The following is a 72,089-nucleotide window of genomic DNA, read 5'->3' as shown; positions in this document are numbered from 1 at the left end:
GTCCGGCCAGCAAAGAGACAAATACTTCAGGAGGGGAACGGGTACTCTGTTTTACTTTGTGATGATGGACGGAAGCTGGACGTCTTTAATAAAATATAATGACATTAAAGTGACATTCTATTGGTTCAAACGCCTCAAAATCTAATTTCCTCGAAAGACCAGTTATGTCAGCCCCATTTAAACGTCACAGCTTTTTCCCTTTGATTCATCCTGATGATGATGATGAATATATTTATTAGATAATAATAAGCAAAGCAGTTCTTCATAAACATTCAAATAAAATGTATTCATCAAAAACCCGAATCCAGCTAAGTAAAAATGCAAGTTTCACAATAGCCTCTAGTTATATTATTCAACATTTACTTGCTACTAATATTCAACAGCTTGATATTTGTACTTTTACTGTAGGATTTAAATACTTCTCCCCCTGCTCCTTTTTACCTCCTCTGCCTATACCAGAATAAACATACGAGGAGGTCCGACTCCGACAATGACATACACGCTAAATAGGAGCGCCATGATTACGGCGATACTTCAAAACCAGAAAGACTTCCACGCGCAAATATCTTACCGCCGTGGAGAGTCGAGAGGCCAGCGTCATCTCCAGGTTTCCCTTGAGCCCCAGTAGTGCTGGAACCAAGATGAACACCTCCGTCACCTCCGTGAACACCGTCCAGTGCTGCAACCAGGACCACCAGTTACACGACAGCAATATGAAGCACATTACAGACACGTAGTGCGAGTTCGGGCAAACGTGGCTGCTGTAGAGGAACATTTACTCTGGAGGATGTTCTTTAATATCGACCGGAGAGAAACCGGACACGAGTGTTTCTCTACTCGAGGTCACTGGGACTTGATGCCGAGGTGATTTATCACACTCCTCTTGTTGGCTCCTAATCCTGTTCCCTTTCAATCCCCCTCTTTCACCTGTATTGACCAAGCTTGTCCTACTGCATCTTAAACAAGGAGACTTGGCCCTGCCTCGTATCTCACAGTCATCGTTTGGGGTTGTTCAACAAGTCAAAGGTATAATGTCGTACAAGGCAGGAGAGTAAATCAAAGTATACATCCCTCACATGGGATTAAAACCATACGCCAATAAAACAAGGCTGTTGAGACGGCTCTAATTACGCCACACGGGTATCTATAATGACATTCTGGTTTACAATGAGGCGGCTGGAGTCTTGCTAATAAGAAGACTTGCCTAACTGAGCTAACCTTCTTTTAGATTAGGTCACGGGTGTTGCTGGAGCCTATCCAAGCTGTCTATGGGCGAGCGGCGGGGTTACACGCCAGATTCGGCACAGAAAAGAATTGAACCCAGTGGCTTCTTGCTGTGAGGCGACAGCGCTACCCACTGTGCCACCCTATGTGCCACATGTCCGGATTCCAATAATGCTGAAATAGAAAGGGAGGAAAAGCTTGTCAAAGCTGTAAGTAGGATATTTGTAACACGATCGATCGCATACAGTGACGAGAGTAAGCCTCATGGTGTGGATGCCATCCAGGCCTTGAGACGTGGACTCCCTGCGCCTCCCTGCGCCTCCCTGCGCCTCCCTGAGCTCGTCACTGCAGTGAAGTGCCTCCCTCTGCTCTGCTTCCATTAGAGTTCATGTAGTGATAGCAGGCTTGTGGTCGACAGTGGCCAGATGGGAAGCGATTGCTGAGGCCAGGGCATCGATCTATCTCGTGTAAAAGTGCTTATCTTTCCAGCCAGCCTCATAACCCCCCCCCGCCGCTCTCTCTCTCCCTCCCAGAGCACTTACAGTTCAGTCTGTAAAGAGCTGAATCAATATTCACTGAGGCTGCCATGGAAAGAATAAAAGTAAGAGAGGAGAAAATAGCCGAGGAGTAGCTGACATTGAAGCTCGTATATTTAAGATTCGATTTCGTCTTCTGCTGTGCTGTGCCAGCTGTGCATCCAGATGCACGCAGCTGATAAGGCCTGAGTTTGTGTTATATTAGCTCCTTTGTGGGTGAAACTCCCTCTGTGTGTCCCTTCGCTGACACGGAGCCAGGCACAGCTCCGTTCCAACAGCCAGCCCCTTAGCTTGGCTCGCTGCCTCCTGCTACCCCGGCAGCCTAGCGAGCACCTCCGCGAGCACGCCTTTCTTCTTTCACAGCCGTATGTGTTCAAGCCTGCTCCCTTCTCTCCGTTGCCGTCTCACTCCCCTATCGCCCTCTTCGCCTCCCGTGTCGTGATATATGCTGTTGTCTCTATGGAAACAAGCCCTCGGTCCTCATGGTCACCTCCTCGGTTCCATGAACTCTACTGGGCAACTGTGGTACCTCTGTGCACAGACCTATAGGAGCTCCGGCATGCAACGGTCGGGTTGCCCAGTCGAGTAACGTGACCCCATTTTATTTGCGCTAATGTACTCGCTGTACTAAGTGAGGAGCTGAACCTGATGGCATGCAATGTCCCTGCAAACCTGGCAGCGTCACAAAACCGCACCGGGCGGTGTCATTTTTCAGGTGTTGACTCATGTGGTTCTGGTTGGGTGCAGACTCTTGTGTAAGCAATGACAACGGTGCGGCGGTGAGCATTTGGCATGCAAAACCTTACGTTGAAATTTGAATATCTGCCACGCAAAAAGAGCTCGTTGGCTTTAAATGAAGAAACAAAGCTTTTGCAGAGGGCAAATATTTTCCCTCTGGACAGCAATCATGATCTGCTAATCATCGTGACACTAAAAAGACTGAGCTGTGGACTGATGTAAGCATCCAAAGGCCAGATCCACTATCTGACCAAAAGGAGAGTAAATAAGCATCCAGGGATTCCTGAGGGTCCTGGTGAAATATTAGCCACAACCACAAAACCCGCTAATCCTTTAAATCTCTTTCAACAAGAGCCTAACTTCTAACTCCCTCAGATAGTATCGGGTATTAATAGCTGTGAGCTGGGAACTTACAAATGCTCAGATGTCACCAAACGTTTACAGAAGTTTCTTCTTGGATTCATATTTTATGTGTTGTTATCTCCATTAAGGCCACGTCTGGAATGAAGGGAACGCTCATTTTGGATGTATTTGAGCAACTTTGTCAAATTAACAGCACCAGGGTGGGAAGCTATAATGGTTGGAATGCGCTGATTTCATTGGCTCCATTATGAAACCCTGGCCGGCAGATGAGGCTGGACCACAAGGGTGTCTGATGGGCGCTTGGCGAGCGTTACGGTCGTGTTGACTACAACTTCCTGTTTACTGGTGCTTGTATTTTTAGACTGTTTGCTTTTGAGGCTGATTCTGTGTGTAACTTCTTTGCTTCAATTTGCAATATGAGGCGTAAACATATAGAGATAAAAATGGCAATAAACTGCACTATATTTGAATTCTTGATTTGTAGTTTGACGGTGGGTGTCGAGTTTCAAAGCCGTAAAGAGACTGACGTATTGCTCTCCTCGTGTCATATCATAGATCTCAGAAAGACACACTCGGATACAATAAATAACAGGGATCTAAACATGTGTGACACTCCGTCAGGCCATAATGTCCCCTTACTTTTATTATTTACACAGTTTTTAACTTAAATTTAATTACATACAACTACAATCATGGCTCCAGCACGTTACTCCGGTGCTGTGGCATTCTGACAGACTGATAGAGGGAGAGACAATTACCTTCCTCCAAGGACAGGAGGGATTAGCCGAGTTAGCATTTCGCAATGTCATGAAGAGAGACTTAGGCACAGAGACAACCTGCTATAGGTGCTCAGCCGCAATCTCGATTGAGCGGCTCATTTAATAATACCTATATGACCAATACCCATCTCGTATTTCACTGGAGGTATTTACTCCAGGTTTTCCCGTAGATGAGAGCAAGTCATTGGAAGGGAAAGACCTTCTTTGCTTTCCACGTCTCCTCTTACCTAGCCTTGCCTCTAGACTCTAGAGGAATGGTGCACTGAGTCTTTAGGAAACTGGAGCGACCACAAGAAAACTTTTTGACCTCCAACTTCTACGTTCCTGGTTTAGAGAGGATACCTAACAAACAAGTTATTGGGAGCTTTTTACAGGACGACTCTCAATCTTGACTGACGCATGCTGTCGTTTCAGCTCAAGGAAAGCACACTTCCTCTCTCTGCCTCCTCTCTGTTCAGTCCTGAAGTCCACCATGTTTTGGACACAATGTGCCGGGACTCCTCTCCTGCCAACTTGATGCCTTCAATTTTATTGGCATCACGAGTTGACTTAAATACGTGACACTGCACATAGGTAATTATATAAAGCGATTTTTAAGTTGAATTATATATTTTCTTGAAGGCAGAGCTGGTCCAGCGATTGCACCACAATTACCACATTATATTCATTGTATGTATGTATGCTTTGATTTCAAAGAGAAGGGGATGAAGGCTAAGAGGGCAGGCTAAACAAGTTTATTTAAATGGTCAATCTCACAGCGTGACTGCACTCAGGTCTGTCTGGGACGTCCGGTCTGCTACCTGTGAAACTTTTAATGAACTATACTGGCTGTTTAAATAAGACGGAGCCCAACTAAAGTTCCTATAGCTTTAAAACATGGTTTAGCGTCAAGTCTTCAGCCTCAAACTGAAGCAACATACCAACGAACGCATCACTAATTGTTTTAATCTTTGATGGGATGAAAAACGTTTTGTCTCAAAAGGTGAAAGTGTGTAATATCATTTGCTTTGTGGACACAGCGAGTGAAATGCGGACATCACTGACCTGGACGATGTCAAGCACCATTCCGGCTGCCACTGTCCCAAACCCGGCCAGCAGGAAGGGGAGGACCACCTGCAGGCCGATGGAGAAGGAGGTCTCCTTGAGCGGAGCCGGTGGTTCTGGGCTCTGGTCGGTGCTGGTGTCGTCGCTTTCATTGCTCTGACTTGCATTCTCCAGGAGGGCATCCTCCTCTCGCTGACCTTTGGCGTTGGCCCGACAGTCTATCGACACTGCAATCTCGGATCTTTCTTCATCCTCCCTGGTCTCATTGTCCCTCTCTGTGAAAGAGGCGACCTCCGTGAGCTCGAACTCGCCTCGGGTCCCCGGGCCCACCTCTTCAGGACCCTTGGTGAGGATCACTGGGGGGGCAGAGCAGTTGGAGTTGAGGAAGGCCGGGGTGAGGGCGCCTCCCTCCTTCTTCGTCGCAACAGCCCCGGAGGACATGTCAATGTCGGGGAGCTTGTCTTGATCTTTCGACCAAAGTACCATGCGGAAGCCTTAGGACGACAGTCGGCTTGACAAGAAAAGGTCAGCTTGCCTTGTCAGTTTCAGAACAGAATTGGACACCTGATCTGGTTTTGAACCCGATCGGTCCAATTGATTTATCCCATTAAAGAGGCTTACAAGGCGTGTGGGTCGGTATTAAAGACCAGGACAGAACTGCTCTTTTGGAAAGAACCTGCAGCGAGGCACACGCAGCCGCGTGTCTGCAGAGCCCGTGTTCCTGACGGTGCTTGGAAAGCAGAACCAGTATGTTCTCCATTCACTGCAAGGTGCTCAGGATAGGCGGGCAAAAAAAGAATGCATACTGGTACAAATGAGAAAGATCAAACAAGAGGCTCGGGGTCTCATAAACCCCCTGCAGGCTCGGGCAAACAGTCCCTTTGAGTTCAGGAGAAGCACAATAAAGATAAAATCAGAGGTCTGCCGTGGTCAGATCGCAGCACCGGTCCAGTCATGCTCTCAGTCCACTGATCATGTGAAACTGGTTTGGTGTACCGGGTCGGAAATATCTCACCTTACACCACGTGGCTGCTTGTGGGCTCTCAAGAAAGATATTTAAAGGTCTGCAGTGTGAGGATTGAATTACCAGCTGCAGAACAGTACTTCCTATCAAAGTAGGCCGACACCTGAGAAAAGAAGAAACGCATTGATTAGATTCATCTCAATGAACCGATTCCAGGTTTATTTCCAAATAGAATGTAGGCCGAGGCTGTTTCCCGGAAATGAATCCTCATGCTGATTACAGAGTTGTGCTTTGAATTTATGTCTAAAAGTCCATTTAATGGACAATAAAAACACTTTAGGCTTTATTACCGTTACATGAGTTCACCAGATTCACTTCAGTGTCCAATGACATCATCGGTAGAAGGACAGTGGGGTAAATGAACGTTTCATCCAGCGGCAAATTTCCTGCTGTTGGCTAAAAATATTTTTACCGCTGAAAGAGGTGCTGCTACATCCGCTCCAAAGGACGGCTCCATTACTGCCAATGAAGGAACAATTCCTGTCGCACCTTTTAAAGTAAACACCCCCCCTTTCCCACACACACACACACACACTGACTTCCATTAATCGCCTTCACACTCAGATCTAAACTAACAGCGGTGAACACCGAATGCTGATCGTCTTTACATTTGGGAAACTCATTACGCAACTTTTGGAATTTCCCAGCGGGTGTCAAATGGAAAGTCTTTTCACCTTGTCACATCCGAGGAAATCATTCCCTTCCCAGAGAGAGCAGTGAGGTGTCAGTAACTCACAACCAACTCCCTTCACACTGCTGGGAGATGAAGGGAGGGAGGTCTATTTAGAGACCAGGCATAAACCTCTACCGGACCCAGGCTCATTACTCAAGTCACGTGCACTTTAGCCACTATTTACGGTGGCCCTGAAGTGCAAATCACAACAACAAATCGTATTGCACACAATAAAGAAGGAATCGCGCAAACAAGAAAAAAACACACGCACAAATAAGGAATCGCGCAAACAAGAAAAAAACACACACACAAATAAGGAATCGCGCAAACAAGAAAAAAATACACACACAAATAAGGAATCGCGCAAACAAGAATACAAAACACACAAACAAGAATTGAAATCACGCAAACAAGAATACAAAACACACAAACAAGAATCGAAATCACGCAAACAAGAATACAAAACACACAAACAAGAATACAAAACACACAAACAAGAATCGAAATCACGCAAACAAGAAATCAAATCACGCAAACAAGAAAGCTCCAAACCGGAAATGCTAAATATCGGACAAGTCCAAACCGGAAATGCTAAATATCGGACATGAGGGGTCTGGTTGCTGATTGGACAGAAGCACTGTCAATCATTCTGACTTTCGCTCCAGGTTTCCCGTAATTGAGCAGCAATGAGTAGCAATTGAGTAGTAGGTAAGAGAACAGCGTGAGATACGAAAATATGTTTTGCCGTCATTGTGGTAAAAAGTTACCCGAAGAAGAACGGCCGAACTATTGCAGTGGTTGCGGCAAGAGACTTCAAGGGATTCTGGACAATGAACCAACCGCATGTCAACTATTGCATCATAAGTGTGTCCCGCATCAAAATTATTACTGATAATGTCTTCGGTGGCAGCCATAATTACAAATGAACTTTCTCAGCAATCAGCATCCGGACCTCTGCATGTCCGATATTTAGCATTTCCGGTTTGGAGTTTTCTTGTTTGCGTGATTTCATTTCTTGTTTGCGTGATTTCTATTCTTGTTTGCGTGATTTCATTTCTTGTTTGCGTGATTTCATTTCTTGTTTGCGTGATTTCGATTCTTGTTTGCGTGTTTTGTATTCTTGTTCGCGTGATTTCATTTCTTGTTTGCGTGATTTCATTTCTTGTTTGCGTGTTTTGTATTCTTGTTTGCGTGATTTCATTTCTTGTTTGCGTGATTTCATTTTTTGTTTGCGTGATTTCATTTCTTGTTTGCGTGATTTCCATTCTTGTTTGTGTGTTTTCTATTCTTGTTTGCGTGATTTATTATTTGTGTGTGTGTTTTTTCTTGTTTGCGTGATTTCTTATTTGTGCGCGTGTTTTTTTCTTGTTTGCGCGATTCCTTCTTTATTGTGTGCGCTACGATTTGTTGTTGTGTTTTGCACTTCAGGGCCACCGTACAAGAAGGTTGATTGGAGACCAGTCACACCTGTTGAGTTTACCTGAACAGCTGCCCCAGCTGCAGCCTGCAGGCTTTTGGGACTGACTTCCGCTGTCTCCATCAATAATAGATGCACCGATGGTGCATCTCCAAAAACAGAAAGCAGCCTGCAGCCGTAGGTGGGGGAATAAAGTCTGCGATTGGGGTTGCTTGGTTTGTTAGTCCTTGTTTTCTTGGCGGACGTCACTCGCAGTGCGGCTGAATCGACCTTTAAGTCTTTGCACTGACAATAACAGCCAGTTATGGATTGAATCGATTAATATTTGATGTTTTATTCCATTGCAAATACGTCCTGAATCATTCGCTCCAAATCTTTGCGCCGTGAAAACCGATTGCACTTTTGCAGCGGTTGAGTTGCTGCCGCCTCTTCTCCTGCCGTGGATGTTTTAAACATGTGACTTAATGTGTACTACGCCCTGCATTTAAGTAACCAACAGCCTCTGTGCTCCCTTCACACGTGTTTGCCTATCATGCCGCCACATGCGCTCCTTATGCATTGTTAACAGAGAGATGTTAGGGTCATTTATTCATGTCGTTTTTAGATCTAAGTTTTGACGGGTCCTCATTCTGTTAGAACTTACATCCACGTCTCTCTGTGTCTCACTGCCTCACCAATTATAAACGCCATCCGTTCTTTGCGAACTTCCCCAGAGTTTTTGCTGTTTCCCTCCTTTGTTCTCTCTCTGTCTTTCATTCTGATTAAATATTTGCATTTCAGACATCATGTAAGCTCTAACTGTCCTGGTTTATTCCAGTATATTTGTCTGCATCTAAAACCCTTTATCCTTCCTAGTCCTTGCTGGTGCACATGTGTGTCCCGGTAAAATAATTTGAGCCAGTGAGTCCGCTCCTTATTCCCTTGTGGAGGTTCAATCAGGTGTGACTCGTGGAGAATAAAGGATCGGAGGACAAATGGAATACACCACGAGCCGTCATGCTGACAAGCTTGTCATCTTCTCCTCCTATAATTGTCTCTCCATATCTCAGCATGTCAGCAGGGCTGCAGCTGAGATATGGAGCGCTGCGTTGATCTCAACCCGTCATGTCAAAGGAAGTTTTGTAAAAAGGTAGAGAGAGGGATATTTAATGTAAGGTTTGTGTGTCATTTGATTTATTCACACTGAAACATCATTAAAATGGTTCAATTATAAATTTTGGGCATCTTTGGATCCACTGGCCTTTGAGCTATTGAAGAAGGTTTATACACACACACACTGTGGACAATTTCGTGTAACCAATTCACCTAATTTGCATATTTTTGGTGGTGGGTGGAAGTCGGAGAACCTGGAGAGAACCCAAGGAGACATGGGGAGAACATGCAAACTCCTCACAGAAAGGCTGCAAGTCGGATTCAAACCTGTGACCTTCTTGCTGTCAGAGGCAACAGCGCTTACCACTGCGCCACCATACTTTTGTCCATTCTACTTCTCCGCAGCCTTTTCTTTCTGCCACCTCCCCCAATGGCTGCAGGACCCTCAGGTGTCTACTTTGCTATAGAGGTATATTTATATGACGGCTGTGATCTCACATAAACCTGAAGGAAGCCAAGCGACAAATTAAATCATTTGAATCCAAAATGGCTCCGATGTGAGGCTTTCTGAGTGTTTAGAATTGTTTGTACTGAAGCAAAATGACTTTCTTCTCAAATGTAAGATGGAAGATGATTTCTACTGCGGCTTCAGACTATTCAGCCCATTCATGACCACAGTCTCATTTGTTCTAGAGACGTTTTGGCTGCTATGATGCTGAAAACTTCTGCTACAACTTCTGGTTGTATTCCTAAGGACTCTTTGCCCATTCCTCATGGATGAAGGATTTCAGCTTTGGAACACTTTTGGATTTATGTACTTCAGATGCTTGCAGATAATTTCCTATGAATTCAAGCATATTGATCCAGGACTTCTTCTGGAACCCAATGCTTGGGCTCTTCGATCAAAGACTTCCTGCTTGTAAATTTTATTACTGTTTACTTCTAACTGAAGCAGCTCCCTCTGAGGAAATGCTCCTTATTTAATTCCAAACTAAAATAGTGAAGAAGGAAATGAATATTAGCGCTATAAAGGTGATTCACCCGCTCCACAGTCAACACCATGTTGTCGTGAGAACTGTTTTTGTTTTCACCTTCCACGTGGAGTTCGGACTGCCTCCCTCTGGGTGAGAAAATTACTTTGGAGCCCAGACACCTAGAACAGTTCTGTGATTGTAATTTTCAAAAGGCATTAGCTCTAGAGCTGGAGTGGGTCCTCCAGGGGTGTCCAATGCTCCATTACCTCTTGGAGGGGTCAGCTGCAGAGGACAAATGTCTCTGAGGGGTTTAGAAAAAAAAAAGATTCTAACTTAAACCCAGACATTAGCACTACAGTAGACTAGCCTGACTGCGTATAAAGGTCAGCACCAGATTAACGGGCAAACTGAAAACATCTGGGTAATTACACAATTACTGTGACATGTGCTTTTCGAGTTAAGGTGTGTTGTATTAGCTGTTCGCTTGGTAGCTAGTTTCTTAACATATTCCACACTGTATCCACCAAACACACACTCTCGTAAACACTCTTATTTGTATCTTTCCACTTCTAAAAAAAAACCCCCCCCCCCCCCCCCCCCCAAAAAAAAAACAATTTCCACCCTTTGCTGCACATTCCAACAGCTTCAGCAAATTTCTGGCCATTTAAGAGACAGAAATTGAGGGATCGATGAACGCGGGGCTATTTTTAACCATTTTATTGTTTTTGTTGACCGTAAGAATAAGCAGGCTTACGCCACATTCGTCCTTGACAGCACGCTTTAATTAATTTTCTGCACGCACTCGAAGAAGCCAGTGTTTTCTTTTTCAAATCTGTTTCCTCAGAAGTAAAAAATGTGCAACACATTCTTTCTTCAATACCTCTGTTAGAACATAAGAGAGAGAGAAACATGGATGACATGTGAGGAGAGAGAAGTCACTCTGCAGAGTGTTTGTCCTCTTGGATTCTCCAAAAGCAACAACAGTAGATTTTAGGCAAAGTCTTTAAGCTCAAAGATCAATCCACACATTTTTATTTTACATCTTCAATGCTTTATCTGTTACGGAAAAGCTGCAGAAATCCAGTGAAAGCCCTTTAAGAATGTGTTGTCTTTCATTAAAATTCATGCACGTAAAAACTGTCCTTGAGTTTCACAGTCTTTGTTTTGCAGTTCCATAAGATCAGATCCAGCATCTAATTACCAATCAGATTTCAGCCAGATGCTGCTTGTATGGTTGCCTGTTGGGCTATCGTGGCTACACATATGGGTTTAACTACGAAGATCGGTCACTGTAAAGAACCTGTAAAACAATGAATACCCCGAACAAGGATCCCATAACTTTTAAGTGGTGCAAAGGTGAGGAATTTAAAGGAAGTGAGACCTCGTAGATGGGAAACCTGGGAGGGATTATCATTACAAATGACTCACAGGTGTTTCGAGGATCCCTCTGATCCACTGAGTCGCGCTGTGCTAATAATCTTGTGAGGCGCTACCACTATCTGGGATCAACAACAAGCATCGGGGAATACTCAGTATGCTACGTTGCTACTACAGGCTAAATGAATGTATCAATCCAAGAAATAAATACCACTCTGTGGTGCATGGTCTGATCCAGTGGTCCTTATGGGCTTAGTGTAAGTCCGTGTGTCTGTGTGTGTTTACTCCAAAGTCTTCATTCACTCTCCGACAGTAATTCATTACAAATGTGATTAGATGTAAGGAGAACGCATCAATCTCTGGAGGTAAGACATTTGCCCCGGCGCAGAGGATTACACCAAATGAGTTGGGCTGCGGTGGAAAACAGCAGCGAGTAACCCGACCTCGCTCGGCCAGTAGAACGTTGTTGATGGCTCGGTCACCAGCTGAGAATGAGTTATCCGGTATCGATGGTTGCACTGAAGCTTTGTGGAGAGCAACCTGATCGAGATCCTCGCTAGAATCAGACACAGCGTGAGCCGCTGTAACCGAAACGGCTTCATCCATATTTCTGTCTGTAAAGCAGCCCACTTACCCGGGGAATTGCGTGTCTTCCTCCATTTCACACATCACTCCATCCACTGCTAATGTAGATATTTATCTATCTCTACTTCTGCCTGTCTGTCTTTATTTCTGTAAATCTGTTTATATGTCTTTCTCACTGACCTCTAAAGGTGTGCTGTCGTATCTGGCACCAAGGCGTTAGCAACAGATCCTTTAAATCCTCTAAGTGGACGTGGGGTCTCCATGGATTGGACTTGTTTTACTGGTACATCCCATAGTTGCCCAATTGGATTGAGATTTTGGAGATTTAATTGCCAAGTCAACACCTCAAACTCTTTTTTTGATGCTTTCTTCAGTGGATGGGGTCAACATGGGCCCCCTTACTGGTCTGTGTCTTTGAAATGCAATCCACAACAAAGCTGAATATGGGACTGCGACACCTGTTAAAGATCCTCTAGCAATTTAAGAGTAATGCGTAATTTTAATTAGAAATAATAGCCTCTATTTCCCCTAAAGCAATAGCTGAATCTCCAGAAGCGCAGTGATCTACTAATAAACTCAAAATCTGGAAATAGTTCATTAAACACGCCTGGTTTTAATTTAGATTCAGCGCCATGTCCTGGGAAGAAAATGAAGGCAGGCATAAAAACCACAGGGGTCTAAAAAGTGGACTGATTGCTTCGAGCATACTCCATCTCGCTTTACCCTCCCCACAATGTAAGGAAAATCAAGTCAATGAAATTGCCAAGCATATTTTAGTTTAAAATGTTTTATGCAGGACGGCACTGTGGGTAGCGCTGTTGTCTCACATCAAGAACAACATCGGTTCAAATCTTCCAGACGACCAGAGGACTTTCCAGTGTGGCGTTTTCATGTTCTCCCCGTGTCCAGGTTCTGCTGGTAGGCGTGAATGGCTGTTTTTATGTTTGCAATGAACAATGCAAATTATCCAGAGTGAACCCTGCCTCCTGCAAAAAGTCAACTGGGACAGATTCCACTCCTGCAGTGATGCTTTACGCACTATTTTGGAAACCAATTACTTGCAGGTTTATGTTTTTGTGGTTTTCACACCATTGCATTTAATTTCAACATTATAGTATATTATTATTCAGTAACTTTCAAATACAATTACTTTACAATCATCTATTTTACTGTCTTTCCAATATAATCTGTGTATGTGTTTACAGATCATCTAGGATTAGCTAAATCAGACATGTGTTTTCACCCCTGCTTGGTGTCTCTGCTCTAAACAGAGCTGCGAGATTTAGACATGTTGAAAACAGCATTTTTCTGTACTTCTGATTGTCATTTTAGCAATTAACATTGCAGCCTATTTTAATTTCTCTGTCAGGTTGTTCTTACTGAAAATAAAGCTGCTTAACCCACATCACAGCAAAGTCGATGAAAGAAACTAACTTCCCTGATCAATAACACGCCAGAGACACAAGGAAAGAACACAAACAACAACATTCTCATACCGTAATCATTAACTCAAAACTGGATGATGTTGGTCGGGAAGGATACCTCGGCACAAATAAATAAATAAATAAAAAATACATAAATAAATAACGAGAACTATACTGCTTTTCAGCGCCACCTCACCAAAATAATTTCATGAAGCAGTGGAATGTTATTTGTTATATTTTTGTCAGGGAAAATATGCTTTTGTATAATTCATGGGGGAATTTTTTTAGGAAAATATCCACTACTACAACACGTCATGATCCCGTCAGGCAGGCTGCAGCAGTTAGGGGAAAATTGCTTTTCTACAATTTGAGTAATATTAATTGTAAGTTTTTTCTTGGGGTGTTGAATCCTAGATTACAATGAGGATTCAGTGATATTTTGAATCAGCACAATTAAATGTAATGGAACATTTATGCTGCAATTTTTCTTTCACTCAAAAAAAATAACTAAATAATATATATTTTTGAGAGAGAGAGAGAGAGAGAGGGGAAACAAGTGTCAATATTACCTTTAGTTACAGGTGTCATTGCATTCGTATATGCCCCCCAATCCAAAGCATCAGCTGTCAATAACTACGCCTTTGTTGTCTCTGTCCTCTTTTCTATTCATCCCTCACTTCTAATGATGAAAAAAAATATTTACCTGAAAGCAATTCAAAAAACAGAGACTGTATAAATGATTGAGAAAGAAAGATTGAATGAATTATTGAAAGAGATGCAATGAAAGATTGAAAGGCGGAAAAAAATAAAGCATGACGCAGGAAAATTGAGTGACTACAAGGAAGAAAAATGGTATGAAAAACAGAATGAAAGAAATAAGGAGACTGAAACAAAAAATAGAAAAATTGGAAAAAGAGACATTTCCTATTTATTCCATTAATTTTTTTCTCCATGAGAGGAGGAGGTGAATGGGGGGGCTTGGCTTCTTTTTGTCTCTCTCTGTCTCCACGTCTGTATTGTGACATCACTGAGCAAGCTTCTTGTTTCCTCAGGGAAAATCACCCTCCCATCATCCAAACCCTCATCAGTGACAGATGAGAGATGAACAAGGGATCAAAATAAGCTTTCTCCCCCCTTTTTCCCCCCTGTCAGGTTATATTTACTCCGGATCCCTGTGGCTCCGCCGGAAACGCACTCCGCATCACAGCTTTCCCATTCCCACCTGAGGCGAGGCGCTCCTGTCATCATCAAAACCGAATCATTTCAATCAAACAATTTCAAGGACAAACCCGGAGCAAACATGTGGGATTATGGGTAAATATTCCCAACATTTTGCCTGATAATTGTTGTTTCTTGATTGTTGATGACCGGAGTTGAGAGCCTAGCTTGAGTTTAAGGTTTTTTTGGACATATAGCCGGTCCCTCTGAGTATATTTATACAGCACACTAAGACCAAAATGATCCAACACAAAGTGATCGAGTTGACAGAAAAGAACAAGTCAGCTACCGTTACCTCATGTGAGACTAATTCTCATCTTGAACTGTGGAATGGACAGCTTGTGAGGCAGCCACATCCACAGATCTCTGCTGGTTCGAACAAACCCTGCCGCACAAAGAATAAAATAAAATGTATAAATCCCCAAATCCCACAAATCATTTAAAAAGAACAATCGCCAATAGCAGCAGGGAAGCCGCCATAACGACACCCGTCTCTCATGCTCTTTTCCTAAACCCATACCACCACTGAAGCGTCTTTACGGCACGGCCGCATCGGGTTTGCGAAAGAAGGATCAAGGCTAACGCCTGACAAAACAGGTAATCTTATATAGTTTTGCAAGAATAAAGCAGGCCAACATTTGAAGGGCGGCTGAGTGTTTATTCAACCCTCATTACACTGTACTGAAACCTTGGCTGCGGCGTGGAGGACTGGCTGTAACCCACCGCTTAATGAGTAAGGCCGACTGCTGCTCCTGCCAGGCAATAATCTTCTCTTGGCATAACCAAATCAAGCACAGAAATGTTCTTATCAGGAAGCAACAGCATACAGCCCCCCCCCCCCCCCTCCAAAACGCCCAGCAGACCTCTGATTTAATTGATTTTCACCATCCCAAAGCTGCTCAGTCTGTGCGTCAGACTATTTTATATACTGGACCGCTTGTTTGGGTGAGAGATTGTTTTCCGTCGGCTCCCTTGCTCGTTTGATGGGTGTGATTCAGGCCGCGATGGAGGCTGTGCAAAAAATAGCTAAGATGTGGGTGGCTATTTTATATATATATATATATTATATATATATTATCAATTGTTCTTCAAATTCCCTTTAGTATTATTAAAGCTGTGGGTAGAATGCCAACAAGTCTGATGTTGAAACATCAAGCTGCTGCACAGTGAAATCAAACTATTCTGGAGAATAATTCTGACCGAGTCCACTCTGTGATCCAATTTAGAAAAAATACAAGTGGACTTTTAATAAATGGCGTATATCCTGTTTATTTTCTATGAGGATAGTTGTTGACTCGGTTCGTAGCAGATATCAGATTAGTGTCTTTTAGCCTGTCTGTCGAGACACAATTAATTTAGATGTTTAGAAAAAAGAGATTAAAAGGAAGAAGGATAATCATGGATTCCTGTTATCCCCAAGAGAGAAAAAAAAAAAAAAACCTTAATGGAAAGACTCAATAATATTCAAATCACATAAATCTAATTTGTTCCTCTATAAACTTCCTGCTAGCACAGGGGTGGGCAAACTTTTTGACTCGCGGGCCACAATGGGTTCTAAAATTTGACAGAGGGGCCGGGCCAGGGTGTTTGTGTCAACTAATATAAATGACTTAGTTTGCCCGTCTGCCCTATACCCTGGCGTACTCCTACTGTGGAGCTCTCCGTGGTGCTGAAACGCCCGCTTTGTTTTGGAGGGCCCCCTGAAACAACGCTTCCCCCCCACATGACAAAACAAAAGCAGCGGGTTTCAGCACCACGGACAGCTCCACAGTAGGAGTACGCCAGGGTATAGGGCAGGGGTGGGCAAACTTTTTGACTCGCGGGCCACAATGGGTTCTAAAATTTGACAGAGGGGACGGGCCAGGCTGGAGTGTTTGTGTGAACTAATATAAATGGAATGTAAAAGCCATTACATGAAAGGATTTGGCCTTTAACAGGTAGCATTACAGGGAAAAAGGGGAAATGAATGAGGTTTATAATAACATTTTATTTAATTATATTATTTGGACAATTTTGGCAGGCCGTATTATAAAGCCTAACGGGCCGTATATGGCCCCCGGGCCTGAGTTTGCCCATGTCTGTGCTAGACGCTTGCAGGTGATTTTTCTCTAATTATCTCCTTTCACGTGATAAATTAGCCTTTTTTTGGTACTTTGTCTCTTTTCGGGTGAGAATAATATTCTCACCACACTTGCAGAGGTGTCAAGACACATTTTACCACCATCCGGATGTCTGCGGCAGCTCATTGAGCACCCAGGCTTGTTGGATAATTGTTATTTTATTACTAATAAAAGCCTCGTCCTTTGGTTCAAGTACTTCTTGGCTGCCAGAGTAGATTTCCTTTCTGAATTTTGTTTTCAAGCTTCTCTTTTTTTTAATTACACTTCCTGGTTTGTCAGATTGACAGTGCATGATAGCAGTTTGGCTGAACTTCAGCCTCGTCAGCAGCCGACAGCGCCTGCACTCCATTACCTCCTATTTCCACTGTGGAACCAAAGTGTGTGAAGAGTCAGAGAACATTAGGGTGGAGTTTGGCATTCTGTTTACCGCCAGTAAATTTGCATACACAGGGATTAAGGCTTTCTGTCTATTCCGCTGATTATCCTTTAGCGTCGAGGAAGCTGTTTTCAATGGAAAAGATCAAAACGTCGGTTTTACAGAACCGAATCAACTCCAAACAGCCGACACCGATGACGACCCGACGAGGCCAGAAGTAGAGGGAAACATTTAAATTGTATTTATCTGCCGACAGGAACCTAAAATAAATATAGACAAGAGGTTTTATGACTTAAATGACTTAAACTTAAATGATAAAACAACAGGACCGTGCAGGAAAACGCGTTTCCACCTTCTGTCTCCATTGAGAAACTGCTGGATCACCAAAAAGCCATTTTCGTCGTTTGACTGTAGCAATTTAGCTTTCACAAGTGCAAACGTCATTTCAACCTATCAGGTTTTTCTGACGCGCCGGCGTGTGAGAAAAGTTGATAGTGAAGTGTCGCGAATGCATCTACACGTGAAAACTGATTTACACATAGCTGTAATTCAATTATAGATATCCACGATCACATTTCCAATGTCAAGACCCATTTACGGTGAATTTACACCCAAGGGATTTAAACACACTGCTTGGTGTTATTCCTTATTAATTCCTTGTTAAGAATTAATTATCTATATTAATCAGTAAAAAAAACCTCCCCTATGAAACACTTCTTAGGCGATATATCTTATAAAACATCAATAATTATTATATCTGCTGTCAGTAATCCTCCTCCTTATGGATCTGCACAACCTCCGGAGCTCCATTATCAGGTCTAGAGCTCTAGTCCATCATGCCTAAGTCTTCTTCTCATTGCTTTTGCTTGTTCTGTGTTAGTACTGGTCTAACTGGTCTCTGCTGTGGTACTGGTGTACCACAGCAACTCTTCTGATGGACTGCCCCATCTCCTGCAAGCCAAATGGCAGGATCCCAGTAATGCCGCAATGTCATTTCCTTTCCAATTGGCAACCCCCTTTTTTTTACAGGGGTCGAGGGGTGGTCATTTGGGATGAGCTAAACAAAGCCATTGTGACTCGTTCTCAGAGACGACTCATTAAAATCGGTGTTGCGTGACTCGTGAAACCAGTTCTATGGGTGTAAAACCAATTTAAAACTGGAGTTCTCAAAATGAGCGGTTTGTTTTTAAAATCTATTGAGTGTCGATAATTCAATTCTGACCTATATAATGTAGCGTTAAATCTTTCAGTGATTTTCAATGTTGGGGAATGTTAAATAAGGTTAAATCTTATCAATATTAGAATTAACAGGACTATATAAGGGATAAGAATCAGAATTGTATTTTGGATATGATGGTTTGAAATTCTAGTCAAAAACAACTTCATGCTAGCTTTAACTGCTAATAGAGCTGCTGATTAGATGTTGATGACTCATCTTTTTCCATCATCACTCATCCTTCCTTTTACAACTTTACTATTATCTGACAAATGTAGAGCAAGCAAAGAGCCTAAAAGCGTCCTTTCCTCCTTTGATTCACAGCAGGGTGTGTGTGTGTGTGTGTGGGGGGGGCTGAATGTTCAAACTGAAGCCATTATTATAGATATAGTGGTTTTCTGAACGGCGCCTGCAACTGTCATCCAATTTTATTGAGATTGAGAGCTCCTGTTTCCTTTTCATTTGCTCTCGTGAGTAAAAAAGAATCACAGCATTAGCAAGTTAAAAAGCAAAATAGAGATGATACGAGACAACGTGTGCTCATTCTGTCCCTCTGAGAAAGCATTTAACAAGAGGACAGAGCTGTTTGTAACGACACCTGTGATAAAATGAGAGCTGCAAATGACAGTTTATGAGGCCCCCCATCTGCTCTTCACGCTTGAAGTGCATTTCTTTCCTCCCCGGGTGTTGTAATCACCTCTATATTTAGGATGGTCTTTATTTCTTCTTTTCCATCTTCCACGCCACGCTGGTGTAATCAGACGACTTCTTGTGTACCGATATCAAAGCTCTCCTCTTAATTGTCTGAGAAGAAAAAAAGATGAGATGGTGCATCTCAAGGAGGGTCATCGGTAAATTTAATTAAATATTAACTCACTCCTTCTGTGATGTATACTATGCTAAATAATAGCATATATTTTCTATCTGTAGTAATTATTAATTGCATGATGGTATTTTTTTTTTACCTCCTTAGATATCGACTTACGCTAACACTAATGGCTCACTGCTTTGAGGAGCCTGATGTCTGTGTGCTTGGACAACCGGTAAGTAACTCCGGCCCGGCAGGGAATCGCCCCGTCTCCTTTCATGCTCCCAATGTACACTTCAAATGGAACCAGGGAGTCATCAAGTCTCCCGCAGAGTGCATCGGATGACTCTGCACGGTAGCATCATAGCTACACGGGAGTCAGAGCACAGGAACGCGGTGGACAGCTGATGGTGATTTAGGCTTCCATCGAGTCTCTATAAATGACAGTGGAAGACGAAATGCTAATAAGCATAGCTTTCTGACTCTCCGTGCAGCACTGCCCTGCAGGTCAACTGCAGAAATTAGAAGGTTTATTCCTTGCTGCAAGTAAGTCATCTTTTCACAAATAACTCAGCACGCAAGAATTTATTGTTCAGGAACATTTAACCATTTTAGATTCCAGCCTGAGGGTCTGTGGCAAAGTCTAATGGAAGGTTATGCTGCTAAGTTGCTACTGGCTTTCTTATAATAGCATGTGCTGACATTTTATTTTCAAAAAATCAACTTATTTCTTTGTTTAATTGTTGGAACAAACATCCTCCAACATTCGGTATCAATGGGCAATGACAATAACGACCCAAACTTGAACTAGACTTGAAAGAGACGCATTACTGGATGTGATAAAGGAGGAGGAAGTTCATTTTCTTTGCTCACGTTATTACCTTATGGACGAGCGGTACGCTGAAGAATTAATTTAGGGCCATTTCATGCGTGGAAAGTATTTTGTTCAATGCAAACAGGAGCGTGATCGCCAATAAATGACATTAAATGAGGGGAAATAAGCCTTTCATTGATATATAGATTTTTCCTTTGTGTTGTGTTTTAGATCACAAAGCTCGACTATTGATACATTAATCATACGGCATTTACCACTGGATAGATAATTAGAAAATAGACTGTTATTAATAATAATCACATTTTTCGGATTCTATGAGCTAATGTCCTATGAAGAGAGCAACAATGATATTTAATAAACATGTCATAGATATGTTTTATAACAATAACATACTGTATTATTAATTATAAAGTTCGATCATGACTCATTTCCCAAATATAAGCTGTTGAGCTCTCACATTTAGTCCGGTTCTTCATAGTGCTGAATCCCTGATGGCTTTAGGGTTGAACGGATAACAGTGTCCCCAATTACTGAAGCCTGTTTTGTTCTGTTCTGTTCCGTTCCGTTCCATTGGGTCCTCGGCTTCTCATCGAGACAGAAGACACCCCTTAATAACGTCACTTGTGACTTTTACCACAGGTCGGTTGGTTCGTGTCCAGTATGAAACTAAAGGTCACCAGTATTTTTCTAAATTTGACCAAGTTGTTCCGTTTTATGTTTTACTTTTTACAGGAAGTCCATGCTTGTTAAAAGGTTCTTAGTATGTCTGGTCCTGATGCATTTTGGAGAGAGAGAGACTTTAATTCCATCCATGGCCCGGTTCCTTACTCAATAATTCAGAGTGTGTTTAGTCTAATTGATTTCACTTCTTACGTCACACAAAGATGAAAGAGTCTTTCATCCGTGGCCACTCACCCGAACCATCCATCTTCTTTCAACATACATTTTTACCATCCTCTCTAGGCGGGAATGGATCCTGTGGACCGACCTGTCCCGGCCGACACGCCATCAGCTCTGATAGCTGCAATATTTCACGCTGCACAACTGAGATATTATGATCATTATATATCATTTTCATTCTTCTCTTTGGTTCTGTCTCTTTGGTTTCACCTATAAGTGCACCGACACAGGATCGTGAAATAGTAGAATTTCATCCTCTGTCTTTGCCATTTTCACACATATTTCTGCACACACACACACTCCAACTGATCCCGTCTCATAAAAGTCTGCAACATAATAAATTACCATGTATTTTATTCGATGTAGGCATAAATTCTGCTTGTGCTCCTTTATTTTCAGCACCTGATTATGAAAGAGATGAACTTTTTCTACATGAAATAAAATTTATATATAGTCTAAAGATGTAAAAGAATGCCACCGACTGGTGATAAACATCCAACAATAAAGATTTGGTTGTATATGAAGACTTCAATTAAATTAAATTCATTTTTATTTCTATAGCGCCAGATCATAACAGAAAGTTATCTCAAGGCACTTTACAGGTGTAGCAGGAAAAGACTTGCAGGGAAAGATAGAACCCGACTTGTCCCACAAGAGCAAGCACTTTGAAAACCTCCAAAGACAGAAAGTGGGTTGGATCCGCAGTGATTTAATGTAAATTAAACAAGTCATTATGCATTAGCATACTGTACAGGTAATGCAATGACCCAGCAAGGGGTAAAGAGTCCTAATAGAATTACAAGACATTACAAGAATGAGTATTTTTTGATCACCTCCTCCCTACTTAATTCCAAATCCCCCCAAAGAGGTAGAGATTTGGCTTTAACAACAGCGGTTCAGCCCAACATTTAATACATTAAAGACTTAACATTCCTCAAGGGGGTAACAGGATCATGTGCCTTATAGGCATGTTTATGGGATGCCATGCGGTACAATGCACGGAAAAGGAAGAGAGATTGAGGAAGAACGAAGATCTGGGATACTGGTGAATTCTGATGACGGAGGAAGAGGAGGCTACGAGCAACCGCTGCACACGTGGGTGGATTCCTCATCGTTGTACGTTTTGATAAGTCCCGTACGTTTCTTGCACTCGTCTATTACGATGTGTGTGTTCCCAATCCGTCTGCTGCTGACAGAGCCCCGAAAGAGAGGATTCATTGGTGGGAGGAGAAGCATATACTTGCAGACGTGCCCAGGAGCTTTGCCCAAGGGAGGCCTGCGGATAATTACCAACCACTTGACAAACAGAGTTCGGCGGCTCACGGAGACTTACTGATGGTAAGCCAATAGGCAAAAAAGAACGCTAACTCCAGACAAAACATAGTGTACATAAGTCATACAAAGGCGGCTTACAGGTACATTGTAGAAACTCAAATGATCAAAAATAGTCACTTGTCCCCATGAAGGGTTAAGACGTCGAATGCAATAGTGAAATGACAGCAGAGCTCGGATTGTGATCGATCTCAAACATAATGTAAGCCCATCACAAATGCCGTAGCTCGGAGACGGTAAAGACGCCGGTGAAGAAGCCCAGATTTGAGTCTAAGTTCAAAGTGTCGCCTCGATTTTCCCATCCAGATTCAGTTTACACTCCAGACCTTCGAGAATGAGCGCTTGTGCATTTTGTCCCTCCGCAGCATTTGATGAAATAGCTTTACCCAAGAGGGTTGATATTCAGAGTGAAAAAAGAGGGAGAGGGCAGAGCGGAGAGAGCGCTGCAGAGAAACTGTCGAATCAGTAACCTCAATCATGTCCCACACCTATGACTAACCTCGGGCAAAGTTAGGGAATTAACAGAGCAGCCAGACAGACATGCAACACGGGCTACGACTTTGCACTTCAGAGATAAGCTCTACCCCATTCCTCTGGAGATTCTTGAGAAAGACCACATTAATAACAGCAGAGACTTCTCCCTCTGCTGCTGCCTCTGTTTCTGTCTATTGATTTTTCACTGAATTCTTTTGATGAGAGTGGAGGGACTGACACTTTGATTAGGCTTGCCGTTAGCCAGTATGTGTTTGCTCTTATATGTGCAGGTTTATTTTTGTGCAGGTGAGCCAATGCGGTTGCGGTAATTTTGTGTGAGGGTAGACGGTAACAAATGACTTCTACTTCAGTGGCGCACGCAGGTGTGTTTTTGAAGTATCGGTGTAGGATTTACTTCTTACTTTCTGCAGCATTTGGTTTAACCTTTCCGGTGGTATTGCTCCATTCGGTCTGTATCCGTATGCTCTCCTAATAAGTGTCCCATTAGGGGCAGAATGAAAGCAGACACACGGACGCATCCTTCCTTAAAGTACAGCATAAATGGGCCTTTACCCTTCAGGCTACGCCCTCCTTTTTGAGGGGCGCAGTGAGAAAGTGTACTTTTTTTCCGGTTGTTTGACTTTGCTTCCCATGGTTTTGTTCCAATGGTTCCCAAACACAATTTAAACAGCTGATTCTCTTCTATATTGCTCAAGACGCTTCTTCTTCTTCGTCCTGCTTGTCCAGTCAGGGGTCACCACAGCAAACCAACGTTCTCCACTTCACCCTGTCCTTTGCATCGTCCTCCCCGACACCAGCCACTCTCATGTCCTCCCTCACTACGTCCATGTCTCTTCTCCTGGGTCGTCCTCTAGCCCTGTTCCCTGGCAGTTCCATCCTCAGCATCCTTCTACCGATATAGTCCCCATCTCTCCTCTGGACATGTCCAAACCATCAAAGTCTGGTCTCTCTGACCTTATCTCCAAAACGTCTAACCTTCACTGTCCCTCTTATTGTCTCATTTCTAATCCTACCCAACCTGGTCACCTCCCAAGGAGAACCTCAGCATCTTCATCTCCGCCACTTCTAGCTCCGCCTCCTGTCTTTTGCTCTGAGCCACCGTCTCTCAGCCGTCCATCATGGCTGACATCACCACTGTCTTGTAGACCTTTCCTTTCATCCTCGCTGACACTCTCCTATCACTTGGGGGGCGGAGGGGGGGCTCAGACAGCAACGCTAAATATCAAGCCAAATACAAACACATACTTGTTTGGATATCAGAACACATAACACACCAAAGGCAGTAAAAGGCTCTATTGTTTGGGCTAATTATAGCAATGAGCAGCTCGCTCCGGGGAGACTTCTCCTTTTCCTCTGGACGTCTCCGGATGATCGGGTTTCACTGACATTGAGAGACGGAGCCAAGGTTGAGCCCACATTTGATCCGCATTATCAGGAAAAGCCCTGACCACCATCCGCTGCAGCCGAGGATCTACTGACAACGATTTTACATTTCTCTCATGACATTAAAGTTCTCCTTCATTCAGCGTAAATAAAAACAGACAAAATGATTTTTTTTCTTCCCAAATTGAATACCTCTGCAGTTTTTTGGCTAATGTGCAATGTTTGCACATTTTTTCATTTTACTTATTTATTTATTTTCTTTTAATCAAACAGGAGTCGTGACCTCTGTTAGCAGCCCTTTGTTTCAGTAACTACATGTTATTTTTACAGGTGATATGTTACCTACGCATTTAGACACGTTTATAAAAGACTATTATAGATTTCAATCTTTCATACAGTCATGTGTTGAGAACATCTCGCTGGCGGAAGGCTGATCCTTCCCCGCTTTCAAACCCGGCCGTGATGGCATCGCATCTTAACAATCAACCTGTTTCTCTGTGGGATGTTTCAAACACCTCATTTTACGTTATTTTTGTTCCAGCTTGTTTCCTGGCATCCAGAATAATCACAGGCCTAAAAAAAAACCCACAGGATTTTAAATATTTAATATATCGTCTCTGTGCTGTTTTCAATTGAGCACATCACAAAAAAAAAAAACATTGATCAAATGATACACTATAGGTTGTGTTTCTCCTTTCGTGCATGCAGCATCCCTGCTGTTTTGGTGCTGAGGTTGTCTTACAGTGAGATTTTACTCTGTATACAGCATAAATCTATAATGCCTTATACTGCTATATATAATCAGCTCTCATGACAGGAGGATTTTGAATTTAACAAAAAGAAAATGCCCAAAAGTAAATCTAACATTTCACATATGAGTAAAAGCCCACCTATAAGACACGGCCTGAGTCCACCAGTGGATGTCAGACAACGTGGGCTGTCAGCAGTTCTAACCCGAACCCTATTTTGCATCCCTCCTCCATCTCCCTCGCGGTTGCAGGTTCACCACAGGGATGATCCATGCACTGATGATCAGGACCTCTAAATCACCTGTCTATCAGAATACACCTTCACTGACCAAGGGCGTGACATCCCGTGAGCTGCGGTCAGCATCTTGATGCTCTTCTAATCCAAAAAATATATAGTGACCTCAGTCAAACTTGTATAAATCTAGGAAAGGAGTTTAATTCGACGCCTGCAGACAAATGAGACGTCCTCATCCTAATATCCCTCTCCTCTGCTTGCATTTCTGTCATTAAACCAGAAATGCTATACGTGATACCACACCTACACTTTTGGTAACCTGGTCAGGTGGTAAAATAATCTCGGTACTGTTGCGTGATAGTATTTCTAATTTATTGCGATTATTATCTTTATTTTGTTTTTTTAATAAGATTTTCAGCAGCCATGATCTCGGGATGATGCTGCATCCACCCTTTCCTCAGCCTGGATGGTCTGGGATGAATTTGCTCCAGTCTTTGGGTTTTAGTGGAATAGGAGGGTCCGCTGCGCGGTGAAAGTGAAGTAACGGCAGGGCGACGCAGGGAAGCCTTGGAGCGCGCCTCGCGAGTCGCAGGGACGCGTTTGGACAGTCTGTGTCACGGAGCGCCCCGCGCGCACGCAGGCACGCAAGTGGAGCAGGGGAATCTCCCACCAGCCGGCTTGTCATCTCAGTGAGAAACCAGCCCGTTCAGCCTCACGAAGATAAAGGAGGCGCGATAACATCTCCTGGTCTCGATTTTGGACTATTCGAGCCGAAGGAACGAGGAACGCGGGAACTCCACGACCCGATCCCATCCCGCGTTACCTGCTCAGGCTCAAACGAGCTGTCTCCAGGTGTCCGGGAAACGGGAGCGGACGGACTAAATTGTCCGTTTATAGTTCGCAATCTGAGTCCAAGAATATTTTATTGAGGATTTTTTTTATGGAGTAAAAGGACTGCGCCCCCCGCGCTCAGGACCGGATGGATTCTTTGGGTTTTTTCGTGATTCTTCTCTAATTCAGACGCATTTGAGAGTCAAGGTGCAAACACCGGAGCCCGTGCGCGCTCATTTGTATTCCTTGTAATTGGGATAAGGACCAGATAATACGCGGTTGGAATTTCGGTGCGTAATTTTTAGAGGTGCGCGCGGCTGCTGAGCCGCAGAAGTAGTTGAGCCACCTTTCCTTCCTCCCTCCCGTTTAACAGCCTGTTTTCCAGTGGAATAAACTGAATCGCGGGTGAAGACTTGAGAAGAGCGGCTTATTTCTGGAATCAGAGGCGCAGATTCTCCGTAGGGTGGTGAATGACCAATGGGGAATCATGAATACCGCTTCTGAACTCGAAGATGGGACTCGGCATAAAAACCAGGTATGTTCATCCACCTCCACGCGCGCTGCGGGGGTTTGGGGGGGGGGGGAGTAGCACGGCTGCTTGGCGCAACGACCCCTCCGGGTTTAGCGGTCTGGGATCGGGGCGCCGCGCACCGCGGAGGAGCCGCAGAGCTTCACTTCTGCAGTTCACGCCATCCCCACGGCCACTTCTGCTGCGCGTGGCACAACGCGTCACTGCGTTAGTTAGGAGAATGTAAAATATCCCACAGGTAATTTAACGTGTTGGGCGACAGTTCGGGGGGCACCTCACCCGAATATCCACCCTCCCCGTGTGCGGTTGGGCTGTATTTGGAATGGCTCCGGACGCGCAGACGTTTTTTAATGGCCTTTTGACGCACCGGAGCGCTTTAGACAAACTCTCCCACTCGGATGAACGGAGGCAAGAGCGGACGTGCACGGTGGTGCAGTCGGGCAAAGCGCACATCGGGGAACAGGCAGCAAGGTCAGGAGACGGTTATTGACAGCCAATGAGGAACGGCGCTCCTCCAGGATCCACGCAATTAGGTTTCGGCGCGCCCGCAGAGGAGATTGACGCATCATGGGAACACCGCGCGTGATTTACCTTTCCACGCTCCACACGCCACACGAGGTTAAAGTGTTCTGCCACACGTCACTGAAAACAATCCGAAGGCGCTGACGTGAGAAGTTCACGGGAGGAGCCGGTGACGTGGGCTGGGCTGTGATCGTTTACCTCTTCGAGCAGCGAGCAGGGAAGGTAACACGTTCGCTGCCCAATCGTGTCTCTCGCCGCTTCCACTTCATTAAATACAAAAATAGCTGATTCTAATTAAGAACAAAACGTGCGTGAACAAAACGTGCGTGAACAAAACGTGCGCGTGCTGTCATTCAGAAAGTGGCCAGGTGGCAGTCACAAGCGGCACCTCTCTATAAGGTATTATCGATCAACCCAAGCAGTGATTGATTATATATTACACTACAGCTGGCTGATCATCCTTTAGCTCCAGAGGCGGGGCTAAGAGCCTATCACCTCCTGTTTTATTGCTGCTTTGCCTCCTTTACCTCCACCCGAAAGGTCACCCTAATGTGAGAATGTAGTTTGATGCTTGTGTTTCTCGAGGGGACAAACCTCCCCCCCTCCCCCCACGGGGCTCGTGGAGCTGTGAAAGTGGTGAGTGAACTCAGATAAGAGAGAGAGAGCCGCTTGCTCAGAGTCACAGGACGTTGGATGAGGTCATCCATCCATCCGTCCAACCATCCATCAGAGGCCCCTCCACGTTTTTATTGTACATCACACTCAGATGCACTGCCAGCCTCTCTCTCTCTCTCTCTCTCCCTCCCTCCTCCCCTCCCTCAGCAGGAACTCCATTGTTGGTCATTCCAGGCCCGGTTGGGAGTGATGGGTTAATAGAGATGTCTTCTGGGCTCTGTTTGTGTTGTCGTTCCAGAACCGGGCCCATGATTCTGCTGGTGACTCCTGATATATCTGATTAGTTGCTGTCGGTGTTCTGTAACAGACTGAGGTCATTAAGAGTCAAAGGAAGCTTCAAGTGCAGCCTTGAAATCTCAGATAAAAGCTATATATGTTCTTCTTCTGTGCATTAAAAGAAGAGATGGAAAAACGGATGTCGTGGCTTCCGGTCGGATGCGAGGACGCGGCGGGAAACCTCACACACAAAGGGTTGACAGGCAGGCCGAGACAGGAAGCTGCCGGCCATTAGCGGTAATGTGAGAAACATTTGTTCCTGCTTTAGATATTTCACCTCTTTGCTCCAAGATTGCTTTGTAAAAATGCAATTCCAGACAAGAAAGACAATAAACAAAGGTGGTGATATTGTAAAAACAAACAAATAAACAAACAAACACCAATATTGATTTTCTGCAGTGCTCTCCAGCTCTTTTTTGTTTTTCGGTTGGAGCTGATTTCATGCCATCATAGCGGAATTAGCCATGAAGTGTGAGTAACCTGATTTTCATCTCACTTATACACTTATTTCATATGTATATATGTATATGTACACACACACACACAGACACACACACAAGTCTGCTGAATCCCGCCGGGGATGCCTGCCCGAGTAATCAATAACCACTCCAAACTTTCCAAAGCTGTAAAATGACTGTATGAGCAGAATACCAGAATACCACTTCACACACACACCCACACACACACACACACACACACACACTGCACCAAACATGCTCACTCATGGAGGATTTGTTGAATTTTATCGGCCAGGATTCACTTTTGAACACAAACAGATCAAAGTCACGTCAAGTTAGCAAATCACTGATCAATAAATAGAGACATTTAGAGATGCATCTTGACAGCAAACACACACACACACACACACACATTGGAGGACCACTTATCAGTAACTCGCTCCACAGCGACTCAAATCAGAATTTATATCAGTGTTGCCTGACAGCCTTGACACATACACGCACACACACACACACACACACACACACAGACGACCGCACACAGACTGGACACACTCCCCTTAAACGCGCCTCGCTCCCAAAATTTGGTAAGTGTTGTGCATCAGGCGGAAAACGTCTCGGCCGCCCTTCATGCACGAGGCTTCCTTCATATCGGTAATTAGAGCTGAAGGGCTGTTTTACTTTCCGAGGACAAGCCGTATACCTTCAGGTAGAACGTTCCACAGCCTGCAAATGTCGTTCCAAACATTCATCGAGTCCCACTTCAAATCACAACAGACAACAACAAACACCTTTTGTCTCGCCCCCGAGCGCTTCATGTCGTTTCTAAATCCGACCGCAGGCCTGCATGTGGAACATCGTCCAGAATCACATAGAATAATTGAGTTTTGTCAACTTTCAAGTTGAAAAAATGTGCAATTTTAACACTTTTGCTTTATTAAGTAAGATATTAAATGCATTTGGATCTACCAACACGGCTCTGCGGTATTTGAATGTAATTATGGCGCTCAAAAGTGGTTTTATGTTTGTCAGCGATAGCTGCACAGCGTGACTCAATGCTAGCATGCAGATTTATCAGGTTTTTGCACCAGTGCGATAAAAACACACAAAATACACAAAAAACACAAAATAATTTTATTTTGTTGTTTTTCTTCCCAAACGAATCGTCTTTGTCGTTCGAGCGGGTGAAACGGGTGAGTTCAAAAATAAACGTCTGACTCATTCCTCAGTCCTTCTAACAATAAAATCTGTTAAACTTGCGTCATGATGCGCCCGCTTTGCTCATGAGAGACTTTTCACACCAAGTCGAGGCTCAGCTTCAAACTATAGCTAAACGCTGCGTGTCAATGTGCAGCTCGATCAGCACCGCCAGATGTGGGCCAGCTGGTTTTGTGGGCAACCTTGTCAAACTAATGAACCTGCCGGAGTCGGATGGAGGTATAGGAGGCGGTGTGGACTGCAGCAGAGCAAAGTGGAGAGAGTTCTTTGGTTCACCGGGTCTGTGATTTCCCCGCGGAGGGTCCTACTATGGAGGAGGTGCAGCTCTAACAACCTCAGCTTCTGTTTCCTCCGCCCCGGTCTGGGGCGGCATCGAAAAGCTTTAGCTTTCAGGTCCCCGGAAAGGTCTTCACGCCCACCTCTTTGTGGGGTAAGTGTCGCACCCGGTGGCTAACCTGTACCGTAAGCGCTCAGGGTTTAAATTTCGAGCTGTGCCCAACGCTTGTGACGTGAGGTTGTTGTTGGCTTCAAGCTCCACAGATAGCAGGCATCCATCTCAGAGGAGGGGCTGCTTAAATTGGGCCACGTCTGTCTTTGTGCTAAAAGGTGCTCTGATATATTTATAGCCTTTTATCCATCCATGGTTCATTTCAAACTCCACTATGGGGGGTGAGATGGGAGGGACCGTTACTGGATTCATTACCAAACGCAATCCCTCGGCTTGCTGCTGCAGCCAGATGGAGATATCGCCGGGCAACACACGTGAACAGCGACCACGTGAAACCAAAAGACCGGCCTTCAGCCAGAGGTTTTAAATGACAGCAGCAAATGAAGAAGCCAAGAGTAACGTGGAGTACAGTAGAACGGACCCAGGGTGGCGAAGCATGAATCACGGCAGGTAACAGATGAGCGCTGAGCAGCGTCAGGATCGCTGGGGGCTCTTGTTCCCACTGCAGGATGACGCAGCCGGAATCCAGCAAACTCCCACATAGCGGAGTACCGGAGAGGCGCCGTCAGATCAGCCACACATCTGTATTTATACACACAGGATGACAACATATCATCCTGTTGTAATATCACATTTTATTACCTCCGACAGGGAGGTTATGTTTTTTTCCCGCCGTTTATCTGTCTGTCTATCTGTTTGTCTGACTTTTAGCAAGATAACTAAAAAAATTGAAACAGAGATCAGAGATCAAAAGTATCTCAACGTAAACGCGCGCGCCTCTTACACTACTTCACTCTGGAAGACTGTAATGTGCAACTCATCATTCACTTCTCTGCTAAATCCGTCATTAAATATGCATCGGAGATCGCCTGTGAGAGGCGGATGAGAGGTGTGCAGATGGAGGAGAAGGAGTGGGCTGGAAATCAGGTAGAGTGGTGGAGTGAGGGATGAGAGAGGGAGAGCATTGCAGAGTTCAGTCATCGCCAGGGACAACCGGCTCGGTCCAGATGGGGCTCTATCTGCAGGCAGCTTTGGGAAGAGTCTAATTTCCTTGCAGTGATTTCATTCTGAAAGAGCGCTGAGCGCTGCATTTCTGAGGTCAAACCTCCCGCAACAAGGTGCACTTCTTCCCCCCCCGCCCCACATCCAGAGGACAGCAAGGGTCCCTTTCATGGAGGGCTAACGCGTCTCCTTTAAACTATACAGCAGGACAGTAAATAATAAGGGAATTCATGGCACACATTTTCTGAATAATTTACAATCGATGTAGAATTTTAATCCAGTGATCAATCCGCTCCGGTCGAAGGATATGGAGCAGGAGCATCCCTGCGGAGGGGGACTCGGCATAGGAGGGAGGAGGATGAGGATGCAGTTTTATCAACATTTAAACACACAATCTCAGCAAAGACTGCAGAAACACAGAGGCCAGCCCTATTGTTAGCCTACATAACAGCATCATTATAGACCGGCCTGCTTTCGCTGATTTAGGGTTAATAGCGGCATTTATTGTCCAAAAGGGGGACGGTGGAAGGATTATTGTTGTCCCAATGAAGGAATATTTTTGGTTTGCTTTGTCGTCTGATGCCACTTTGAACATTTTTAGGGGTTTAGATTCACTTTGCTTCTCATAAACCAAACATAATGTGTGAATCAATGAGAAAAGCTCATTCCCTCCATGGCCATACCGGCCATCCAATGAATGGCCGTCCCTCGCGGTCAGGAAGCGGTTCCCCCTGGTGTGCGACGGCACGTTTACCCAGCTGACAGAAAAAAAAAAAAAATATTGGTGTTTATGTCTGTCAGGAGAACAAAGAGAAGAAAACATCAGGAAGGCGGTGAGGTGACCAGAAAAAAAATCAATCACGGCGAGGAGAGCTTGATGAGGGAGGCGGGAACAAAGAGATGAATTTATTGCAGCTGTCCTATTAAACAGTTCAGACAAACCCATGGTTAATATATTAACAGAGATTTCTACCAACATCCATGATTTATTTATCATCAAAGATTCAATCGGGCAAGCTGTGTGCCGTTATTCATACGTGCTGTGTGAAAGTGGCACATTTTAATAAATGAGGGATTGTAGGAGTCGCTGCCACGGCGTGTTGTTCTCCCAAAATCCTCATCTTAAATTATTCAAATGGTAAATCCATCAAAAAACTGGGAGATGGATTGATGTTAAAAAAGCCCCCCCCCCCCCCCCCTCTCCTTTGGCTCGTATAGCTGAATTTATTAAATCTCCAGGAACATTTTTCACTCTTGTCGTATCAAAAAAACAACAAAGAAACAACAACAACAGACGTCACAATTGTGGGAAGCGAACGCGCGACAGTCGGCCAGTGTCTTTCATGTTTTCTGCATGTTTGAACTTCCAGCATCTCAATCCAGGGCTGTTCCTACAGCTTCAATTTATATTATTTGGGTTGTCTTGTTTCCGCACCTTTCGGCGAGACCTGAGTCTCGATGAGATTGGATATGGAAATGTGGAGCGATTCAGGCCAGCAGTTTCTGCTGACGCTGTGGAACTTGGCAGCACGGAGAACAGGGAATATTCCGTGGAGGGGAAAACGCTGCTGCACGCGGACGCCTCAGACGCAGACTCGTTTTAATGCTTGTGCTTCAGATATGAAAGGAAGTGGATAATGAGCTTCTTCCTCCACCTGATTACGGTCCATCGTATCAACGGCACGGTGAAAAGCAAAGAGGCACCGGAGACTCCGGCGAGGCTGAGATATCAGAAGGTCGAATTGAACTCGTTAATTGATTTCAGTCAGCCATTGGTTGAATTCTCTTTTACTTTACATCCTCGGTTCATGTAACCAGATCACACCAGACAAATCGAGACAGGTATTCCCTTTACAAGACTGCCTCACCCTCTTTTCTCTCTTTCTATCACCCCCTGTCTTTATCTCCAGCTGCCACCAACAATAATAGCCCAAAGGTAACATGATCGTGTTCACCTCGGCGTTCCGACAGAAGTTATTCTGGTATGTGACAACCCTCCACAGACTGGTCCAATCCCAAATCCCCCCTAAACCCTTCCCATTTGTTCCCACTCCTCCTTTGTCTATTTTTTTTTTAGAACCAGAAGACTTTCATGTTTTTAAAGGACGCCTGAGCAAACCAGGAATGGGATCCGATTTCCATCAGGAAAGAATTCTGCCTCCAAACTGCTGCAGAACCCGACTGTCGAAATGTCTGAGATAATTATCCTAACTATAACTGAGTTACTGACGGCGTGATGAGTGGCGTCCCACAGATAGAGGGTTCAGCCGCTCCCCCTCACAAGTCATGAAGAGAAAACAAGGGTCAGAAAGAGGAACCGGGACAGGGCCTTTGTCAAAAATCTGCTAACTCAAGTCCTCCTCCGAGATTTTCAGGCTATTGGATGAAGTTTGTAAGACGAAGGAGTAAAAGACGGATCAGAGATTTGTGACAAGCAAGCAGCACTCGTCACATAATCATCGGCACAATCTCAAAAATTCTTTCGAAAGACGTCTTTAATGAATCCTTCTCGCGTGTTCTCGCTCTCTCTCTCTCTCTCTCTCTCGGTCGCTCTGACTCGGGGAACAGAATCTGGCGGGCTTCTCACAGCAGTCGATGATGAGCCGGCATAAGAAATCAATCGGACTTAGAGTATTTCTGCGGCCCCTCAGCTCGCATTGATTTATTGCAAATGTGTTGAAGATGAATAGAAAAACTCTTAGGACTGCAGGGAAGGGCGGAGAGAGGGAGTGGACGTAAGAGCGATAGAAGATGGGCTGCCGACAGGCTCGGGATGAGGGGGAGGAGCAAGCAACGAGGCGGGATCTTGATCGGCTGACCTTTGCTTTGATAGGCTAGGGGTCACGCCGCTGTCTGTCACTGGGCAGAGAACATGATGATGGCGACTTTATGAGGCGGCGATGTGTTGGCTGTGTCCCGCGGTTTTTTTCCGAAACAGGTCATGACAGCTCCTGTGAGTCTGCAGCAGGATGGGTCAAAGGTCACGGAAACAGCGGCGGCGTAGAATCCTGGCGGACGCAATCGGCGAGCTAACCCGATAAAAATACACTCAATCGCTCCGCGGCTTTTTTGCCGGAAACTTTCCAATCTGATGTAAACAGAAAATTCAATATCTTTTACATAAACATCTGCTTGTTTCTTAATTAAATTATTGCTTCATTAAAACTGGAAGTGTCTCCTAATTTCGTTTTTCCACGTTGCCGATTTGAGTCGGTTTCCAAACTTGTCCTGCCGTCGCTACTCAATTACGGCCCAAAGAAATTTCAGGGCTCTGGAGGAAAGCCTCGCCGGTAAATTTAGGTTTTCTCTTCCAATGCATCTCGAGAATGAAAGGCTCCATTCATCCCCGTTGGCGACGGTCGGCCGAGAGGCGGATGCAGACGGATGAAGAGCTCGGTGGTGACCCGGTGTATTTATATTACTCGCCCACTTTTAGAGACACCAAAAGGGGGCTGTTGGAGATGAGGATTAAAGTGGATTACAGCAACTGGACAGCACAGCTGAGAGAATGACATCTTATGTTGATGTCATGGCTTCCATAAAACACGAGTGGTAAAATATGTCGCCTCAGCAGGGCGGCGCCGGTCGGCTTCTCTGAAGGGGTTAAAGAGGAGATTAGAGCGATAATGTTGGTCTGCTAATCCGGCAGCACTCTCAGAAGAAGAAGACGGGGCACAAGAGGCTATCGGGGTCAGCCATCACCATGGCAACAGATTATTCTGCAATAATTATCTGCCATATGTGCCTTTGTCAGAATTAGAGGTTGGCTGCGAGATGGGTCAGAGGTCAAACGCTGATCAGAGCCTCCGGTGCCGTCAGAGTGGAGTTCAGCTCGCTCCGTCGCATCTGTCACACGAGACGCCGCCTCGCAAGCCGCACGCCGCTTCAATCAGACACCCGAGAGGTCCGACGCCACCAGACGCGTCCACTCCGTCGCAGCGACTCGCATTAAATGTCACGCCACGCTGCGCAGATTGAGCTCTCAACAGCCTTTTCCTCCATCGTATATCTTCCAAAATGAGTATGTGGAAATGAATTAAATGGATTTATGATTTCAATCAGAATACTAAGCTTCCCGAATTGACTTTTTTTTTTTTTTTTTTTTGCCTGAGTAGTGGGGGAAAGAAAATGACTGTGTGAGGAGAGTGCACAAATGTGAGCTGACACGGGCTCAGGAGGGAGGGGGGGGGGAAATGAAAAACTTTTGTGGTTTGTTCAGCCGACCAAGCCTTCCATTAGGAGTCCAGACGGTTTAACTCAATCCTGCAGCTCTCCCGCGGGAGTTATGCAGTTCACACTAGCACCCTGGGAAAAGCAGCAACAAGGTGCAAAGTGGCTTATCCGTTATAGTGGATCATTTATTGAATGACTCGAGGCCACGTGGGAAAACTCATTTGGAGCAAGATGGCTCTCGATGGATCTTTACTTTCCCGTAAAGCACAGAACTATCCTTCAAAATCACGCCGCATTTAATTATTTGGGCTGTAGTCTACTGCGTGATATCAAGGATTATAACAGTTTTTTTTCCCACCTTAATTTTAGGATTTCTTCAACAAAACACCCCTCGAGTCACGGACAGCAATCTTTATTCAAACCGCATCTCTGCATCGAGCCGTGGATTTGGGTGTGAAGCAGCCTGGAGATCCCCCGGGAAGCCAGGAACGTGACAGCTTAGCCGGTTTTTAAAACACATGACGATACCTGGGGCTTATTACTGCAAGCTGTCAGAGTGTGTGAGCTGCACGGTGACGCTGTTCTCCTCTGATCAAATTTGTCATGTCATGGCAGGACGGAGGAACTGCCGACACGTTTCAGAGCGAGCCAGGATGCGTTCCGACAAGCTACTTCCATTTAGACACCAATTAAGCTCCATCCATTACTTGTATCTACGGTCAATTAGAATGTCACCCGTCACTATTAGGAGACTCTCCGAGCCCTCTGGCATTCTGGGAAAAATAATTACATTCTTTCTGCATCATAATTACTGCCTTAAAAGTGTCTCCTTCGAACACTAACAAATGAAGCTCTTGCCCCCCCCCCCCCCCCCCCAGCCTCTGCCCAAGTTCTGCCTCTCTCATCTCTCGCCCGTTGTCTCCCGAGACGCTAAGGAAGTGGTTTTAATCTGGTAACTCCAGAGGAATCCTCAGCACCGGACCGCATTAATTAAGTTCTTATGTGCGTTCCGTTAAATGTTTTCCGAGCCCGCCCAGCGTAAACATGTTTACCAGCGACTGGTCACTTCTTTGCAGCTTCTGATTGCAACGTAGCGCACGGATTAGCACGAGTTATGAGAAATGAAGTGATTAGTGGACATTAACCAAATGCAATTTTACGCGCTGATGAGTTTTATTACTTCCTGATTTCCTATTTGCAACGTTCGTCAACTCTATACACACAAGTAAATCGAACCGCTGTGATCTCTAGAGGAGCCGGCATGCGCTTGTCCACATGTGTGACGATGAGCAATTATTCAATCCACGTTTTAGCTGAAGTTGAGCTGATTAATTTCCACGACTGACTTCGACGTTGCCTTCATCCGGGTGTTTCGTCGGCACCTCGCTGCTTTTAGGAGTAAAAAGGACAGCATGCTGTGACATTTCCTTTGTTAAATAGCCAGACTGTGTCCTACGCTTTCACCCTCACATTTGCCAGCTCCTGAATTTCGAGGATTCAGGGCTTTTTTTAACCTGTGATCTAAGATTTTCAGAATAAAGCACGCCTCTGTTTTATTTATCTTTGTAGCACTTCCCTTATGTGACCAGCTAACGCTCTCATAGCACTTTTATTGGTTAAAAAGGCTCTTTTTGCTGTGTTACAACGAAAAATTCAATTAATTTGCCACCATTATGTATAACCGCTTTGAAAACGTATGATGTTACACATTCAAGACTGTTGGAAGGTGATCATTTTCCCATGTGAAGTATTGACGGAAGCAGTGTGGCATTAGCATGTGATGAGTAAATACGAATTTAAAACATCCAGGAGACAGCGCTCTGGATCGAGAGGCCACGTTTCCCATCCCACAAACCTTCCGTTCTGAATGCGCTGCGCTTCATTGGCCGACGCTTCTAAAGGGTTATTTTGCAGAGGAATTTAAAGTGTTCCTCTTACACTGAAGGTCCTCATGAGGAAATCGCTTTTGCATTTAAGAGTAGTGTTACTAGCAGGAGTAGAGGCTCACTGAGGCCGTCAGGCAGAAGAGGAGCTCCAGCGTTGACTTTGAGTGACAGGAAGCCGTGCTTGACTTAGTTTTTATTCCATTCTCCTTGAATAATCTCAAGGTCAGAATTGAAACAACAGGCTGCACAGGCCATAAAGAGGCTTTTTTTTGTTTGTTTAAGAAACCCGGGAGCCCAAAAGGCCGACATTTAAAATGACAGCAAAGGCATCACGACCTGTCGACCTCCCCTCGGGGAGAGGAAGACGCAGCTCTTACCACCCGATAGCCTCAACGACAGCTTTTAGTCAAGCATTGTCGCGCATGCACACACACACTAATGCAAGACACTTGCAACTTTTCACATAAATGAAGCACTGCACACAAACACACACACACGGACACACACACAATATAGCTGTTGGAGCAGGGAAGTGAGCATCATATTTGTCTTGCGTCATCAGCATCTCGTTGCCAAGGTCACAGACAGGATGTGGGGTATTCACTCCATACAAGTGTACAAAAAGAGATTGATGGACACACACATCACAACTGCTCTAACAGTTGTGATGTGTGTGTGTGTGTGTGTGATCGTGATGGAGCACTTAACTGTGCTTACAATTGCAATCAGGACTCTAAGTGGCTTGCAATTTCAAAAAGAGAAAATGAAGTGGGAAGGAGGCAGAAAGAGAAGTGAGGCTGTGAAGTTATCATGAGAACGTTTGCAGTGATTCCTGACAAGGTAAAATGATAGCATGCTAATCCCCGCCATGCTAATTCACACAGTAATGACTTATACAAAAGATAACTGTGTGTGTGTGTGTTGAAGCGACATCAGCGTTCGGCCGTTTGCGGCCCCTCGCGGTGCAATAAGAACGTTTTTGCTGTCACACAAGTGCAGCTTTTGCAATTACAAATCCTCATTAGCATACATTTGTGTCTGATTTGTGTGCGTGCACGCTGATGCATGCTCGCAGTCACACTCGAATCCTCCCCACTTGGCCTACATCTCGCACATTAAAGTTTGATTTGAAGTCAAGACGAGTCAAATTTATTTGCATAGCGCCATATCGTATTCGATAACTCAACGGGCGAAGGCGAGGCGGCAACTGTTCCTGGCGTAGTTAGAGAAGCGTCCACAAAGCGATAAGGAAAAAAAGAGAATTTAAATCCTCCGCTTCAGTTATTTGAGCAAAGCAGAACCTGCAGCTGCATAAGAAGCACCTGGAAGACGAAGGCAGCTGCAGATGCTCGGACGTCCACTATGCTTGGAGGCCTGCCATCCCATAATGATTGAACACCAGCTGACAAAGGGCCACGGGCCACATCGTTCCCAGATCGCCGTGTCCCAGGAGAAGCAAGGCAACAATATTTGCCATAACGCCCGTGCGAAATTGAAAGCCCTCTTTCAATCTTATCGTTTTCACTTCACGCTCTCGAAGCCGGCGTTCTGACCTCACGGTGATTGTGCTCTCTATAATGGCGGCAATGTGTTTCTGCATTCCGCTGCGTGCATGCGCCTCAGGGACGGCGTGTGACAGACTCGTTCCCGGTGCGCGGCCAGTTGTGCTTTGAGCTCCAAGGACAAGCGGCGGCGGGTGGAGCGGGTGATTTGTCTCTTAGGATTGAACTCATCTCCCCGGTCTCCCGCAGGCCTCGCCTCCCTCTTCCTTCACCGCACGCTGTCTTATTTTGAAGGTGAAAAGCGTTTATCTGGCTCTTTGCCTGCGTCAGTTTGAGCCGTACTTTGTCGTATTCAAACGGTTCGCGTTGCACTTGAGGAAACACTCGACGATTCCACAATTTGGTACAAAATGAGATTGAATTATTTTTTTGATATTGCGGCAAAAAGTCATGATTATTTGCCACCGTTTTAAAAATCATGTTTTACTGTGCTTGCAATAATCCATGGGTTTCCATGACGCCACCTGGAAGAGCAGGCGTTGCTGTAAAAGAGGAACTATTGAATTTTGGAGTAAATCCCAGTGAAGAAATCGATTCTTGATTTCTTCACTCTTTAACTTTGCAAGAACTTTGGGGCCCTTTTTCAAACCCAAAAAGTTAGCAGCAGTTATCCATGAAATATTTATTATAGGTCAGCATCGGGGATGGAAAAGGGTGATTTTGGGAGGGATTTGTCTGCCGGACCAGGAAAGGCTGACTCCTCTGGAACAGGAGTTTCCTTATACTGAAAGAGATTGATGGATAGAAGCTGTCTGGGATTTAATGGTGAAATAATCTAAATAAAAGTGTTTGGATACACTATACTATTAAATGTGGGTATCATCCTGACAAAGTACCATTAAGTATTGATGCTTGTAACACCCAACTTTAATGACAGTCAGGTTTCCGTTTAAATATGCAAAAAGAATTTAATGGAGCCAATGCCATAATACTGAGTATCTCATTTGCAAATACAGATAAAAGCTATTCTCAAAGAAAAGAAACCAACACTAATTTCATTGTTACTCCTCTAACTGCAGAACAACAGAACTGAGATGACCAGTCCCTGCATATCATTTCTTGGTTTTAAGATGATTTAACAGAAACACAGAATTCTGCATTCAAACTAAGCGAGCTCAGATTGATCACATTTTCGCAACGTTTGCTTTCATTCTGGTGTGTTTAGATGCGTTTGATGGTTTTCTCGTGCCAGAGGGCATTTTCAATGAGGTGTATTGAAGGAATATTCTGTTTACAGCACCAAAGCAAAAACGCTGATTATACCGAACTAAAAAAAAAATCCTAAAACCACCCACAGACAGCTTCTCCTTTTCATCAGTGTGTAGCCAGAAGAAATTCAACTGAGAAGGAAACATGAGAATGATTTGGACAGAAGGAATGAAGGCGAGCTCAGTAATGGATCTGTCACTATAGGATGTCTCGTCTTGTACCGGCCAGTCACTATCAAGAATCCCACAAAGAGTCTTTCTAATGTAGCTGCTAAATGTGTACCAGTGGCCCAGTAACCCCAAAAAGTACCCAGCGCCACTCCGGCTATCAACTGTAAAGAGAATAGTCCCTTTGAACCTGTAAAAGCTGTTATACCACCATCACATCCACAGTGAAAAGTGTCCTCTAAAACACCCAGACCCAAATCTCTGTGTCCCACTTATCCCACAACGTGACAATCCTGTGTATTCTGGGATAGAATACACACTAGAAACAGGGGTTGGCAATAAGGCCACAAAATGCCTGTAATTCTATTTTACAGTAATAATAATTATGTTTTAATGCAGGATGAAGATGCTGAGGTTCTCCTTGGGAGTGACCAGGTTGGATAGTATTAGAAATGAGACAATAAGAGGGACAGTGAAGGTTAGATGTTTTGGAGACAAGGTCAGAGAGACCAGACTTCGGTGGTTTGGACATGTCCAGAGGAGAGATGGGGACTATATCGGTAGAAGGATGCTGAGGATGGAACTGTCAGGGAACAGGGCTAGAGGTCGACCCAGGAGAAGATACATGAACGTAGTGAGGGAGGACATGAGAGTGGCTGGTGTCGGGGAGGACGATGCAAAGGACAGGGTGAAGTGGAGAAGTTTTGCGTAGTCAATTCTATGAAGACATTTATAATAGCCAAACAATCAGGTTGACTTTGTTTCCTTCAGCAACTGCTGTAAGTTTGCCAGAGGCGTGAAATGATACAGAATTAAAAAAGTGCATGTATTGAGGATAAATCTTTTTTAGTAGAAAGTTGGACTTTTGGGATTGTTATAACAAATTCTGAAATGATTCTGGATACAGTTTTTGCACCCTTGACATAGTATTGCAGTCTGTTCTAGTCCTAGTCTCCTCTCTTAGCAGTCTGCATGTCCCCTTACGATCAGTAAACCCATGGTTGAATATATGCAAAGCCTCTACCGCTCTGTCGTCTTAGAGATCCGTAGGTTTAAACACACCTTGCTTAAGTCTATGCTGAACACACACACACACACACACATCCGTGCTGTGGTGTGCTGGGGCAGCAGACTGAGGGTATCTAGTGCCATCCTGTTTGCTGTGGTGTGCTGGGGCAGCAGACTGAGGGTATCTAGTCTCCTAGTCTACTAATGCACTATGTGCATACTATCAGTTTCATATTGCTGTGTCTTGTTGACTGGAGCAATGTTGCTGATAGAATTTTGCTCTGGGATTAATAAATTATTCTGATCTAGAAATGCAGCGAAAGAGAGCAAACATATTCCAAGAACAACACATTCAGACAAACCACATAAGCTTAGAGCAGATTTCTTTTGCCTTGAGGACTTGAAGACGTCCTCCGCTCATTCAAAAAGGTCCCACGCACACATACCTTCATACCCACAGAAGGTCTGATCCCTCGCTCTCTTCTCAGGCGTATCGCATCAGACGGGATTCGAACCAATGAAAAACCCCAAGTATTCTATTAAGGGTAAATCCTCTCAACTTGTGGAGCCAGATTAGGACTGGATAAACACTGCCGAGCAGTTACGCCCACAAGGGGACTAATGCCAGGAAGAAGCCTGGTGACGATTGGCACGTCAGTCCAGTGTGTGTCTGTGTCGACAACCCCGGAGAGGGGATGAACAAATTAGAAACTAGGATACGTGCTTCTCCCTGCAAAGGGAAGACTCAGCTGCAACACACAACCTTTGTTCATCCAGTGTCTCGGTGTACTTCTACCCTTTGGCCTCTTTGCAACAAAGCAGAACAAATATCTGTACTGGTGCACCTGTGAACTTAAAGGGACCTACTTTTAGTCACCTTTCACCATCCTAATTCTTCCCAGCTTGTGTTACTGCGTGGTTGACCTCAGCTTCATGACTGTAGAGTCTGTTTATTCAGTGCGGCGGCTCTGTCGCTCCTCTGTGTACTCCTAGCGCATACAGCTGCAGTGTTTTAGGGAGAACAGACATGGATTTCTATCGCTGACCCTAAGGCTGCTCATTGGAATTCAGCAAAGCCCTCCCGAATCTCCCTCCATCTCTCTCACCCGCCCCTGCTTTTAATTTTTTTTCTCCCTCGCTGTCTTACTCGTTGCAATGACCATCATAGCAATGACTGTGTGAGCTGCTTGCACACACATTTGCAGATGCCAGCCGTCCAGAACGACAGAAAATGTGGATGCAGTATTTTCTAAACCTGCTGTATTTTTGACACTAACAGTCAACACAAAGCTATTAAGCCTCTTTAAACCTGAATTTTTGTGTTATGGCCTGTGCAGCTCCACATAAAAAAATGCTCCAATGAACTCATTCTAGCTGCTTGCCGGCCCCAAATGGCTGTCAGAACAAAAAAAAAAGGCTAACGAGGAGAAAAAACACGCAATTCAAGGCTAATTTAGTTCTAACATTGTTAGAGACCAAAACATGGTAAAAAAAAAAAAAAAGAGACTAAGTGTTTATCTCATCTGGTGGAGTTCAAGTCAATTTCAATTTATGTGACCTTTAATCAGAACACAAAAGTCATCAGAGCCACTGTCTCTAAGCCAGGGGTGGGCAAACTTTTTGACTCGCGGGCCACAATAGGTTCTAAAATTCGACAGAGGGGCCGGACCAAGAACAGATGGATGGAGTATTTGTGTGAGCTAATATAAATGACACATGAAAGCTATTGCATTAAAGGATTTGGCCTTTTACAGGTAGCATTACAGAGAAAAGGTCAAATGAATGAGGTTTAATTATAATACAATTATATTTAATGATATAATTTGGACAAGTTGGCGGGCCGGATTAAAAAGACCAACGGGCCGCATATGGCCCCCGGGCCTGGGTTTGCCCATGTCTGCTCTAAGCCGTCCATCATGGCTGTCCTTACCACTGTCTTGTGGACCTTTCCCTTCATCCTCGCTGACTCTCTCCCATCACAGAGCACACCTGATACTTTCCTCCACCCATTCCAGCCTGCCTGCACATGATTCTTCACTTCCTTTCCACATTCTCCATCAGAGTGCACTGTTGACCCGAGTTACTTGAAGTCATCTACCTTCTTTCTCTGTCATTCCTCACCATTGAAAGAACTACGATGCTAAAATAAAGCTAATACTGATGATATAAACAGCACCAGGTTCAATATAATCTACAATATCAAAAAGACTAAAGTTAGTTAGTAACATGTATTAATGGAACATGAACATTTAGCGATGGAGAGGGAGCGGAAAGGAGAAAGCTGTAACTTTGGTTTGGTGTTTTTGTGCCCCGTAGTGTCCACAATTAAATGAGCGCAGCTTTAAAGAATTGAGTTTTCCTTCACGTCATAAAATGTAAATATCATCTCGAGTCTGAGAGACGCTACAATTCATCACAGCAGCGATGCATTAATTGCTCGCGCTTGCTGCTATTCTGTAGGCAGATTTGTGTTTGTGCGTGCGCTTTTGAATCTGCCGTTGTCGTCCAAGGCTAATTGAGCAATTCCACAGTGGGAGCGCCCCTGTTAAAGGTCATGGAACGCCATTCCTGCATGTTCCCCGTCGAAGCTAGAAGTGTTCCCGTTCACACGCAGGCACAAAACGGACGTGTTCTCCAGCACACGTTGTTGAGATAGCGCCTACAAGCGCCCACGTTGGCCTGCATATGTAAATGCTTTCTATTCCACACATGCTGTCCCCACTTAGTCAAGGAAAAGCTCTTTCAGTCTTTCAGTTCTTTTGGAGTGGGAGGAATCTCACCGAGGATGCTGCAGACTCTAGGAAGACGTACAGAGCCTATCATAAAGTATTGAATCCACTGATACCTCTGAGATGTGCACGTACTTGTTAAGATGTGTTTATGTCGGTGTGTAGCTATGTGTGTGTGGGTGAGGTGGTTGTAGTTTATCAGCGACAGCGTGATTCATCTCGAAACTATAACGTCTTTTCTGGTTGGAGGGTTTGCTTTAGAAAATGTGCTTTGCCGATACTTTTCTACAATTCTTGAAAGAGGGAGCTAGCGCAATCCGGGCGTGAAGGGGGGGGGGGCGAGGAAACAGCAACCGTGGCGTTTTTGAGTCCTGTTCCTTCTAGCGGGAACAGCCAGCTGCTAGTCAGAGCTAACCAGCCATATGCAGCTGCTGTCAGAATCTCCATGTCCACCCTTGGAAACACGGAGTCCACTGGAGCTTAGACAGTCCGTCCTCAGTGTTACCTGTGTTGAAGGCTCTGGTTCTGGTTGGGCCAGAGTCCTGCTGTTTCGGGAACGCCCTAACCGACATGATACTGACATCATCAGCTGGTGACCTTACAATGCTAAGGATGATTTCAAACAATAAAGGGTACCATTTTCCACCAATCTGGAAAAACTGGCCAATTAAAACCAGCGTTGATGCGTTGCGTGAAAGTATTTTCACACTTAAGTTGACCCCGCACAGATCCAAAATCCTCGCCTCATGCACGCCTGCCGGTTTGTGCGCATGTGCTTGCATGCTTTATTGCACATGTGACTCGAGCAAACGCCAACACTGGTGGCCCTTATGTGTTTGTCCCATGCAGACGTTCTGTGAGTGTGTGCCCAGCCCCTCCCAGCTCAAACACCACTGGTCAGACTCAGAACCCGCCAGGGAGACCCCGGCCAAGGTAAGACCCTGTCGCTGCATTGCATCGAATACATAAACAGGCAAACAGATGCATGTGGGTTACATCAGAATGATGTAAATCCGGACCTATTGGAATTTAAACTAAATTAGATTCCACAATTGTGTTCATCAATCTTTTCACAATTTGTAGCCTAGATCGGTAAAAAATCAGTAAAAAAGATGTTTCCCTCTATCAGCTTGTTCAGTCTAAAAATCCCTCTTTAGTTGGTGTTTAGCTTGACAAATTGATTTGTTGATTGAACTCTCAATGAGTTTGATTTCCCTGGAACACTGTCAAACTGCATATTGAAGGTTGGTGCAGGTCCCGGCAAACATCGAGGAGTACATAAACAGATGGAACTGATTGAAACTGACAGGAATGAAGCAGTTTATTGCTTCATTTATGCCTGTATATTCCATCACACCTTCCCTCTGCCAGAAACATGCAACACTTTCATTGGAAACTCGCTCACCGTGGTGAGGATTACTGTGATTTTCATCACAATCTTGCCTTCTCATTGCTTTGGTGACGGCAGTGTGAGGGATTATTGCACATTAAGCGTCATGTTTTGCCATCAAGCCACATCGATGGCACAGCCTCACCTCAAGCACTGAAACACACAGGAATTAGACGGGATTAAGCCCTGCAGATTAAGCCGTGCAGATCCTCTGAACTGAGCGCAGTGATCATGAGCCCGATTTCATGGCAGAATTTGGGAAGCTATGTGTTGAAAATTGGTGCAAAGCTGCAGGCGAATGAACCAGAGATTAAAAATAGGTGTGAATCCCTCCAGGCTTGCTATGTGCACCCTAATCAGCACTTAAAGTCGTTTGTGCCTTTATGTACATTGACTGGGCAGCATTAATGTGCAACTCATCCTGCACACATTTGTGTTGTTGAAAAGGCGGAAGAGGCAAAGTGAGTGACAGAGACAGAAAGAGGATGCACAACTTCTCCTGGTCTCCTCTTTGGCTAATGAGCAGATAAGACCTTCCCTCTGAGAAGCGCCTGCCAACGCATCGGCGAGGGAGACCAACGTTTTCATTGAGAGGAATCCTCTATCATTATTTGCCTCTCCCATCTGCTCATCGGGGGATCTCCCGTCCTGCTCCTCAAATCCCACGCTTGTGGAATGAGCTGAGTGAGATAGGACAATCTGAAAGGTGGCCACTAATCACGGAGCGAGCTCCTGCTGTGTTATTAAGCGACAAGGATGAACGTGCGCCTCACCGTCGGCCTATCGGAGGCCGTCGTACGTCTCCTCCACGTTAAGTTAACAGTCAGTATGCTAGCGATGAATATTTACTGCAGTATAGATGACGGCTGCCACTGATGTCTCGGCCCCGCTGGCGATGGAGCTCAGTGAAGCTGTTCTAATGTTGCACTGCAGCCATTTTGCAGCATGAGGCCATTATACACATTATACACAGCACAGGCACTCACAGCTGAGCCCACTCAATCACTCAGCTGCACCTACACTCAGACATACAAACTGTTTGACATGCAAAGTGAGATTTCATAGCGCACTTCAAAGTCTACATGGTGAATTAAAACAAAGTGAGTGGAAAAAAAAAAAAATCTATTCTCCCCTGGAGCTGTTTCCTGTGATGATGTGTCCTGGTGCAGAAACGCAAAGATGTGAACCTTCTGACAAAGCCGTGCAAGCTTTTGTTTTTTAACGTGCAATATGTACCTGCCTATTGCAAAAAAATAAAAAATTAAATGGTAGTAATGCCTGTGGGTAAATTAATTATGCATGCTTGTGCATCATGAATCCACATAATATTATTGTATGTTGTGTTGTCTTGTGTCTGCTGCAATTAAATCATTTGGTATAAAGCCCTGAAGGCTTATATGCCTGTGGTAATAAAACAACACAAATTCCAATAATCACCAAAACAAATGTTCAAAAACAAAAAGGGGGGAAGAGTGGGAATGCCAAAAGTAGATGAGAAGAGGATAAAGAAAAATATGCAGGGAGGGGAGATGGGGAACAGGTGAGAACTGAACACAGGTGAAATCAATACACAATCTAAAGGGAAGAAAAAAAAAAAACATGGAGGGAAAAGACACTTTCAAAATAAAACAGGAAATAGACTGGCCCATGACAAGCGTCACAAATCAAACACAAACAAATCTATATGTTAGTGTATGTATGATAAATTAAACTGATTTTAAATATAGCCTCTTTGCAGATTGCGTGGCGCATCAGAACCAAAGTCTGGCTTTACAGAAGCTGAAAATGCAGAAGTACACATTGGCACAGCTCTTGGGAAACTGTGTTGGGTTCTACTCCCTGGCTGAAAACAATTATCCATGAATTTTTTTATGTTCGATTTTTGTGTGTGTGTGTGTTATGCTCGGGGGAATCCAGCGGGGAACTCACAAGCCTCAGCAAAATTTGGCTCCAGGCCCAAAATCTGTCCACCAATGATGTGAGGTTGTGAATGAAGCCGGGGGCTAACAAATGGGGCCCCGAGTGAGCAAAACAATCGGCTCCCACGTGGACCCCCCCTTTGTGTGCATCCGCTTGGACTCATAATTAGAGGAGCAGAGGGCTCGTTGTCTGTCGAAAATGATCCTTAGATATCAAATAAGCCCACTTTGGGTCGACAGACAAACTGAGTGTGGGTTATTCCCATCCTAAGTCACAGTCGGACCCCCATATGGCCTGGCTGTCATCAGACACAGCCTTTGTTTTTTAATGCCTTCTGCCTAAACGCTTGCACAACGGATGGGACTATTTCCTGGACAACAGAACTGATTTTCCTCACATTAAAGGAACCATAAACCTCTCCCGTTAAACAGACCATTAGCTGTCTATTAGTGTAATTCACTGTGCTTGTGCAGCTCATTTACATATTAATGAGCTTGCACTCACACATACACACTCCCACACACCTACAAACAGACACTAAAGGCACGCTCACACACACCTGCCCACATATTCTCACTGAGGGAAGATCTCCCAGTGTTGATACGAAGCACAAGCGATCAGTCGCTGATTCAGTTGGAGGGAGCTATGGAGGAGGAGCCAGGCATCGTTAATCAGGCATTGCCGGCCCATATTGCTCTCTCCTAGCCATTGGTCTCTCGACTTCAGTGGAAAAATGGATCCGGATCATAAAGGGCCTTCACGCGGGCCTTTTATGGTCTAGTTAATGGAGACTTTGCTACTGGTTGATGTCTGCCCTTTTCCTCTAAGAGCATTGTACTCTCTGTTCATTCATTTACATTTCTATTGGCTGTCTGAGTCTCCTTTGCTTTTCCTTCTCTTCCTGGCTACCGTTCTATTCACTTTTTTATTGTTTTCCTTCCCGTCTCAGAGACGGAAAGATAGAGCATTGGTGCCTTGATGTTTTTGTGTGTGATGCCCATATCCCAGAAGTGTCTCTGGTCTGCATCCTCCCACTAATGCACGGTCAGCGCTCTGATGATGGACTGGACAGAAACGGTCTGTTCTTTGTTTTTTTTAAAAGTTGTGATTAGTTAGACCTTGAGTTGTGCCAGATGTTTCATGAATAGAACATTTTGAGAGATGCTTATTTTGGCATTGTGTTTGAGTTCTATTGAAAGAACTGAAAGGAGGAAGGTCAAATACACGGTCCATGTCTCATCCCCTCGTGACAAAGAGATCAGTCTAGGTTTTATTAACCGTGTGTTCTCTCACATGGACGGAACATGATAACACAGCAGACATCCTGGAGCCCAGAGCGCGGGGGGGGGGGGGGGGGGGGACAGCGATCTCGCCAAGGTCTCATGATAAAGGTATTCACTTACAAAGGCTGCCTGAGTTATTAAATTATTACATATGAGAGTTGAAATACATTGATCACGCTCATGTGGCGCAGCTGAGGCTTGAATTTCGATCGATTTCAGTCAGAATCCTCTTCATTTTTGTCGCGTGATTAATCAAAGCCATGTGTTTTAGAAAGTGGGCTGTGACATGGTGAAATAATTCTGGATAAATGAATGGGTGCATGTGTAAATGTCCATATTACCGAAACAAAGGGGATTGATGGACAGACGGAATGGGTTGTTCTAGTTAGTCCACCGGCTTTTAGTCACAGTGAGTGCGGCTGTCGGCTCGAATTCTACTTCCCCACAATGCTGGAACCCACAGATATAAGCAAAACGACAGAAGTAAAGGAACAGTTGAGAAGAGAGCGATTGCAATCTTCAAGAAGTCTGGCATTTGCAGGAATCTGCATTATGTGGCTGCATAAAGCAGTCATTTTGACAGATGGGAATACGACTGCGCCGCTGAGCTCGTGGCTTTCAAACGAGCTCCCAGCAATGGCTGAAGGTCATCTCTTCTTGACTGGAACGGGCGTTTTGTTGTAATTTGTGCCGTTGTGGCATCCTTGATTCTAACATTCTCTCTCCCCTCCTTCCCTCCTTCCTCCCTACGCTCAGAGAATGAGTTGCAGCTACCTGCTTTGTACCATCCTTCTCTTCGTGGCCGTGCTGCTGGCCGTAACCGTCACCGGAACCATCCTTTTCATGAACCACTACCAGGCGCCGCCCATGTCCGACGGCCTACCCCACATCTCCACCAATCAGGATGAAGCCAACGCGCTGGTCACCGTCGAGAGAGGCGACGGTTCTCGCATCAACATCTTCATCGACCCCAACTGCCCCGACTACAACAGTAACTTTTTGCGGCTGGAGGGCGTGCAGACATCGCTGCTGCACTCGCTAACCGACCACGACTCCGACCTGAAGTCGGTGAAAGGGCAGGACCGGGCTCTTCTTGTCAGTCTGGCGGAGGAGGTAGCCAAGCTGTCAGCCCACGCAGGGCAACTGAAGATGGACTATGAATCGCTGCGCAGAGGGCAGGGCAACCTGGGACAAGACCTGAACACCCTGCAGGCGGAGCAGGGACGCCTCATACAGGTGAGACATGTCAACGCGGCAACATCGATGTAAGGTCATGTCCAAGTTTCTCTGTGTGTCCTATCGTCTCCCAGGACAGCCCAAATGTTACATTTCAGCTGTGTTCTCTGAGCTTGAGATGTTGCTGATGCTGCCGTAAAATCAATCACACAAGTACTTTCATTATTACGCAAATGAAATTGCCTTAAAAGAGATGGAATTATGTCACCAGGACGGGAGACAATTTCTCTCGGCAGGAGTGAAAGAACGTCAACCTGTGTGGCGCTTGATTGGTCGAAGCGGTGGAAGTGTGTTCGTCAGACATTTAATAAAATCCACAGCGAGTAGAATCAGCGTTATGATAAAATGCATATGTTTTCAAATGCTCCGTTTATGATGTTGGTTTGTCTAATCCACAACCTCAAATATATAGAATTGTGCAATGCATTTTATTAGAGGAGCTAAACATGTTTTACGTGCAAAAACTTGATATTTGAGTCATCCGATGAATATAATACAATATTTTCCTCTGAAAAAGAAGGGAGACTCAAAGACCGGCCCATTTGCTGCCTCGGATGACTCGGACTCGGTTACAGGGGAAGGGATGTATATCATGATGCCAGAAATGGAACATCTCGAACATTAATCCAGTTGGCTAACGTAACGTCAGATTCTTCCACGTTTGATGAAAACATAATTAGACCCCTTTAGTTTCGCGCTGTCCATATTGATTGATTTATTCCTAAATGTGCGTGGAGAATCTTCCCACTACATGCTCATTTAATTTTGGCCCATCGGGCTCGGTTTCTCCATTTTGCAGTAAATAGATTTCATAGCTGCCAGACATACATCTCAAACAGCTGAATGCATTCCGCTCCTGCCAATCTTTCTTTTAAATCCTGATGTCTTGAGCTCGGGGTTCAACATTGTTTAGAGAACGCAGAGAAATTAAAAAAAAAAACCTCTATGCATCAGTCCGCTCTGACGCCACAGGCAACGGACGCCACGGGTGCTGATTGGGGGCTCAATGGAGGCAAATTTACTGTTAATGTGGTGTTGGTGGCATAGTGCAGTGGGCACTGACTGGAGGTGGTGCCAGCGGGCCAGACACTCAACGTGATTGATTTCCTCTTTAGAGGCAAGGCGTGCGGCGCGCACATCCGCTGTTTCGGCCCGACACCATGGTGCGGCTGTGATCTATGGGCCACCTGTGGCCAGAACTTCTGATTTATAAGACACAGAGCTGACTGTGCCAGTGTTAGTAATGGCTCAGCGCGGCCCTCCCCGAAGAACAGTTCGCCCTGCCAAATAAGAAAGAAACCCTTCAAAATGCCCCTGAGGAAATGAGCCGCAGAGTCTGATTGCAGTGGTTTTAGGATCGAGGCTTCTTTTTTTTGACATTTTCATTTTTCACAGTGACTGCTTGCAGTCTCAACCACAAAAGATACGCCAAAGCACTAACATTTGCATTTAAATGAGTCGCAACATCTGAAATACTTCCAGTGTAACATCCCAGCGGCCTCTTTGGCGGCCTCTACGGCGGCCTCTTTGGCGGCCTTCGGGTTGCCGTCTCCTCGTACTGTTTCTCTTGTGCCACTGCTTTTAACAGTTGTCATAATGTCGGCAGCTGTGTATAAAACTCACACACTAGGTTGAGCTCGGGAGGAGTGAAAAGAACGTTCGGCAGCACCCAAATATCTCTAAAAAATATGGGTGGGCCAGGTTCCGACTGGTCCACCGACAGAAGCGTAGTTCACACATTCCATTGATGTGACATTTTCCGCCATGTCTGACTACAAGATGACTGCGAGGAGATAAAGGCTGTGAGGACGAGTGTGACTTACTGATTTCCCTAAACCATAAGCCACAAGTTTAAAGCAAATTCTATGCCAGCGGAATATTAATGTTGTGGATGAGAGACACCCACAATCCTAGCGGAGAACTGGGCAAAACCCGACCGCTGCAGAAAACCGTTTTACATCGCGGCGGACACAAAGTCCTCCGGGGACGGCGAGTCAAACCCACCCCCGGCTTGTTGCAGCATTCCAGTGACGGATGGGAACCAGGAAGTCTAAATAATGCTAAAGGTTGCATAAAAATATCAAACTTAATCAAGCATATTGTGCTGGTGGCACGATTAAATGTTTTAACAGAAATATAGAACAATGGAAACACATGGGGGGGTTAAGATAAAATTGTTATCTTCTAATTACAGGTAAATGTAATAAGAACCAAGCATCAACAAATATACTTTAGAAACAACATATATTTGTCTCCTTTTGTGCCTTGTCAAGTCGCACAATGGGGTACATGTGAAAACTGTGGAGGCAGACTGTGAGATAAATTAAATATGGGACATACTGACGGGGGGGAGGCTGTTGGAGTATGGCTAATCTGGCTGGTACACAGGGCCATCCCACCATCTTTAATTACACACAACCCACAACAGGTTCTATCCATCGTCTGGGCAATCTTTTATTCATGGTTCATTTGCTTCAGAGGCCTCCCTGTTTAACCAGAGGAATGCAGCGACTAAATCAAACGCCGTAAGACCAAGTCAAATATTAAAGGCTCAAATCTTTACATCTCAAATTGTTGCATTTATCAAACACGATAAAAAACGTTTACATCTGGATTATCGGACTGAAGGAAAACAATTTGCCACCTACGCCTGTTTGAGGCGGAGGTCGAAGTCAGATGAAGATGTGCTTCTGGATCACGGCTGTCAGAAAATGATAAAAAAGGCGAGGATGCGAGCAGAGAGACGTCTGGGAGCTGCACCGCCGCCGGAGCGCTGCACGTTAGCGAAGGATGAGGTTATCAGTCAGCTTAACTGGACCCCGTGGAGAACCATCAACTTCGTGAATATATATATATATATATATATTACTTGCCTCTGGGATCTGCTGTCTTGTAGGATGGAGGCCCAACAGAAACGACGATTGATGTATCTGCTGGTTAGCTCCTCTGTTAAATGATTAATCCTGTCGTCTGTGAGGTGAAACAACACTTATGTCTCTTAAACATGAAACATCTGCCGAAATCGTTTTATTTACGGCACAAAAGTTCAGCCCGATGAGACAAAACATCGACTCTGACAGACAAAATAAAGGGAAACAGAAACACCCAAACATGCTTGTTTTTAAAGCTGGACTCACTAAAGAGTCCGTCGACACCTGATGGCTGTCTAATCACGGCTAATTACACCAATTAAGACTCTATTTAAGAACACACACACACACACGCACGCACACACACACACACACTATTGGAACAGACAAGAATAATAGCTTCCTCCTTGTTGAAGGTTAAAAAACATTCCTTCTCAATTTAATTGAAATTTCAAATCTGAAGGCTGAACCAGAGTTTTCTCAACGCTTTTACAATAAATCATTTTAAAAACGTTGCACCATTCGTCACAATAAACGTCTGAACGACACACTCTTGCAGCAGAAAGCCAAGTTTTGCTTGCTTTATGCTGCCTAGGTTCTCAGATGGCGTTTTTGTTTTAGCTGTCTTTGTATTTGTGGGTACGGCGCACACAGTCAGATGTAAAATTATTCAAATGATCCCAGGTTTATTGCTAAAATATAGGATTTAGCAGTTGCAAACAGCGAATCACTCAAAGACAGTTTAAACAGCTCATTGCCAGAGATTTAAATGTTATTCACACTCAACACAAATACGACCCCCCCAGAGACACCCTGGATCATTCCAGAATCCGCATGACAAGGAAAAAAGGGGAGGAGCATATATGTATGTTTGAGTCTCCAAACATACTTTTACATTTCTGAAAGCCTGAGTCGTCGTTAAATGAGTACGTCGGTACGTGTGCAGCATCTGTATACATACGAGGTCTAACATCTGCCCGCGTAGCGGTTAGCCAACCATGGCGGCGCGTTAAAGCACGACCTTTCAACAGTGAAGAGGACACAAAAGGCTGCAGGTAAGGAGGCGACCGCGGCGGCTCATAGGTTACCCCCGCTCATTCATCACCAGTCTTCCCCACAGGGTGTTTTTGCAGCATTCGCCGGGGTGCATTGTGGGACGGGGTATAAAGCGGTTCCTGCAACACAGAGCAGGCTTTGCTCTCGTATGTTTGTAAAGGTCCCTGAAGGACTGTGGCATACCAGCGGTAAATATTCTGCATGTTTCAGCCCATTAACTGCAAATTGAGTCAAAGATATATTACCGTTTCACAAAGAACACCAAACATTTAAAGATGAACTAACCTGCTTTTCGGAACAGCCCTTGGGTTTTAATATAATGCAGAGCGTTTTTCATTTTTGTGGAAAGTCTTTCGGTCGTGCGGTTGAGACCAGTGTGAGGACTGTCCTCGCTGGCTCTGGGAAAAGAGCAGCACCGGCAGGCTGTTAGCAAGGACTTAGACAAAACAAAGACAACAGTCAGGTGACTCCCCTCCCATCGGAGGCGTTCTAATCGTATCAAGGCAAACGTGCATAAACGTGTATTCTTCTTCTTCTCTGTCGCTGTTTGTGTTGCAGCTGCTGTCAGACAGCCAGATCAACATGGTGAAGGTGGTGAACTCCGTGAGCGACGCTCTCAACGCCATGCAGAAGGAGAATGTGGGGCTGAAGGCACGCGTCAAGGCCGACCTGCAGAGGGCGCCGGTCAGAGGAGCTCGGCTCAAGGGCTGCGCCAACGGTGAGAGGCGTGAAGCGTGGTGTCCACCTAATTTGGAATGACTGGATTCTTTCTCTGTAGATTTGTTTGCCAGCTGTTCATCTTGGATCTGTTTGTATAAATGTCTCCGCATATGTTTGACCTTCCGTCGCCGTTTCCCCGCTCAGATCCAACCCTCTGCTTGCTGACTCCATCAGTCTCTAAAATGATATTCCATTGTGGTCCGCCTCTCATCCATCCTAATTCAAACCGTCCTCGCCCGATGATATCAGTTTGTTTCCCCGGACGACATCTCATCCACCTAATCCAGCGGCCATGGAGCAGATGTGAATATATATATTTTCTCCCCTGAGCTGTTTCTGATGCAGAAAAAGGCCCGAGGCAGAACCCCACTGGAAAGCTTTTTCCAGGACACGCTACAAACTACGGCATCCAACCCCGTGGCCACGGTTCCATAGGCCGCCGCGGAGCAAAGCGAGGGCTGTCCGTGCACACTGTGCGGCCGTTTCACGAATCACGGCTCATGAGCTGTGTAGTGCAGTCGCTGTGGAGATCTGTCGCGCAGTGTTTGCATCACCGGGCTGTTGATCTGTCCATCCGTCCATCCGTCCATCCATCACACACCACGGACAATTTTGGAGCAATCAATGAAGCTCACCTTTTTTGAGGTGGGAGGAAACTGGAGAACACGGAAGAACATACAAACTCCACACAGATAGGATTCAAACCCGGTGCCTTCCTGCTGTGAGGCAACAGCGCTACCCACTACGCCACCATGCCACCCTGATATGTTCACAAAGCATTTATATTGTTTCAGTTCAAAGTTCTGCGTCCGTCTGAGGATGTTGTTTTCTTATATACCATGTCTAATTATCTATTCATTTCTTAGTTTACCGGTTATCGTGAGAAAATGAGCTCCGTGGACCCTGAATGATGACATCATCACCTCAGGATATCAAGATTGCATTCTTGGTTTCAGCTAAAAAATTGTCTTTATCCCGAATAAAGTAGGTCCAATAAATTATTGTATCAGCTAAAAGCCTAGAATCTGAAGAAAACCATAAAACAGTCTGGGTGGCATTAAATTATAAATCGCGTGATAGAGGGATTATCGCAGATCTCAACCAGAGGCTTAACCCAGCCGAGAATCAGGACTTCATTGTAATTCACCGAGCGTGATTTTCGTTTTTTCTTGTGTGCTGCCTCTGCAGTGTTTGTAGCAACAGTAGAGACAGACGCAATAGTCCTCCGTTGTGAAGGAGGCCATTAGTCAATTTCTAAGCACAGCACGCAATAACAGCCATCTGTCAAAGATGATAGGACGACATGAAATAGATACGATTACGGGGTTAAAAATCAAGGTTTGAGCCGTCATTTATTGTGCAATTCTGCTCATTTTAGAGAATTCACAATTTGCTTAAAAAAGAAAATTGTAATAATTCAACATTTTTTTAAATATTATTTCTTCATATAAATGTTTAATGATCTGAAGTATCGCAGACATCCAATGACACGGTGAAGGCACCATTGGCTGCACTGAATCAAAGCTGTTCTGGCTGGTTCCGGTCTCATTATTTCACACTGCGCCTCCTGGAAAACAGGTGTCCGGCCCATTCAGCTGTCCGGCCGCCATTACAGCTCATTATTTAGAGGCTTCCAAAATGAGCTGCTCCAATTTATGCCGGTGGGGGGGCAACATGTGCTTAAAATCCGTCGAGCAGCTGTGACATATACTGACATATGCAGCCGTTTTGATACGTGGCTCATGGTACCCACAATGATGCATCTTAAGGTTGTGAGGAAGGATTTAAAAAACTGTCTTAAAATAGCGACACCTCCGTCCACTCGGAGTGGAAATACCTTCCCTGATGTAATTATTCTCGGGTTTAATTAATCCGCAGTTGAATTTTTGGTGTTGTTTTAATCATAGTTTTTTCGAGTGTGCGACATTAACCCATGCAAAGAGTAAATAACTGTCAAGAGTAGAGGCTTCTGCTCTGAATGCCGCATTCATGTTGATTCTGGACAAACTCGTTTTCGTGTCCCAACGCGGTTGGGTTCAATGAAACTCGCCTCTGATCTATACATATAGATTTGTCACCTTGCTGTTTGTGTATAATTAGAGAAAATCTGACTAATTGAATGTTGAATTTTACCTCTTAATTGTGCACGCCGAGGTAAAATAAGCAGCAAAGACGCATGTTTCCACACCAGCACAGTTTGAGCGTCTGTGTGTTTCAGCACGGGGATCGCTCATTAATATCTTTGACTGCCTGTCTGTCCCGCCGTGCCTTAAAGTATTTAAAGTATTCATCTCTGCACTGTTTGCTTTGGATTCCCACAAGAACATATTAGCTTCTCAAAGTCACGTGGCTCCGAATCTGACAGCAGAATCTGACAGCGCTATCTGAAAGCGGCTGGGTCTCCAAGTCGAACGAAGCCGCTGCAGAACCGGCACACTCTGGCTCTACAGCTGATCTACAAGTTAAAGTCCAGTCTGCTGTCAGGCAAAAACAAGAAAATTAATAGTAATAACGAAGGAATGTACACATGACATATTAAACCAAGGAGAGGATGCAAAAGTCAGTACAAACAAAATCTTGTTCTCTGTTGATCGGCGCCAACTAGCAATCAAAGCAGGCCGGGCAGAGAAGGAAGGCGAAGACGGTTTGTATCGGGCGTTCATTTACAAACCGCTTGTTGTCCGACACGGACGAGGAAGAAGGAAGTAGTGGGAGAACCCACTGGGACGGGAAATCGCGGCGTCGACGTCTGAAGGTGGACTGATTGATCTCACTCCAGTCGGTAAATTAAATCTGGACAATGAGACGGCAATCTCAAGAAGAAAGAACATGGCAGTTTCAAGAAGGCACCCATCGCTCGCCGTGAGATGAGAGGAAACAGTGGCAGCAGCTCTTCACCGGAATTACCTTCCAAAAAGGGATTGATTATTTCTTTCAACCCTTTCACGCCGTTGCTTCCTCCGACTGGGGACACATTTATTTGACAGGCGCACCAGTCCGGTTTGTATATTTAGATGTGCTCTTACTGGGCAGAGCTGAGCTAATGACGCTTATTACCGCCACCGAGGAGGTTAGGATTTTGCCAGCAATGGTCTTAGGGAATCCGGGTAAGACTGGAGACAGGAAACAATGATGACAGAGGAACAATACGGCCGACCCTAAAATGGGAATTAATGTCATACTGACAACAAAACCGACACAAGTCATATTAAGAAGGGTTTATGTTATGTAGTTTTGTCACATCATTGCTATCACATAACTTAGCATGTAGCAAATAACATTGTAGGTATGAGATCGGAATTCAACTTAATTTAAAAACATTTGGCTTTTTGTTTTTTTACAGTGTAACGTTCAGCGTTAATAGTGCTGGTTCCACGTTTGTGACGTTTCTGCTGCCTCTTTCCTCTGACTGCTGCTTTGTTGCCTCAGTGACATCACAGCATTAAAAAATTACTTCAACTGCATATTAGATATATGAGAAATGACACCTCATGCAAGCTAGCTGATGGAGGACTTTTACACAGAAAATATTCAAAATAAACGCTGTAAACTGTTCAGTAAAGAATTTTAAATCTGTGTCCAAACAAAGAAAAAGAAGACACACCAAGCTTAAGTGGCCCTGGGGGAGTCCAGTCATGGTGGGAGGTCTTTGGAGGAGTTCATTCCTCGGCTGAAGGGGATCATTAAACTGAAAATCTTCACAAGCTGTTGTTATAGGGGACCAGATTCTTAAGTAATGATGATGGGATTTTTTTTTTTTCAGTTTCGGTTTCCTGTAATGAAAAGAAAAACTGAAAAATTCGGCCATCTATGTGCGATGATGATGATGATGAAAGTCGGAGCTTAGCAACCGATGCGAGAAATGGGAAAGCTTAAGGAAGATCAAACATCGCATATCATGGAGGGACTGTAAAAAATCTTGAATGGCCTTTTCAAGAACTCTGCTGGCTGTTTTAACTTCAGGGGTTTTGACCTTATGGAGGCCGGCATGAATAATCTATCATATTGTCCTCATCAAAAGACTTCTTCCCCGGATTCTGCGGGAGTAGATTTTGCATCCTTCGTCTAAAATGTGTTTCTCACTCTCAGACAAGGGCGCTGCTGTTCTGCTCTGCTGCAGCCCGTCTCCTCTCCTCCTCTGCATGTCTCTTGCATACTCTCTCCACTTCCTCTCCTCCTGTGTTGTATCGCTCCAACGTATGTCTCATAACCTACGGCGTACTTCCCCATGTCTTGTTTTTCTTTTTCCTACAGCTTGTATTTTCTCAAATGTCTCTCTCTCTCTCTCGCCGTGCCACATCTTTGAGAATCTACCTTTCTTCCTTATTTCAACCCACTTTCATTGCAGGATTTTCCCCGCGGTCGCCCGTCACTCTCTCATCCATCTCATCAGCTTCGCCTTCTGATTGGTCCTCCAGACCTCCACTAGAGCCATCCTTCCTTTGGCTGTAGACATGGTTTGTGTTTCAACCTTTTCTTCTTCCGTGCTTCCCCGCAGGCTCCCGTCCTCGTGACTGCAGCGATCTGTACGCCAGTGGTCAGCGAGAGGACGGCATCTACTCCGTGTTTCCGGTTCACCACCCGGCAGGCTTCCAGGTGTACTGCGACATGACCACAGACGGAGGAGGCTGGACGGTGAGTAAGGGGAAGACGTCTGCGTCTTACTCTTAATGTCTTACCTCTTTCAAAAAGGAACGCTCAACGGCGACACGGTCTTCAAAATGCAGATGAAGGGAGGCCCGAAGGGCTTTTGTCTTTATTTGCCTTCACAAATCTTTACAAATCTGCTTTTATTTAAGCCAAATAACCAGAAATCACTTCTTTTAAAGGCTCAGATCCTTAACATGAGGTTCAGTTCCTGTTTCGGTGTGAAAAGATCCCATCAATGTTTTACCACAGAGGCACGAGGAGATCTTAAGCACGCATTTCATGTGGACTAATTTGAAGTTCAACATTTTTATACCTGATTTAAATAGGAATTTTCATACCAAAGCAAGTATATCAACAGCTAGAGACGGGAACACTGAGACTGTATGTATTTGCATTTTTGCAAATCCAGCCTTCTTGTCTTTGCATATTATTTCTGAAACAGATCCTAAAAGAAAGCAAACAGGGTTTGAATTTCTCTAAGTGTGTCTTCCTTTCCTTGATCAAACATCTGCCAGAGGTCTGGGCCTTACTCAAATCAACGGTAGTTTAAGAGAGAGACTGTACTGGAAGCCCGGGGGATGATAGACGGCGAGGTGAGCAAACGTTGACACGGAGCTGTTTGAAGTTATATTCGGAAGTCTGGATTCAATGCATTGTTCTCTGAGTGCACAAACACATCATCACCCCGGCGCGTAGAGCCATTTATTTCCCTTTGTTCTCGTTCTGGCCACTGCGCATTCCGCCGTAATTACATACAATAGAGCACGCATCAAACTTCAGCTCAAATTACTGTTATATTGGCAGGCGGTGTGTTTATGCATTCTAGACCGGGCGAGGTAGGCAAGGTCGTAGCGGCCTGTCGTCAAATAAAACGACACTGTCACAGCGACAGAGTGCTTAGTGCAGCGTAATGGGATAGACCTGCATGCTCGCCTGCCAGTGTGTAAATGTGTGTGTGTGTGTGTGTGCGCGTGCATGAATTAGTAAGTTTCCCTCCCATTACCACAAATGTTAAGTAATACTTATTGTCCTATAAAAGGATTTGCACAGCAGCTCAGATTGGAGCGATAAAGCGGCACCTACTCATCCCGCCAGGTGTGTTGAGCTGGTTGTGCTAACGTTTGAGCCTCATTAAGAGATCAGTGCGGCGCCAAACCACGAGGACAGGTAAGGAGAGGGGACACTCGGCGAGTCGAGTGGCTTACCGCCTGCCTGACGGCGAGGCTTAAATACGGAATGAACCATATGCTGCCACCTCATTACCATACTACGACACGCCGCAGCGCCGCTGCAGAGGCTGAGACGAATGGGACGGAAAGGAGGAAAGAGGAGGACAGGATGTGACTCAGAGGAGGTGAAGAAGAGAGGCCCTGATGGCATAAGAATCTGTTGTGGGGAGAAAGTGAGACATGGAGATTAAAAATGCACAACAGGGGGGGGGGGGGGGGGGTCGCCGAGTTCTTACCAAACTCTGGAATCATATGAAGAAGAAACATCGTGTTTTATTTTAACCGAAGTGAGAAGGTGGCCTTTAGGGAGGGTTTGTTTTTCTACAAAAGACGAAGACTGAATAATACAATCTAATTAGCATTTTTCACCCAATTATCATACTAGACATTACTAAATGTACTTTTGTTTATTAAAGTGTGTATTTAAATGAATTCATCCAGGGGAAGAAAGAAGGTGTGGTTAAAAAAAGGTTTAGACTGCTAGCACAGTGGTAATATCAAAAACATCCTGCACGCAGTAAATAATCATAGATCCTAAATAAATGCAGCTTTGCTTTAGTTAAATAATTAATAATTGTACGTTAGTATGTCACACAGAACCTGGGCAGGATGTGTGTCCCCGCTGTGTACTGGGATATGTTGTCCTGAAATGGGACAACGGTAATGTTGAGTTTGGGATTCCCGCGACTCAAAGTGATCCACGGATCAAATCCTTATTATGCATGCAATACACACAGTACAAACACACACAGTTTCCATTTATAAACTCATCCTTCCATGTTATCAGGGAAAGTCACCCAAAAATGAACCGGGGTGGAGTTTAATAGTGAGCTTAAAGCTGATGAAGGGAAGAAAGGGGAAGAAGAGAGGAGAGAATAGACAAGAGAAAAAAGACGAGACAAGATGAGAGAAGAAACAGGGAAAATGAAAGAAGAGAAGGTAAGAGAGGAAAAGAGAAGTAGGAAAATAGTAAGAGACAGGCACGCACACACACACATACGCTGAGATTTTGCAGTATTGAATGGAGAACATCCTCTTGTTTGGAGGAAACATATGAGCTCGGTCCGGACCAATGGGATCGTCTGACAGAACTTAGACCAGAGAAGTCCAGTGAGAACAGACCAGCTGTTTCTCAGTTTCTCACAGTCATACTAAAACATGGATACACACAAACCCTCACTCAGATAAAGTAATCCTCCGGGTTTGAGCAGAGAGGTTTCAAATGGCATTTAAATGCAGCCTCGCCGCAGAGGGTAATCTCCATTATGACTATTTTATTTGTTAAAAGGAAGGGACTAAAAATGACCGCAGCATGAATAATGAATAACAGTGGATATATCAGGAGGCAGTGCGGGACGGCATTATCAAATGGTGCTTTTAACAGAAGTACTGCGATCACGCTCAAATATTCAGTCCGGCCATGAAGTGAAATGTAAAAGTTTTAGATTGAATGTACGATTGTTGGCGTGTTGAATCGCTCTTTGAGAGGCTGGGAGTGCCTTTTTTTTTTTGGCATTTCAGAGTGTACAGTGTGGCTCTTCAGTATCTCAGAGCTCACAGGCTCGTCAATATTTAATTTCCGTTAGTTTGTTGGTTTGGAAAAAAAAAAAGGAAATCCAAGCTGGATGTGTTTTCGCCTTGTTTTAAATGTTGAACTCGAAGCTTTAGAGTGCTAAAGCTAACTTTTGCTCGGACTGCGATCGCTGTCCAACGAGTGTTCCTGGCTTCGGGTTCGTTCGTGTGATTGGTTTGCTTTCATGGTAACACGTGTCGACACTTTTACTTTTCATGGTTGGTGTATAAGGATACCAAGAACAATCTAGAACCTTTTGGTGATGATCCAGATCACCATGTGGACGGTGTAAATCCAATTAGGAGGGGAATGAGCTGCTTGGCGGAGGTTTACATGCGCGGAATGCTTTTCTAGTTTCCCCTGAATTCAAAAGAATCCACACATTTTATCCTCACAAAATATCTGCACACATGAGAATGTAAAAATCATCTCAAATACTAAAAGTAAAAAAGAATCTGTCACTTTTGCATCAAACCGCTAAAAGTTTATTTGCAAACTCATAATTAGAGCTAGGCATGCTATAAAAGAGCCTATATCGGTGCTAACCAAACACAAGCCATCTGTTAATCTGCCATTGTTGTTGTTTTAGGTGCATTCTCATTACACAGAACCATAATGGCCAAGCAGAATTTATGCTGTCATCTTTGTTTTCCAAACGCTCCATTTTCATGTCCACGGACATTTAGGAGAAATCTGCACTTCAAAAGGCATTGTAAAAAAAACGGCTTGTTTTCCTGGCCCTGTTTGAAGGAGTGAAAACACAGGCAAAAAGATTGCTCTCACAAAAAAACATCCATGAAGGGGGGGGGGGCTGTTTTTTCCGCCTGCACTGGGTCGCTTCATATCCACAGATTTAAATAAATGTTCAAAAATGCTCAGCGGAAAACTATTGGCATTAACCTGCTTTCTTTTAATACCTTAACCTGATAAGGAAACCAGATTTCCTGTTTAGATGTTTCACAGCCAGGTATAATCGCTTTACTGAGCCGGAGCACACAGAAATGCAGAAACTGTATGCAAAAAAAGAGTGTTTGTGAAAGACCGTGTGAGTCCTTCTGTTCTCGTTCGCCTCGGAGTTCGGAGCACATCTGTCTGTCTGATAGGATTATAAAACATGTTTCCAGCAGATGCTTGAAGTCCTCTTGGAAGACGCCACTTCGGCAGACTGCTTTGGATTTACGAGCGCTTTCACCAGACAGTGTTGCGTTTGTCGCCATATATCATCAATATTATGAACAACCCAATCAACCTGTTACCATCCTCCGTTCCGTTTTGATCTATTCTTTAATCGATGTGTGGGAGGTGATTATTGATTTTTATCCCCCCCCCCCCCCCCCTGCTTGATTTCCGTACTTCCCGATGGCTGTCTGTAAATCTGTCTCCGCCTCACAGCTCATGTATTAATTATTCTCTGAAGATGTTTCCATTACATTCGCTTTGTAAGTACAGCGCAGCAGCACAAAGTGACATCTGCTGCCGAAGCGCCAAACCTATAAACCTAGTGTGAGCACAGTGAGTACATGCCAGGAGCTAACAAGCTATTGGCACGTTTCCTACTTTCCACTCCAGTCACATGGCAGATTGTAAATCTCCCTCAATCAGCTTTAGCGGGCTTGTGTTGGTTCCTCGCCGTGTTTTTGTTTTTTTGGTCCACCGGTCAGAGAGTCCGTCTGTACACCCGTGGGCGGGCTCTGTCTGGTTGGCAGGAATCCTGCTGAGGATCTTAAGACAACTCGTTCGGTAGCCTTCGCCCACGGCAGAGATTACAGGATCTCAACTCGGTCACGGCAACGCATTACCCTGGGTGAGATCGTGAAGTCAAGTCAGTTTCATTTAAATCGCAACAATAAAGTTGTCTACAAGGCACAGGTCTAGACAAACACTCTGTTCAAGACTGAGAGGAACAACATGGCAACAGAGGAGAGGAAAAATACATAACCCTAACGCCTTTAACAGGCAGAAACCTCGAGGTGGGCCACATGCTGCCTTGATGGGTTGCATTGACAATAATGAAACGAATATAATGGGAAAAATAGTAACGATGATAATGATTATCATGAAATCGATAATTATAGATGATAATCTAATTATAATGGGAATAATAATAATGATAGCAATGATAATGGTGATAATGAGAATAATGTGTCTGTTCTTAAGACTGCATATTTTCTTGCTAACATTATTCAGCTACTTCATCCAACTTAAATGTTTCAGGATTGAAACCATTTACCCCCCCCGACTAAAACATTTACCGTGTACATTGTAGTGGGTGTTTACTGCGACTGCTTTTATTTACATATTCATTTGCATAATGTGCTCTTTTTTATCTTTGCCTCATTCTTTAGTGCATAAATAACCGTGTTTTTTATTTTAGTTTTTGGTTTAACAAGTGCAGCAACGCAGTTCTAACTCACTTCTTCCTTTGAAGAGCCGTCACAGACATCCCTTGACTAGTTTAAGGCGCCACGCTGACGCAGCCGCTCTGACAAACCGTGTCAGAGCAAGCGTTCTCCTCCGCTGAGATGCTTTCCATCACGCCGTCTGCCATCACGCTACGCTAACTTAACATGCTTCAGTAAAAAGGTGGAGGATAATCGGGTGGAAGGAAGAAAACTGAGCAGGATGTTAAAAGTTTTCTGCTTTTAATGACTCTGTGTGTGCGTGACTGCATACATATATGCATGTATTTAGTAATTACTGCCTTTGCTGCTGCTTCTACTTCTTATTTCTTTGCCATATTGTGAGCCACCACAATTAAAGAATTCCTCAGAGCAATGATTTTCTTTATGATACAGTAAATATTCGGAGGAAACGGTGGAGATAATTCCGGCGCTGCTGTTTCTGAGAGATGGGTTGGTTGTTGGGCTTTCTGGAGCATGTAGAGCAGCACTTCTAAAGAATTAATTACCTAAGGGCTGCAAGGCAAACAGATAAAGTAAAAATAGTGTCATAAAGACTTATGGAGAGTGTGAGCGCTAAAGAAGGAGGGGAAGTGTCCCACAATTATCTTGACTTCCTCCTAAACAGATGTTAAACTGTCTATCTCACCACCAAATTACATTTGGCTCAGATCCGAATACCGGATACTGTTGGGATACAAATAAATACAATAAATAAATAAATAAATACAAATGCCCGGTGGAGTCTGAGCACCGGTACGGTCAAGGCAGTGTCGGATTCCGCTATTTCTAGCTAAAAAAAAAAAGATCCATTGAGATGTGTCCGAATCTGGCCCCCGGCTGTACCGAGCCGAAATAATAATGCATTATAACATCAATATCGCATGAAGCAGTCCGGCCATCTTTTCCTGCAACAACATTTAGTGCCAGGTGAATGCGACGGCGCCGGGTTCCATTAGCTCTTATTGTGTTTGCTGCCAGCACGCACAGGCCGCGGCCGCCGTCGATTTCGTAGGTCAGTTTTTTCGGACCCTTCTGCACTTCCTGCGGTGAAACACCTGCAGACCCTTTCACAAGATGGCTGCCGCGTCGCGACCGCGGTCGTCGGCGTGCATCCTTGGAACGCCGGCGGCCCTGCACACAAATAGAACAAGCCCGACCTCGATAGGAATCTGCCCTCCGGCTGGATGTGGCGTGTGAGAATTGCATTTCCGTGTGCTTCTGGGGTTAGGTGAGATGAATCTAATCGACCGGGCCCAATAAAACACGCTGAATTGAGATTTAGCATAAACACTTACGGTAATACACTCTGAACCGGACGGCTGACTTTTATTCCTCCAGCAACAATGAAAATGTATTTTTCCGCAGCTCTGAGAGTCTTTTGTGCCCTTTTCCTCTCATGGCGCTGTTGACCGGTGTTGGGAGGAAGTTCTTTACGAGTGACCATAATGTGAGAATCGGTGCGGTTAATACACTCTGCTTATCTGCCTCCGGGCTGCATGTTTCTGTCTGCACTTCGACTTGTGTTATCAGAAATAAAGCAGGCCGGCGGCGGCAGAACTTCTTCACGCTGCTCACAGCAAACTTTGTGCACAAGCAGACAAACAAAGGCAAACTGATCACATGGATTTAAATGCCAATTCAGGTGAACGGGATCTTTGTGACGTCATTGTCACCTAAAATGTTTTTCTGCTCTCCATCACCCAAATCCGAACGCTGCTTCTACCTCCAGAGACATGAATTCACTGTGAGTGCCAAGTCTCTCGGGGAACACACACACACACACACGCACACACACACACACACACACACCAAGCAAGAGAGAGACCTTAAGGGTCAACATGCAATTAAAGCTCAGAGGGGGATCTCCAATCTTACAAGGATGCCAGACGTGGACAAAAGCAAGGCCAGCAGGACAAGCGTGTTAACCTTGACCCGGACTGGTTAACCCGCCGCTATGGAATACTGTCGTTCATGTGACCGCTGACCGGATTCTCATCACCGTGGCGACTCGCGGTAGTGAGACGTACCGGTAACACTGGTGTCTACCTTAGTAAAGCTTAAAGAATAAACTGTCTGGAGTCTCACGGCTCAGTTTCTGTGAGGAAAAGCAGGGATGATGTCAATGAGAGCATCCTGCTTCTGCTCTCTGTCAGCAGCGTCTCATCTTTCTCCAGTATGTATTCAACGTTAGCGGAATGAGCGCCAGGGGAGACGGGTGGGCAATTCCTGATGGATGAAAAGGGAAACTTTTCTTTTAACTTAGCGGCATCAATTGGCCATCTTCTTTATCTCAGCTATTTGACTATGGGGTTGAGGCGGGTTAAGAGGGAGGGAGCGAGGGAAGATAAGGAGGCTGGAAGGTAATGATTTCAAGGAGAATTTAGCAATGTTCTGTTCTTTTATTCGTAAAACTGCCTCCAAAGCAGTAGCAGACATGCTTTCGCTGAGTTGGTTTATTCTGCAATCCGCAGTGAACCCAGTTTGTCAGAAGAGATCACCGCTGGCAGGACAGATGTTTTAAAGCAGAAGTGTAATAACAACTTTATACAAATGTTACCGCTGACCAGTCTTTCATCGGCGGCTGCAGAGGCGACGCTATGCATACGTGTGTTTTGTCGATACTGCGCGCCGGCTTTATAAGCTAGGATAGATGAATCTGTCCAGTGGAGTGTTTCATTATTTATGTGTAATTGAAATTGAACAAGGGGAGGACATTAAATATACAGACCTTATTACAGTAACGCTTGCCGCTCATTGGCTCGGCATGACACCTCACCCCTCACTGACTGGACTTCTGACTAAGTGAGAATCCTCTCACAGAACCAATTAGACCAAGGAGTAATTACAAATGTAGGAAAAAATTCCAGGATTCAGTATTTACAGTATTTAGACTGTGTACTAATACTACATTGAGTAGATGGTTAAAAACTTGGAATCATTTATGAATGATGAACACAGGCCTGCGGGTTACCTCTCATCTTAATAACAGTCGGTCACTCTGTCATTTTAATTTGTTTTACCTCAGATTCCCATTTAATATAAGAAAAGTCTGCTTGACTGTCGTATAGCATAATGTAATGGACTCTTATGAAGTAACTGGGACGCCAGTCTGATGGTCTAATTCACCGTGACTGGGACCAAACCTGTGAGAAGGACGGGGCGTCAATCTGATAGCAGACCTCCTGTTTGACCATTATCACGTATCTGCGAGGAGGTGGGAAATGGTTTCATGGAACATGAAATTCGGAATATTCCTTCTGTGAGAACAGGGAGAAGAATCCCTTTCTGCTAAACGCCGCTGATAAGCGCCGCTGATACGGCAGCGATGGAGACAATTATGCGGATGGGAAGCGATAAGGATGTAGATTGTACCGTCGCTCTGCAGGAATTTCTTCTGTGTGTGCACGGATGTTAAAGGAAAATATGGCTGCTGGTGCCATCTTGTGCCTTATGGTATGTTAGTATTATGGGATTAGTCAGGCTGAACATGAACTGTCTCATGGAATTCCCTTTGTCGTTTCAACATTAGCGTAGCCTTCCCAACAGCGAGTCCTACGCTATTTTGCATCTGCATGCTTTTCCAATTTCAGAGCACGCTTCCAATTTTGACAGTCGGCATGTAATCCCGTCTGGACATTTGATTGGCCGATGCAGATTATGCATCATCACACACGGACAAATACAGACGCAAAAAAACGTGTTAATATTTATTTTGTCAGTTAAATGGTTGCTATAAAGAACATTTCTTCACACATCATTACTCGATAGGCTTTCATAATTCATCCCGCAGAAATTCCATCTTTCCTGGTGTTTTCGGGATTATTGTTCTGTGAATATCATCTCATTTCTGGGGATATCAATTAAGGATGCAGCTTGCTTGGCGTCCCCGTTCAAAATCAGTCGAGATTTAATGGATTCCTTTTATTAGCTTCTGACAAATTGCCTTTTTAGTGGAAAGAGCGTTTGCATTATTCATCTATAAAAAAGATGAAGCATTTATGAGTTTATTTAGTTTAGTTCCAGATGAGCTCAGAGACGGACAGTGGGACTTGGAAATGGCTCGACGGGGAGGAAGATGAGATGAGGAAGATGCAGTGCGAGGACAAATCTCATCTGAACCCTGAATGCTCTGCTTTTCTCTCCCGGCTGTGCAGGTGATCCAGCGCAGGGAGGACGGCTCAGTCAACTTCTTCCGAGGATGGGAGTCCTACCGCGAGGGATTTGGAAAGATCACCGGCGAACACTGGCTGGGTAAGTGGCTTAGGTGTGTGTCTGTGTGTTTCCTCTAGATTTATACACTGGTCATCTAACGATACTGCTTTTAACCATGGGGACATCCCATTCTAAATTCCTCATTGATGGTGAGTTGGTCCCCTTTTTTTGAAACTAGAACAGCTTTTGCTCTTCTGGGAAAACCCCAAGACACTGAACCATGTCTTTATGGACCTCGCTTTAGAAACCAGGGTACTTTCATTCCGGAACAGCAAACTGGCCCCACAAAGTCTGAAGCAAAGAATTATCCAAAAGGTTTTCGCTTCACTGAAACTAAGGGGCTGGTTTCGGATGTCTCCTGTACGATCTCCCTGGGGCTGTATTCCGGACATGCCCCACCGGGAGGAGGTCTCGGGGGGAGACCTAGGACACGCTGGAGAGACTATGTCTCTCGGCTGACCTGGGAACGCCTCGGGATCTCCCCGGAAGAGCTGGAGGTGGTGCCTGGGGCGAGGGAAGTCTGGAAGACCCTGCTGAGACTTTTGCCTCCGCGACCCGGCGCCGGATAAGCGGTGGAGGATGGATGGATGAACTTAAAGGGCCTCGAACCAACCCCTAAGAAACACCTCCATAACTCTTAACGAAAAGGTTGCATGAATACTTCTCTTAATCTCGTGTGGTTTCATTGCCTGAGCAGGAACATGCCAGCGCTCAAACACAAAGCAGAAAAGAAAGGACGGTCGCCCGCAGAGAATTAATGAAAAAGCTCCACTTTGTAATGATGCCAGATAAAGAGATATTCAAAAGCAGACCGGGAGAAATCAGAAATGAATGCGACCCTTTGAAATCAGAAGAATTCTGCGAGGGTTGTAGTTCTTCATCGATGAGAGCTGCATCGGTGAAAGCAGCGGGAGAAGACTGCAGATAATTAAAAGGTGTAAAAGGCGCTTAATACGAGCTGGACCCACAATCACTACACGCACAGACCAGCAGCTTCACAACAGCATTTCTTTTCTTCTGTTCACCACTTGCCTTCTTGCTTGAAATGTGTCTTTATTTATTTTTATAACGTCCTTGTCCAAATCCTTGTTTTTCTTGCTGGCAGCGTGACATAATTCCATGCCTCCTCTCAGATCTGAAGAGAAAAGAATGCCAACAAAGAACAAATTCAGCTGAAAAAGTAAAGCCTTTATCAAAGCTGAATGGCTCCTCTTCCTCCTTCTCATTAAATATACCAGAGTATATTGTTTCCACGGGGTGGGGATGATGTCCGTGCTCATCGCGGCCATTCTTGCGGCTCGTTTGAGATAGCTGCTCGTTTGACGTAGGACGATGTGTCGGAGAAACAAACTGCTTGCTTTTTCCAGCGGCGATTGGCCTTTTAGGTTGTCTTTAATTGGTCTGACATTTGTTTATCTCGCAGTCGAGCGTGATGCGGACCGGGTCGGAGCCAGTCCCGCCATAAGAATGAAAACAGGCAACTAAAAACGCAAATAATGTTGATGCAGGCTTAACCAAAAGCAACTGCAGCTGAGGAGTTTGACTCCGTGGCAACATCTAATCACCGTTTTCCCAGAACCTACAGTCTCTGAGATACGTTGCTCTTTTTTTTTTACACGTCATTTACCTCCAGTCTGCATTAAGAGCTGAACCGTACTCCAAATGCTCTGGTTGAAAAACACGTCCTTGGGCTTCTATTCTTCACTTTGTAAGTCCTTTGAATCTCTGAAGCATTCACTCCCGTAGTCCTGCTCCTCGAACCTTCAGGGCTGCTGCTGCACCTCCCTTTGTGATGCCAGATCCAACACTGAGTCATGGCGAACTGAGCCGCGAGAAACTACGACGGCGACAACTCTCCAAGGCCGGCAAAGTTTCCGGCTGGTGATGATTCATGACATCACAGCGCACCAGTGATTCATCACGTCCAACACGATACGAGAAGAACCCGTAAGACCCGTCAGCAGGCAAGGAAGTTCACATGCATTTTAAATTAGGTGCAGAAACTGCAAAGTATTTGCAGAAATGGCCGCTTCCCGAAGAAGCGGCAGAGATTTAATGAGCCGACGTCGTGATGTGTTTTTAAAACCTCCAACTGTTTGAGTAAGTGGAGCTTGAAGAAATCTATCACTTTAAGAAAACGCTTGATCGCGGTCAAGGTCACAGATGCTCTACATCCCCATCAGCACTCTCAAACACACACACACACACACACACACACCTCAGGAGCAACGCTGCAGACATTAAGTGGGCAGCTCAGCATGCAGGCATGCTAAATATTGTCGATTCATAATGCAGCATGGCAAATTATTTGCTTGCGTGTCTCGCCTCTGTTGGCGCAACTCGGTGTTTCATCCAGGCGCTTTGTGAATTACAAATAAACGACGCTTTCCTTTGTTTGCACTCACAAACCCACACAGATCCAAGAGGAATTAACGCCCGTCCTGCAGAGGATAACCCGCCCCCCCGACAGAGAAGGGCCGTAATAGATTGTGCATTTAAAACAGCGGCGTGCGACCGATGAATAGACGGGCTGCTACCGTTCAGAACCGGACCAAAAGGGGGCGGGGGCGTCCAATCCCAGTGGAACCTGAAGTCACGTGCGCTAATCTCCAAACCCAGGTGCATCATGGACATCAGCAGAAACAGAACCCGCTTTTATCCCAGTGAAGGTTGATGTATTGGTGTCACGGTGTTGGCTTCACCTTCCAGCTCTTTTCATTTACGGTAAGCCGTTTTATTCGCCGCTGGAGTGCACCTCGTTCATTCTGGCTGGTGTTTACATGGCGCCTCGAGCGTTGGTGAGATAACCAGTATGGAACAAGAACACCCAGACTTTTCTTATTATTCAGCGGATATTTTATCAGAGCATGAACCGCACAAATGCCGACTGCGTAATGGGTATCCTGTGGTAAACACTGCTGGGAGACAAACCAGTGCTCTGACTGGGCTTACTGATAGCGGCGTTATCAAGATCTGTCCGTAACGTTTTGAGTTATTTTGCTAACAGACAAACAGACAGACAAAGTGCTGCAGATTCAACACTGCTGCCCCCCTGCAGGTAGTTTCCCATAGAGGCGAAGCAGCTTGGTGGAATAGCGTCCTTTTATTTGCATCACAGACGAAGACGACAGATCTTGAAGATAAGTGCCGCTCCTTTGGATGTAAGAACAGATTTGTTACACTAATCAAGATATTCAATTATGAGAAATTTCTCATTTGCGTTTTTTGATAAATATCTATGACACCAAATTAATAATTCATAATATGCAAACGGGGTGAAAATGAGATGGGGATTGCCAGACTGTTCTTCGACGCCATCACTCCCTCTCTCTGACTTGCAGGATTTTTTTCTGAATTAATGGAGATTTGGGGGTTGTTTTTTTGCTGACCTGAAGCCATTACAGAGCGCAGCTCATAACACGAAACGTGGTTAGGGTTCCAGCCGGACCTCCCTACGGTGTTCTGCGGGGAACATGTTGGGAATATGGAAAGTTTAGTGTTCAGCAGACTGAATTTGAATGAGCCAGCAGGCTGCTTTGAACCTCCCGGAGACCCTTTGCTTATTCAGGGCCTGCCTTTGTCTCGTCACCTTCATCACTGATTACCCTCAGGGCGAGTGAAAAATGGATCCGTGCTTGCCGGCAGCCTAGAAGGAAATTCATTGCAGCTACCTCCCCATCAGATCAATATTATTCACGAACGGCATCCACCAGCTTTTTTTATTACCTTAAATATGCAGCTCTTGAGTTAAGTTCTTGACTTAATTTAAGATTCTTAGTGTAAGCATCAAACTTGTTCTATTATGCAAAATAAATAGATGGTAACTGCTAATAGAATTAGCGCCCTCCGGCTGAGTTGAAGATGTAATTTCTGCAGACAGTCTGACTATAAAAACATTTTAGAAGTGGGTCAATGAAAGCCCAATTTTGGCCTTCACA

The 72,089-nt window shown here is 44.8% G+C and overlaps 2 protein-coding genes across 2 annotated transcripts in view; one reads left to right on the top strand and one right to left on the bottom strand.

Annotated features, from left to right (window-relative positions):
• LOC137915864 (solute carrier family 41 member 1-like) overlaps positions 1 to 5,267 on the bottom strand; it is a 10,091-nt gene extending 4,824 nt beyond the window's left edge. Inside the window, exons 1-2 of the mRNA XM_068758983.1 lie at positions 4,685 to 5,267; positions 572 to 679 (exon numbers count right to left, since the gene is read on the bottom strand). Coding sequence (XP_068615084.1) covers positions 572 to 679; positions 4,685 to 5,170 — 594 coding nt within the window. The 5' untranslated portion in view covers positions 5,171 to 5,267. The remainder of the gene's footprint in view (positions 1 to 571; positions 680 to 4,684) is intronic.
• A 16,450-nt stretch (positions 5,268 to 21,717) lies between these two features.
• LOC137915865 (fibrinogen C domain-containing protein 1-like) lies at positions 21,718 to 68,190 on the top strand (the record flags this gene model as incomplete). The annotated part of the gene is made up of 7 exons (XM_068758984.1): positions 21,718 to 21,818; positions 26,211 to 26,283; positions 44,460 to 44,543; positions 48,960 to 49,439; positions 53,924 to 54,083; positions 58,584 to 58,720; positions 68,094 to 68,190. Coding segments are annotated over exons 1-7 (1,132 nt in total), but the record flags the coding sequence as incomplete, so codon positions are not given.
• Positions 68,191 to 72,089: the final 3,899 nt, after the last annotated feature.

Source organism: Brachionichthys hirsutus, unplaced genomic scaffold, assembly GCF_040956055.1.
Source record: "Brachionichthys hirsutus isolate HB-005 unplaced genomic scaffold, CSIRO-AGI_Bhir_v1 contig_1453, whole genome shotgun sequence".
NCBI lineage: Eukaryota > Metazoa > Chordata > Actinopteri > Lophiiformes > Brachionichthyidae > Brachionichthys > Brachionichthys hirsutus.
The sequence above is the reverse complement of the archived record's forward strand: the minus strand, read 5'-3'. Positions and strand labels throughout refer to the sequence as shown.